Consider the following 72,089-nt stretch of genomic DNA (forward strand, 5'->3'; position numbering starts at 1 on the left):
GGAGAACCAGACCCGTATAATGTCTTTTATGAAGACCATGGATTCCCGCTTGTCGGCCTTGCAGGCTGCCGACCCTGGCAACGCCTCCCAACTGGCCAGCCTCCAGCAGTAGCTGGTTCAACAACGAGACACCCAAGCCCATATTCTCTCTTATATGGCTTCGGTCGACGATCGGTTGCTTTCCCTTCAGTCGGCTGCCGGGCGCGATCTGTCCCGCAGTTCAGATCCCGTTCCTGCCCCGTCTCCCAGGCTTGGTAAACCGCCTTGGTACGGCGGCGATCCAAAGTTGTGTAGAGGCTTCCTAAATCAGTGCAGGTTGCATTTCGAACTCTTGCCTCAACAGTATCCCACTGACTGGGCCAAGATTGCCTTCATTGTGTCTGGAGGGAGAGGCTCTCTCCTGGGTGAATCCTCTGTGGGAGCGGGACGATCCCGTAGTCTCTAGTGTCCAGACCTTTACAGACACTTTCCGTAAGGTCTTTGACGAGCCCGGGCGGTTGGCTTCCGCTACGGAGTCCCTTTTCTGCCTCACTCAGGGTGCCCTTACGGTCGGACAATATGCCATCCGGTTCCATACCTTGGCCTCTGAGTTGGGGTGGAATAACGAGGCTTTGGTCGGGGCCTTCTGGCGTGGTCTCTCTAGCAAAATCAAAGATGAATTGGCAGGGCGAGATACCCTGACCACCTTGGCGGATCTTATTTCCCTGGCCACGCGAATTGACCTCAGGTTCCAGGAACGCGCTCGAGAGGCTGCTAGAGAGAGGAGACCGCTCAGACCATCTGCTTCTTTTCACAGGCCATTCAGTCCACGTCCTCCTGGGCCGTCCTCCAGTCCGGCGCCAGAGCCGATGCAGGTGGACCGAGTCAAGTTGATGGAACAGCGCCGTAAGGAGAGACTGATGGAGGGTTTGTGCCTGTATTGTGGCAGCGCGTCCCACTTCCTGCGTTCCTGTCCTGCGAGGCCGGGAAACTCCTCCACCTAGGGCAGGTAAGAGAGGCCGTCCTAGGTGTCTCTCACCCCCTTACCCTTTCGGTTCAGCTGGTTTTTGGTCAGAGACGTGGTTCGGAGGTGGCCTATGTGGACTCGGGCGCGTCGGGGAACTTCATAAGATTGAAGGAGGTGAAGAAGTACCGGATTCCCGTGATTACCCTGAAGACTCCACGTGTTATCGCCTCTGTAGATGGAAGACCCCTACAAGAATCCGTGTCCATGGTTAAGGAGGAGGTGTGTCTGCAAATCGGGGCCTTGCACCAGGAGTGTATCGCATTCTACGTTCTCCCCAACCTATCCCATGCTTTGCTGCTTGGTCTTCCCTGGCTTAGGACCCATGAACCCGTCCTGAATTGGCGTTCCGGTGAGGTCCTCCGCTGGGGTCATCCTTTCCTAGAGAGGTGCCTGGGGTCTGTGCGTCCGGCCAATCATCCAGTCTCCTTGGGTCCTGGGGGCTTACCAGCCGCATACTGGTCGTTCTCTAACGTGTTTGATAAGGAGGTAGAGACCCTTCCCCCATATCGCCCGTATGACTGCCCTATTGATCTGCGACCTGGGACCACTCCGCCCCGTGGGCGAATTTATCCCTTGTCTCCAGCTGAGACTACGGCCATGTTCGAGTACATTCGTGAGAATTTGGCCAGAGGTTTCATGTGGAAGTCTTCTCCTGCCGAAGCCAGGTTTTTCTTTGTGAAAAAGAAAGACGGTTCTCTGCGGCCTTGCATAGATTTCCGGGGCCTGAACGACATTACTGTAAAGAACAAGTATCCCATGCCTCTCATCCCTGAACTCTTTGACCGGCTACGTGGAGCCCGCATCTTCTCGAAGTTGGTTTTACGTAGAGCCTACAATCTCGTCCGCATTCTCCCTGGTGACAAATGGAAGACTGCCTTTAACACCCGGGACGGGCATTACGAATATCTGGTTATGCCCTTCGGTCTCTGCAACGCTCCCGCGGTGTTTCAGGAATTCGTCAGTGATATCTTCCGAGACCTTTTGTACTCCTGCGTGGTGGTATATCTGGACGACATCCTTATTTTTTCCCCGGATCTGGCGTCTCACAGGAGGAGTGTTCGTCTGGTCCTACAACGCCTGCGGGAGAATCGCCTCTACGCGAAGCTTGAAAAGTGTCTCTTTGAGCAGTCTTCCTTGCCCTTCTTGGGCTACATCGTTTCTGACTCTGGCCTGGAAATGGATCCTGAAAAACTGTCGGCAATTCTTCAATGGCCCCGTCCGGTGGGGGTGAAGGCGATTCAAAGGTTCCTCGGCTTCGACAATTATTATCGTCAGTTTGTGCCACATTTTTCATCCCTCATCAAACCCATCTCCAGCCTCACTCGCAAAGGCGTCAACTCCTTGTCTTGGCCTCTGGAGGCTGAAGAGGCCTTCTCCTGTCTGAAACAAGCCTTTGCGACGGCACCTGTTCTACACCGAACCGAGGCTAACAAGCCCTTCATTCTGGAGGTAGATGCCTCTTCCACAGGAGCAGGTGCAGTGCTCTGAGATCCCCGTCCGGCCGACTGGTTACCTGCGGGTTCTTTTCTAAAGTCTTCTCTCCGGCAGAGTGCAACTACTCCATCGGGGATCGCGAGCTGCTGGCCATAAAATTGGCACTGGAGGAGTGGCGCTACCTGCTTGAGGGGTTGGTCCACCCGTTTACCATTTTTACCGACCACGAAAACCTGGCATATCTCCAGTCGGCCTAGAGACTTAACCCCCGGCAAGCCAGATGCTCTCTTCTTTGGGCGGTTCGATTTTGAGCTGCATTTCCGTCCCGGGCCAAAGAACTTCAAGGCGGATGCATTGTCCCGGTCTCTGCAGTCTCCTGATTTAGTGGAGGAACCGACTCCCATCATCGATCCAGCGAAGATCATCACAGTGGCCCCTGTGAGACTGATTACTCCTCCTCCAGGCAAGACCTTCGTTCCTGAGGCAGGCAGAAAAGAGGTACTGCACTGGGGACATTCCTCTAAAGTTTCTGGACGTGTCGGAGTCAAAAAGACAATGGAGCTCATCGCTCGTTTTTATTGGTGGCCTTCACTCCGCCAGGATGTGACTGACTTCACGGCCTCCTGTCCTTCTTGTGCCAAGGTTAAGGTTCCTAGGAGGCCACCCTCCGGCCTTCTGCTTCCTTTGCCGATTCCCTCAGTTCCATGGCAACATATAGCTTTGGATTTAATAATCTTTATTTTTTTTTTAATAATAATCTTTATTTTTATATAGCGCTAACATATTCCGCAGCGCTTTACAGTTTTTGCACACATTATCATCACTGTCCCCGATGAGGCTCACAATCTAAATTCCCTATCAGTATGTCTTTAGAGTGTGGGAGGAAACCGGAGTACCCGGAGGAAACCCACGCAAACACGGGGAGAACATACAAACTCCTTGCAGATGTTGACCTTGGTGGGATGCGAACCCAGGACCCCAGCGCTGCAAGGCTGCAGTGCTATCCACTGAGCCACCGTGCTGCCCGGATTTCATCACGGATCTGCCTAACTCTTCCGGATATACAACTATCCTGGTAGCGGTCGACTGCTTCTCCAAGATGGCCCATTTTATTCCTCTTCCAGCGTTGCCTTCCGCCCCAGAGTTGGCGACGATTTTTATCCAGCACGTCTTCCGCCTCCACGACTTTCCGCAGCATATTGTTTCTGATCGAGGCGTACAATTCACCTCTCGATTCTGGAGAGCCCTGTGTAAACTTCTGGAGGTAAGATTGGACTTCTCCTCCACGTACCATCCTCAGTCCAATGGTTAAGTGGAACGCATTAATCAGGTGCTAGCGGCATATTTACGGCAGTTCTCTAATGCTCATCAAGATAACTGGGCCCATCTTCTCCCCTGGGCAGAATTCTCTTACAATAATCATCACAGCGAGTCTTCGGATAAGTCTCCATTCTTCGTGGTGTTTGGAATGCATCCTGGTATTCCCCTACCTATATCCGCTACCTCCGGTGTGCCTGCAGCAGATTCCCTGTCCCTGGAATTCTCTAAGATCTGGTCTGAGACTAAGGAGGCTCTCAGAAAGTCTGGGGAGCGCATGAAGAGGCACGCTGACAAGAGACTCTTGGATTCTCCGACTTACCTCCCGGGTCAACAAGTTTGGCTTTCGGCCAAGTACATTAGGCTAAAGCTCCCTTCTTACAAACTGGGACCTCGCTACATTGGACCTTTCAAGATTCTCAAGCGCATTAACAACGTGTCTTACAAACTGGAGTTACCTGTCTCGCTTCGGGTCCCCAACTCCTTCCACGTCTCTCTCCTTAAGCCAGTTGTCTTGAATCGGTTCCACCCGGCCCCAAACCCCTCTCCTTTTCCTGTCACTTCTGATGATGTCTATGAAGTGAGATACATTTTGGCCTCGAAAAGGGTTAGGGGTAGAACATTTTTTTTTAATCGATTGGAAGGGTTTTGGTCCCGAGGAGAGATCTTGGGATCCGCGGGAGAACATCAATGCTCCACGCATTCTCAAGAGGTTTTTAGCCAGACGCAGTGGAGGGGAGTGTAAGAGAGGGGGTACTGTTAGCACCGCTCCCCGTTCCACGGCCCCCGCTGCTGTACTCACCGCCTCCGCTTTCGGCCCGGCTTCCCGACGCGCTCCTCAACTTCCCTCGGCCGCACGCATGGTACCTCTGGCGCATGCGCCGGAGGGATAGATCGCGCGCTCCTGCCATCAGCCACCTGCCTGCATGACCTGACCGAACCCTCTCCTAACCTATCAGAGCCCACCACCAGGTATTTCAGGCTGCCCTCCCTCAGTGGAGGCGCCTGACTATTGAGTTACTTCTCGCTTGTCTAGGCCGTGCTCGCTGCTGCCTGCAGCGTGCTCCTGTTAACCCTCGGTGTCTCCTGCCTTTGCCTTGCCTCCTGTTACCCCTCTGTCTCCTGCCTGTGCCTCCTATTTTAACCCCTGTGTCTCCTTCCTTCTCAGTGCGCCACCATTCCTGCCTCCTGCTGGCTCCCGCTGTCCTCCCTCCGTCTCAGCTCCCTCCGCCTCTGGATCCTGGTTATTCCGTCTCCTCTCTGGACCTCCCTCCACTCCTCGTCATCTGCTCACCCTCTTGAGCCGACCCCTGGTCCTGGCTGCCGTGGCGCTTGAACTCCCCAAGTCTGTTCCCTAGCGGTCCCTGTATAGGGGTCGGTCCACTTGGTGCGCTCGCTCGGGGAGGGTTCGGCGTCACGGTCCAGTGGGTTCACTCTCGCTTCCGTGATCCTGGGCGTAACAGTCAGCTAATGCTTTTTCCTCCATCATAAACTTTAGGCATTTAACATGCTGAGCTAGTTGAAAGTGTGACACTGACCAAATATACTCGGGGACACGTTGTGGCCCAAATATACTTGCCCTGTGGTACAGATTTGCCCGTGGGCCAGGACATATGTGACCTAGACACATTTCTCAAGACTCCCCTTAGCTGCAGGACTGACCCTCTAACTCTGCACTGCCCAGCTGCAGGACTGACCCTCTGTAACTCCCCTGCCCAGCTGCAGAGCTGACCCTCTAACTCCTCTGCTCAGCTGCAGGGCTGACCAACTATAGCTCTCCCTGCCCAGCTGCAGGGCTGACCCTCTGTAAATCTTCCCTGCCCAGCTGCAGGGCTGACCCTCTGTAACTCTCTGCTGCCCAGTCGTCTACAGTCCATAACTATCACACAAAAGTACAACAAACTGCAGGATTTAATTTTACAATATTATTCAAAATATTTTTTCTGGTGTTTTTCCTGGTAAATTTTTTTTTTTCTCCTACGCCTCATTGGGGGACACAGACAGTGGGTGTTATGCTGGTGGCCACTAGGAGGACACTAAGTTAACCAGAAAAAAAGTTAGCTCCTCCCCTGCAGTATACACCCTCTCCAGTTCTTGCTTGGTGTCTATAGGAGGCACTTGGGTATGGTTTCAGACCCCGTTATTATTTTCATTTTTGATTTTCTGTAAATTTTTTTATTTTTTAATTAACGGTGTGAAGGGGGCAACGGTTCCTTTCTATGGCCCGCTCTCCCCCCGAACCAACAACAGGCAAGCACGCAGAGTATACCTCCCTGTACACTTTCCTTTGACTAATGGGGCTGATTCCTCTGACGATGGTTCCCTTACGGTCGGTACTCCACGGATACAAGGGCAAGCGCAACAGGACGAAGCACAGGAGTGCATGGAGAGGACTTGAGCAGCGCTTTTCGGATGCCCTGAATCAGCCCCAGAGCTCTCCATTCCCCTGCCACAGGGTGGATCGATTGAGAAATACCCCTTTAAGACCTCCTCCAGCTCTGCTACATCGCCCCGAGGATGAGACGCCTGCAGCTGGAAGACCCCGGACAGCGCGACCTGCCTGAGCACAGGAGTGGAGGTATGGGGTCGGGTCCTTGAAATTTAGTCCTCGGATTTTCCAGCCTACTAGGCCGCAATTTGAATAGCGCTGCCCTCGCTAGCTCAGCCCCCTCCTCTTGGCACCTCTCATTCCTTACGAGACGCGCAATTCTAATTTCGGGGGCCATGTCTTTTTACTTCAGCCTGCTCTGGACAGCCGGATACCAGGTGACACCACAGGGCCACCGCTTTTCTCCCGGGGGGACACAGCACAGGACAGTGGGTAAGCTGTATCTGCTCTCAGATTAAAGCTTAACCCCTTCCCGGCACATTCCCTGCAGCTGCGGACAGACTGCCGTTAACCCTTTCAGGAGCGCTATGTCTCAATCTAAGGAGGCAAAACGGGCTGCTAAGAAGCACACTGCGTTTTTTACCGTGTGTACCACTTGCAAATCTGCCTTGCCCAGTGCACATACTAATCCGTTATGCACGGACTGCGCCCAGGTCTGCGCTCCAGCGGCCCTCGCCGCCGCTGCGACGGGCCTCCTGCGTTTCGTACCTCTGAGTGGGCTGCGTCCCTGTCACGGTCGGTGGAGTCTATGACCCAGGCTATATTCTCCCTGCGGGAGGACTCTTTAAGTCAAAAAGCATCCTTACCTCCCGAGGAGGGCTCTGGCGTCGGCCGGGAACTGTCCACCAGCAGGGGCCATACTAGTTCAAGGGATGGTCAGGTCTCTAGAAAGCGGACCCATGGCGCGTTGCCTAGTCACGTTCGTGCCTCAGCATTGGCGACTCCTGTCTCTTGCTCTCCCTCTCCTGAGGTTCACAGCGAGCACGACTCTGAATTCGAATCTGGCACGTCAGCCCCTCAGAATCCCCTAACTGATCAAGAGTCGCTTGATTCTCTTATAGAATCAGTCAACAGGATTCTGAAGTTGGATGAGGAAAATTATTCCCGCTCCAGCACACCCTATCTCATTTAAGAAAACCAAGCGTGTGCGCAGGTTATTTACCAGCCATCCCGTGTTAAGGAAATTGTCCAGAATCATAGGGATCGGCCACATAAGCGGTTCCCAGGGCAAAAGTCTACTCAGGCTAAATACCCTTTTGATCCAGACCTAATGAAGGATTGGTTACAAGACCCTCCTGTATCGCGTCTTGCTTCTAAAACGCTCCTATCTGTTTCTGAGGGTGCCTCAGTCAAACACCCCTCCGATCGTCAAATTGACTACCTTGCCCGTTCAGTTTTTGAAGCATCAGGAGCAGCGCTTTTTCCATCTTTCACGGCAATTTGGGTCACTTAGGCAATGACCACTTGGGCAGAAGTCTTGATTACTTACTTCCAGGGCACCAATCTTCCTCTGGAGGCAACCACTGTCGCCAGGCAGATAATTCACGCAGCAGACTTTGTAGTAGACGCTTCTTTTGATGCCGCTAATTGCGCTGCTCAAACTGCCACTAATGCGATCTCCATTAGAAGAGCCCTATAGCTCCGCGGCTGGCGGGCGGATGCCATATCCAAAAGGTCGTTGACTTCTCTCCCGTTTCAAACATGTTTTCTTTTTGGAGAGAAACTGGACCAGCTCATTTCTGATACTACCGGGGGAAAAAGTAAATTCCTTCCTCAACAAGAGGCTGTTCGGCCGTTTCGCAACCAACAGCTGACGCGTTTTCGATCTTTTCGCAACAATTCCAGTTGGTCCTCCTCTACCTTCTATTCCGGATTAGGTCGGTCCCTGCGCGGAGACAGAGGCTCCCAGGTCTCATACAGACCTAACCGCTCTTGGAAACCCAGGCCTAGGGCTTCTCGACCTAGGGGAGACAGATCTCCTAGATCTACCCAATGACTTGTTGCGGTATCCGGCGGACACCGACAAAGTTGGCAGTCGCCTACTTTCCTTCAGCCACACCTGGCTCGCGGTCGTCCACGACAAGTGGGTCAGGGAGCTGGTGTCCTCCGGATACAAGATAGAATTTTCTTCTCCCCCTCCAACTCTGTTTTTCCTTTCCTCTCCCCCCAAGGAAAAGATAAGAGCCTTCCTTCGGGCTGTTCAGGCTCTGCTAAGGGACGGGGTCATCATTCCGGTTCCTCATCATGAAAGGTTCAGGGGATTTTAGTCAAACCTTTTTGTGGTTCCAAAAAAGGACGGGACGATGCGACCCATTCTGGATCTCAAACTGTTAAATCAGTTTGTCAAGGTACGGCGATTGGGAATGGAATCTCTCCGATCAGTTGTCGCTTCCATGGAAAAAGGAGAGTTCCTAGCATCCATCGACATCAAGGACGCTTACCTTCACATTCCCGATCTGCCTGTCCCACCAGCAGTTCCTGCCTTTTGCAATTCACGAGGAACACTTTGAATTCGTTGCCTTGCCCTGCGGACTCCCCACCGCCCCCAGGGTCTTTACCAAGGTCATGGCGGCTGTCATGGCCATTCTCCACTCTCGTGGAGTGGTGTTGCTACCGTATCTGGCTCATCAAGGGTCCGTCCCTTCCAGCCTGCAAGGAATCCGTGGATATAACAGTAAATACACTTTCTCGCCTGGGGTGGAAGATAAACTTCGAAAAGTCTTTCCCAAAACCGGCTCAGCAGATTTCCTTCTTATGAATGATCTTGGACACTTCCCGCGGGTTGGACATTCTCCCTCCAGAAAAGACCAAGCCTTACAACAGGCAGCGCGGACTCTTTCCCGACCGGTTTTCTCACTCCATTCGTTTCAGCATGAAAGTTCTCGGAAAGATGGTGGCAGCGATGGAAGCAGTTCCTTTTGCACAGTTCCATCTCCATCCCTTACAACATGCATTTCTGTTAGCTTGGGACAAGAACCCGTTCTGCCTGGACCGTCGGATCCTTCTGTCCCTGCAGGTCAGGCAAGCCATCAGGTGGTGGACACTGAGGTCCTCTCTGAATCAAGGAAGGTCTTTTCTCCCAGTAAGATGGTTGGTAGTAACCACCAACGCAAGTCTTCTCGGCTGTGGTGCGGTTTTTCGTCACCACACGGCACAGGGTCCTTGATCAACCCAAGAGTCACATCTCCCCATCAACATTTTGTAGATACGAGCGATCAGATTAGCTCTACGGAGTTTCCACCATCTCCTCGCAGGTCACCCCATCAGGATCCAAACCGACAACGCCACGGCTGTAGCGTATATCAACCGCCAGGGAGGTACCCGAAGCAGGATGGCCATGCACGAAGTGAGTCACATCCTCCATTGGGCTGAGACCAACCATTCGCTTATCTCAGCAATCCACATCCTAGGCGTAGAAAATTGGGCGGCAGATTTTCTCAGTCGCCAAGGCATTGCCTAGGGAGAGTGGTCTCTTCATCCGGAAGTCTTTCAACAGATTTGTTATCATTGGGGGGACTCCGGATGTGGATCTCATGGCCTCAAGACTAAACAACAACGTTCCACGGTTCATTGCCCGACCGCGCGATCCATGCGCCATCGGAGCAGACGCCTTAGTTCTGCCATGGCACCGGTTCCGGCTCCCGTACATCCCCTCTTCCCTTACTTCCGAGGGTCGTCAAGAAGATCAGACCGGAGGGATTACCAGTGATCCTAGTCGCGCCAGATTGACCGCGCCGTAAGAAGACGAGAGAAGATCATGCCCATAATCAAGGAGCACCTCTATTATATAAAAGATAATGACACTTTATTGAACAGCAATTTGTGCAAACAGCAAAAACACAGTGCTAAAAACATTTAAAATACATAGAGGACCTATAACGAATCATGCCTTATTATAAAGGCCATGATTACCCACACCTGATCTCCCAAAAGCAAGCCACCATGGGTGGTATGGCACAGAAAAGTATATGAATGTTTTTCAATAATAAACTATTTATTGGTAACCATAGAAATCCTATATAGCCAATATATTGTATCCATACCAGTAACAATTGGTTTGCTGAAGAGCTATAAGGTACATGAAAACACTGTCATAATATATCCAGGAAAATACCACAAGAATATGAGGAAAATAAATCACTGATCTGAGAAATACAGATCCCCCACACATAAGCTAAGAATGGAAAACTGGTGATATCCAGATTTTGATTAGTAAGGTGCATATAAATAGTACCATATGGGCCCCAAAAGACACATAGCAAGCCATGGAAAAGAGAAGTATAAATAACCCCATTAAACATAAATAAATGTAGAACCTAAGAAATGTGCCAGGGCCCTGGCAGTAGGAAGAGAAAGAGGTTTACTACTCCTATTACAATTGCCATTATTTTTTGGCTTACATATTGCATTGCCAGTTGGTTTTCACTTTTGGCCTCTGTGCATTTATTTATGTTTAATGGGGTTATTTATACTTCTCTTTTCCATGGCTTGCTATGTGTCTTTTGGGGCCCTTATGGTACTATTTATATGCACCTTATAACCATAGTACACTGCCATTGCTAATCAAAATCTGGATATCACCAGTTTTCCTTTCTTAGCTTATGTGTGGGGGATCTGTATTTCTCAGATCAGTGATTTATTTTCCTCATATTCTTGTATTTTCCTGGATATATTATGACAGTGTTTTCATGTACCTTATAGCTCTTCAGCAAACCAATTGTTACTGGTATGGATACAATATATTGGCTATATAGGATTTCTATGGTTACCAATAAATAGTTTATTATTGAAAAACATTCATATACTTTTCTGTGCCATACCACCCATGGTGGCTTGCTTTTGGGAGATCAGGTGTGGGTAATCATGGCCTTTATAATAAGGCATGATTCATTATTGGTCCTCTATGTATTTTAAATGTTTTTAACACTGTTTTTGCTGTTTGCACAAATGACTGTTCAATAAAGTGTCATTATCTTTTATATAATAGAGGTGCTCCTTGATTATGGGCATGATCTTTTCTCTTGTCTTCTTATGTCATGTCATTTGCAGGCCCTTAGTGAGCCCTTTCGTTTTGAAATTTTTTAGTGGTGCCCTCCATTCTTTCTATATTCATCAGATTGGCCGCTCCGAGCATGGTATGCAGAACTAATACAACTAGTCGGCGACGTCCCCTGGCGACTTCCAGATCGCATGGATCTACTCTCGCAGGGCCCGATTTACCACCAGAACTCAGGGGCCCTGTATTTGACGGCGTGGCCGTTGAATCCTGGATTTTAGCATAGGCTGGGTTCTCTCGATGTGATTTCGACCATGATTAGTGCTAGGAAGCCTGTGTCCATGCGCATCTATCACCGCACCTGGAAAACCTTCTTTTCGTGGTACAAGGGTCATGGTCGATCATCTCTGATGTTTTCCATTCCGGCCATATTGGAATTCCTTCAATCCGGATTAAAGTCAGGCCTCGCGCTTAGCTCGCTCAAGAGCCAAATTTCGGCCTTGTCAGTGCTTTTCCAGCACAAAATTGCCACCAAACTTCAGGTCAAGACGTTCATTCAGGGAGTTTCCCATGTGGTGCCTCCTTATAGAAGGCCATTGGAATCGTGGGACCTTAACCTGGTTCTTGGGGCCTTAGAAGAGGCTCCTTTCGAACCGCTGCAGGACGTTTCACTGACCGTCCTCTCTTGGAAGGTGGTCTTTCTAGTGGCAATTACGTCAATCAGACGAGTTTCGGAATTGGCTGCCCTGTCCTGCCGTTCTCCGTTCCTGAATTTTCAACAGGAAAAGGTAGTTCTCAGGACGTCCCCGTCCTTCCTGCCCAAGGTTGTCTCCTCTTTCCATCTCAACAAGGAAATTGTTTTGCCTTCCTTTTGTCCGGCGCCAATCCGTCACATTGAGAAGGCCCTCCGCACCCTGGATGTGGTTAGGGTGCTGAGACGGTACATCTCGCGGACGGCTCCCTTACGCAAGTCAGATGCCCTGTTAATACATCCAGAGGGGCATAGGAAGGGTTTAGCTGCGTCAAAAGAAACGCTAGCCAGGTGGATTCGCTTGGCGATTCAGGAATCCTACCGTGCCAGGAACGCACCTGTCTCAGTGGGGAGTAAGGCGCACTCTACCCGGTCAGTGGGCGCCTCTTGGGCCATTCGGCACCAGGCCTAGGCAGAATAGGTCTGCAAGGCTGCGACTTGGTCCAGCCTGCATACCTTTACAAACATTGCCTAATTCATTCTCAGGCCTCTGCGGGTGCAGCTCTCGGCAGACGCAGCCTGCAATCGGCAGTACCTCAGTGTTGGCTCAGTGGTACATGGGGTATTAGCAGATGTATGTGTCATGGTCCAGGTTGGATATGACCGAGATAAAGCACAGGTAACCTTTTTTACTGTCAAGATCCAGGTTGGATATGACAGAGATAAAGCACAGGTAACCTTTTTTTTTTTCTGTGCTTAGGTTTGGGTTTTGCCCACGGTGGCCATGACTATTGCACTGTGGTGTCTTTTGTTCTAAATTTGACCCCCGGTGGTGGTGAGCGTCATTGCACTTGGTTACTTAAGTTTTGTGCACGTAATTATAAAACAAATTGCTCTATAAAAGATTGTCAGGTGTGGTAATCACGGTTGGTGATAAGTCCTCAGTTACAAGCAAGCCTGGGTAAAGGATGGAGCTGAAGGAGAGTCCCGGGCAGCTCAGTGAGAGTCCTGGAGTGGCAGCTATGGTGTCTGCGAGGAGGGCTGGCATGGCTTGGTGGAGATGCAGCTATGGTGTCAGCAAGGAGTTCTTGCATGGCTTGGTGGAGTGGCAGCTATGGTGTAGAGCTGCACTCATGGTGCTGGACTCTTTTGCTGGAAAGCTGGACTCATATGCTGGACTCTTTCTGGACAGCTGCACGCAGGTAGTGGACTCTGTTTGCTCTAAGGCTGCACTATGGTGTTGGATCCGGTCGGAGGAAAAGATGCACGCAGGTGGTAGGCTCTTTTGCTGGGAGCGTAAGCAACAGAGCAAAGCTAAGTGGTGTTTCCCTGTTTTGTCTCTTTTCCTTATGTGTGTTTTAGTGCAGTGGTGGGATTAGTTTCCGCACCATCCACTTCATTAGTGAGGGTTTAGGTGCAGGGCGAGTCAGGGTTTTTAGGTTCCTGATCGTCGCCCGGTGCTGAACCGCCCTAGGGAACATTAGGAGTGTAGAGACACTGACTCAGGGGAGTGCAGGAGGTCTCCACTTCCCCGTTCCCTATCGCAGGGCCACCATTGTTATTGTTACCCAGGTTTTCCCTTTTATTGTTTAAATTCGCCTTACTGGAGGTGGGGTTTCCAGACATACGTGTATTTCCGAAATTCGCCTGTTGGAGGCGGCGTATCCAGCTGCACGTTTTATTATTTAAATTCGCCTAACTGGAGGCGGTGTATCCAGGGTCACGCGTGTCATCTAAATCCGCCGTGCTGGAGGTGCTGTGTCCAGCCACGCGTGACCGTGACAGTATGCTCCCCACCCAGGGACTGCTTTAGAATGTCCCACTGTCTCTGTGTCCCCCAATGAGGCGTAGGAGATATAGGGATTTTTGTGTACTCACCGTAAAATCCTTTTCTCCGAGCCAATCATTGGGGGACACAGCACCCACCTTTTTAACCTATTGGCTCACTGTAGCATTTTTAGGTTTTGACATAGTTATGGTTATTGTTAACTGTTTATGCTCCTACTGCTTTTTTCACCGAACTGGAGAAATCTCAGCCAGTGAGAGGGTGTATACTGCAGGGGAGGAGCTAACTTTTTTTCTGGTTTACTTAGTGTCCTCCTAGTGGCCAGCAGCCTAACACCCACTGTCTCTGTCCCCCAATGATTGGCTCGGAGAAAAGGATTTTACGGTGAGTACACAAAAATCCCTATTTTTTTTCCTCCAGTTTTCCAGTTTTCTCTTAATTTTCTCCAATTGCCTATATATTTTATTCCCATGATTCTGTTCACTTTATATTCAATTGTCTGATTTAGGATTTAATGTTGCCCAATCCACACACCTGTTATTTTAATTGTGTTGTAGTATGTATGTCTCCCATGTTTCAGCACACAGCATTCCATGATTAAGACCCTTACGGGTCGAAACACGTTGGTGGCTGCTTGTACCAGGGACCCCATCTCTGAGATGTTATTCCATGACTTCTGTGGTTTTTTAATTATGTGATTCAATAAATTGGAAAGTCTTCACACTGGAGATCATTTCCTCCTTTTTTTTTTTTTTTTCCTACAATAAACCGTAGCATTAACCATATAATGACACTACTTTTTATCAGTACCTGTACTTACAGCATATCCTGCAGTATCACAAATATACTTTTATGTTATACATCAATTCTCTTCAGGAGTTGCCAGGATCTTCCATTCCTTTACACCAGGAATATGACTGAGTTTTCCTTGTTTTCCGCCTTCACAGTCCTCAGATCTTAACCCTATAACGCAGTGGTCCCCAACCTTTTTTGCACCAGGGACCGGTTTCAAGCAAGACCATTCTTCCATGGCCCGGCAGGGCGGGGATGGAGGTGTGGCAGGGGCGGGGCTTTGGTCATAAGGGGCGGGGCTATGGACACCGTTGTAGTGTAGCAGTGCATACTTATAATTAACATTTATAATGTGACTCAACTCACCATAGGTTTTGAATAAGTGCTCCATCACCCCCTTCTCCCCATCATTGCCTTCACCCCATCACTCCCTTCTCCCCATCATTGCCTTCACCCCATCACTCCCTTCTCCCCATCATTGCCTTCACCCCATCACTCCCTTCTCCCCATCATTGCCTTCACCCCATCACTGCCAGCTCTCCATCATTGCCTTCTCCCCATCACTCCCTTCTCCCCATCATTGCCTTCACCCCATCACTCCCTTCTCCCCATCATTGCCTTCACCCCATCACTGCCATCTCCCCATCATTGCCTTCACCCCATCACTCCCTTCTCCCCATCATTGCCTTCACCCCATCACTGCCAGCTCTCCATCATTGCCTTCACCCCATCATTGCCTTCTCCCCATCACTGCTGTCTCCCCATCATTGCCTTCACCCCATCACTGCTGTCTCCCCATCATTGCCTTCACCCCATCACTCCCCTCTCCCCATCATTGCCTTCTCCCCATCATTGCCTTCACCCCATCACTGCCATCTCCCCATCATTCCCTTCTCCCCATCACTCCCTTCTCCCCATCATTGCCTTCACCCCATCACTGCCATCTCCCCATCATTGCCTTCACCCCATCACTCCCTTCTCCCCATCATTGCCTTCACCCCATCACTGCTGTCTCCCCATCATTGCCTTCACCCCATCACTCCCCTCTCCCCATCATTGCCTTCACCCCATCACTCCCTTCTCCCCATCATTGCCTTCACCCCATCACTGCTGCTCTCCCCATCATTGCCTTCACCCCATCACTGCCGTCTCTCCATCACTCCCTTCACCCCATCACTGCCGTCTCTCCATCATTGCCTTCACCCCATCACTTCCTTCTCCCCATCACTCCCCATCACTGCTGTCTCCCCATCATTGCCTTCACCCCATCACTCCCTTCTCCCCATCATTGCCTTCACCCCATCACTGCCAGCTCTCCATCATTGCCTTCACCCCATCACTCCCTTCTCCCCATCATTGCCTTCACCCCATCACTCCCCTCTCCCCATCATTGCCTTCACCCCATCACTCCCTTCTCCCCATCATTGCCTTCACCCCATCATTGCCTTCACCCCATCACTCCCCTCTCCCCATCATTGCCTTCACCCCATCACTCCCCTCTCCCCATCATTGCCTTCACCCCATCACTCCCCTCTCCCCATCATTGCCTTCACCCCATCACTTCCTTCTCCCCATCATTGCCTTCACCCCATCACTCCCCTCTCCCCATCATTGCCTTCACCCCATCACTCCCCTCTCCCCATCATTGCCTTCACCCCATCACTGCCGTCTCTCCATCACTCCCCTCATGGCCTTCTCCTCATGTCCCCATCTCCTCCAGGGCCAGGCTACACAAACACAGACCAACACACACAGACAGACATACATACACACACACACATTATACATACACACACAGACACCACCTCTCACCTGCCCGCCGCCCGCGCTTCCTCGCTCTGATACAGCAGCGGCGCGCTCCTCTCTGTGTCAGTCAGAGACAGGAAGCGCGGGCGGCGGCCAGGAAGCTGGACGCAGTGGACGGGTCCTTGCAGCTCCGCTCCTGCTATTCCCTCTTGTAGGCAGCGGAGCTGCTTGGATCGCTCCCTGGCCGCCGCTAAGAACTGCTGCGCGCCGCCCCAGCCCCTGCTACGCCACTGACCGCCCCTGGCTCCCCTTGTGTCCGCGGACCGGCAAGGGCACTGCAGCGGCCCGGTGCTGGGCCGCGGACCGGCGGTTGGGGACCCCTGCTATAACGCATCTCTGGGACGAGGTAGAATTGGTTGTTCAGAGCATCTCAGCACCTTCATCTAATTTGCGGCAACTACGAGAACCTATCCTTTTGGCATAGTCCAGTATTCCTGGGGAACCATTTCAGCACCTTGTGCAATCTATGACGTGATTAATTGCTGAGGTTCTGAAGGGCAAAGAAGATTATACGTCTTACTAGATGGGTGTCTGTAATAATGTGGTGATTCTGTGTATGTTTTATATCTGGTGGAGATGACCGGATAAAGCTGATCATAGACATTAGATGTTTGGATCTTCTCAAGCAGCTTCATGTGTTAGTGACTTTTCCGATATTTGTTTCAGGATAAAGATCTGCCCCATATTAATACTACAGAGACATATGTGAAGTGTGATGAGCGGTGTAAAGAGGAAATTCCTACAGATAACCACACAGGTGAGTAGGGACCACTAACTGCAGAGAAGTCGCAGGATCTAAGTCAATGACTTGTAGAATAACTTTAGATCTTCAATTTTTTTTGGGGGGGTGTGTTCACATGGAACTTTCGATGTGGATTTAAGGAGTTGATTCATTAAAGTGATTATCCGTGACTATTTCTCTTACAGTGTGCTAAGAACAAACGCACACAGTTGCTTGATAACTACCAGACTGTTGTGCCTGCTGCCGATCTCTGCAGGCTCTGAGCGGTCACAGAGCTCTCTGGCTTTTGATTCTGCGTCTTATGGTGATGTCACGTTAACAGAACAGTGGCTTCTCTTCTCTGCTCTGTGGGTGGGGCGAGACTGCCGACGTCATGTGATTGTTTATCTGTGGTAAACTGGCTGTCAAGCACCATGATGTCTGAAGTCATCCTTTGTCAGCCCTGAAGAAGAGCTGCTCTGCTGACGTGGAGCCGCTGAATAGCCGGCAGAAGCAGTACTTGACCACTGTGAGATGGCGCCTGGTACAACAGGCAAGTAATTGCCTCTTTTAGCAACCACCTGCCTACTTCTACTCAAATTTCACGTACATATATACTACACCAAGACGACTGTAGTTGGTGAATTTTCAGATGTGTGCTTATGTAAAATTTAATAATACATTTTATTTCTATAGCGCCGACATATTCTGCAGCACTTTACATTTCAGAGGGGACTTCTACAGACAATAGACATTACAGCATAACAATAATCACATAGAACAGATACCAAGAGGAATGAGGGCCCTGCTCGCAAGCTTACAATCTATGAGGAAAAAGGTAGACACGAAAGGTGGGTGGTAACAATTGCCCTGATTGTTTGGACCAGCCATAATGTTAAGTGTGTAACAGTACGAACACAGAGGGCTAACGGATGCATAAAGCATGTGGGAACATGATGCGGGGAACCTGGTTATGGTAAAACTTTTGGCTGTGCCACACAGGGATAGATTAGGTTAATTTGTTGAGGCGGTAGGCCAGTCTGAATAAATGCGTTTTCAGGGCACGCTTAAAATTGTGAGGATTGGGGACTAATTGTATTGACCTGGGAAGTGCATTCCAAAGAATTGGCGCAGCACGTGTAACGTCTTGGAGACGGGAGTGGGAGGTTCTGATTATTGAGGATGCTAACCTCAGGTCATCAGCAGAACGGAGGGCGCGGGTAGAGTGGTATACTGAAACAAGGGAGGAGATGTAGGGTGGTGCTGAGCCATGGAGAGCTTTGTGGGTGAGGGTAATAAGTTTATACTGAATTCTGGAGTGGATGGGTAGCCAGTGTAATGACTGGCACAAGGTAGAGGCATCGTTGTAACGATTGGGGAGGAATATGATCCTGGCTGCAGCATTCAAGACAGATTGGAGAGGGGAGAGTTTTGTAAGAGGGAGACCGATTAGAAGAGAGTTACAAAAGTCGAGACGAGAATGAATAAGAGAAACGGTATGAGTTTTTGCGGAGTCTTATGCCTTCTTTGATAAGGGAAGAAAATGTTAAAAAAATAGCAAATTAATTAAAAAAAAATCCAGACCTTTAACTGTGGATGTCTGTTTTTGTTCACCTGTATACTAGTTTATTTTGATATCCTACATGCGACACCAATACAGTAGCATTTTGCAGTTGCTGGCTTTTTGGACATGAACTTTTGTCAATTTTAATGTTGTAAAAATTTATGGAAAACAAATACTGGCAATTGCAATGAACGATTTGGGAAAAGCACACTGGTCAGCTGTATAAGAAAGTCTCAATCTATCCTTCTACTTGTTCTCCTCGCACTTGTATTTTTGGTTGCCTGGCTGCATCCCCAAGTAGTATGTGGTCAGTGTCCTCATTTTCATCATCCACAACTACTGTTTTCCGTTCTCCTACTCCTCTATTTCTGTCTCACTGTCAGGCCTCCGTCCCTGAGTGTGTGATAATGATACAGGTGTACTCTCCCAGTCATCCACTTGCGTGCCAAACTCTGCTCCACCTCAGGCAAGTTGCTGTTGGTGCCATCACTGATGTACCATTTGGTGACCTCCACAGAATTTCGAGAATTGATTTGTGTGTGCTCAGCCTTGCTGGAAGATGCCATTATTTCTTACGAAAGGGGTGTAGTAACCAGGGCTGTGAAGCCGGTAAGCCAAACCTCCAACTCCTCAATTTCCATGACTCCCGACTCCCTCATGCATGGCTCATGTTTAAGTGATAAATTTTCTGTAGTAAAATGATAACATCAGGCTTTTAATCATTATGATAAAATAATCAAGCCATTAAGATAGAACATAAAATAAAATATGTTTACTGGAATACAACTTTACAACAAAAAACTTTTGCATATTTACAATTTATTATACACTATGCGTTAAGTGGGAAAAAAAGTTTTCAACAAAAACATACTGAATAACATTTGTGCAGTCTATGAATTTATTCTGAAACATAGTATCGCCTCCATCAGATCCTCCTTCATAGATTACCTCAAATCTGACCTAATTATTTTATTGCTAGAGAACAACCTCTCTAAACTATGTTCCAAATTATTATGCAAAAAGAGTTTAGGAGTGATAAGGTTAGAATTTTTTTGTTTGTCAATTAAACACATTGATGGTGATGTGTGTCAGGGCTCTTTATATCACTGAAAGCAATTGCAGATACCTGTGCAAATTAGTTTGGCAGGTGTGTCCAAATAAAGGCAAGACTACTTGAGAATGCTGTTCCACATTATTAAGCAGCCTACATTTTTTGCCAAAATCGGAAAGAAAAAGGATGTGTCGGCTGCTGAGAAGCAACAAATTGTGGAGTATTTAGGTCAAGGCATGACTACAATCAACATTGCCAAGACACTTCATCGTGATCATCGCACAATCAAGAAGTATGTAGCTGATTCCCAGCAAACACGTGTGCGTGCTGATAAGGAAAAATTGAGAACTCTTTCCAACAGGCAATTGCATCAGGTTAAAAGAGCAGCTGCAAAAATGCCATGTCATAGCAGCAGACAAGTTTTTGAAGCTGCTGGTGCCTCCAACGTCCCCCGAACAACAAGATGCAGGGTCCTTCAGAGGTTTGCAGCTGTGCGTAAGCCATCCTGTCGACCACCTCTATCCACTGCACACAAGCCGAAACGGCTCCAGTGGGCCAAACGATACATGAAGACTGACTTCCAAACTGTTTTGTTCACCGATGCGTGCCGTGCAACGCTCGATGGTCCAGATGGATGGAGTGGAGGATGACTGGTTGATGGACACCCCATGAAAACACGGCTAAGGCGCCAACGAGGAGGTGGAGTAATGTTTTGGGCTGGAATCATGGGGAGAGAGATTGTCGGCCCCTTTAGGATCCCTGATGGGGTAAAGATAAACTCCATAATCTATGTGGTGTTTCTAAAACAGCACTTCCTGCCATGGTTCAAGAGGAAGAACCGTGCTTTCCGCAGCAAGATCATTTTCATGCATGATAATGCACCGTCTCCTGCTGCAAATAACATCTCTGGCTTCTTTGGGCATGAAAGAGGACAAACTTATGGTGTGGCCACCATCTTCCCCTGACCTCAACCCCATTGAGAACCTCTGGAGCATCATCAAAAGGAGTGTCTATGATGGCGGGAGGCAGTTCACATCTAAGCAACAGCTCTGGGAGGGTATTCTGTCCACATGCAAAACAATTGAAGCACAAACCATCCAAAAACTGACAAATTCAATGGACGAGAGAGTTCAGAAGCTTCTTTCCAACAAGGGGTCCTATGTGCAAATGTAACATCACCTAGAATAAAGTTTTGACTTGAAAACTGTTTTGATTTCATTTTGTAATAAGCTGATAATGGTTATAATTTCACAATTGACCTTTTTTTGTTCAAAATAAAAAAGGTTGAAAACTCTGCTGTGCATAATAATTTGGAACATGCATTTTGAGTGTTATTTTTAAAAATATACTGTTTTCATAGGCAGTTTGTTCAAAAACATTGCAATTATACTAGAATATTAGATGACTGGAAAATAACTGACTGCAATTCATATAGGTAATTTAGAGAAAATATGAGGAAATATTTTTTGCATAATAATTTGGAACACAGTGTACACTAACTTAGGTTGGTGACAAATCAGTAACCAGATGGACAACATCTCTAATAATTTCAGGGTATAAAGGAATTGCCTCGTGCACAGTCAGTTTTGATGAACGATTGAACCCTTCTACTTCTTTGAGAGCAAGTGAAAAATGTTGCTGAAATATGGTCAATCTGTTTTAATAATAATCTTTATATAGCGCCAACATATTCCGCAGCGCTTTACAGTTTACCAGTTTCAAAACACAAGTTCTAAGTAACAATGTTAACAATACAATTAAAGCAAAATAAGATGACCCTGCTCGTGAGCTTACAATCTACAATGAGGTGGGGGGGGATACAAAGTACAGGTGTGTATTTACAATGGTGTATTTACCATGATGGTCCAGCCATCTTGAGGGAGTGAGGGATGGATGGAGATAGCCCATTCACTACACATGCACACTTACACATAGAATGACTTTGATTAGTGAATGTGATAGGCTGCTCTGAACAATTGTGTTTTGAGGGAGCACCTGAAGCTATGCAAATTGTGGATAGTCCTAATTTCTTGGAGTAGAGCATTCCAGAGGATTGGCACAGCGCGGGAGAAGTCTTGGAGTGGGAGGTACGGATTAGTGCAGAGGTTAGTCGAAAGTCGTTTGCAGAGCGCAGCGGTGGATTAGGTCGATAGACAGAAATGTGGGAGGAGATGTAGGGGGGTGCTGCACTGTGGAGGGCTTTGTGGGTGAGAACAAGTACTTTGAATTGGATCCTATAATGAATGGGCAGCCAATGTAAGGACTGGCGATGAGCGGATGCGTCCGAGTACCAATTTAGCCAAATGGATGACCCTGGCTGCTGCATTAAGGATAGACTGGAGAGGGGATAGTCGAGGGAGACCAATTAATAGAGCGTTGCAGTAGTCCAGACGGGAGTGGATCAATGCTACAGTGATGGTTTTTGTTGTTTCCATGGTGAGAAAAGGGCGGATTCTAGAGATGTTCTTTAGGTATAAGCGGCAAGAGCAGGCAAGAGATTGTATGTGGGATGTGAAGGAGAGATTGGTGTCAAACATAACACCCAGACAGCGCGGAGAGGGAAATTTCAGATTTCTCTAATCACCTTCCACAACAGCCACCTTTGGAGGTTGTCTCCTCGCCCTAATAGGAGACAGGAACACACAGAGGTTAAATAACCCTACCCTTCCTGCTACCTCAGTGTTTTTCCTATCGGGGCATGAAGAGGTTACAAGGGGCTGCCGTGGCCAGCGAGCGGAGCCCCTATGTACTCACAGCTGGGCAGTCGAGGTCGGGGGGTTCGCCTCTCCTCCTCCAAGCGCTGCTCCCGTCTCCACCGCTGGTGTGACTCGGTACATCGGCCGCCCCTCCCGCACCCTCCGGGGTAAAGCAGGGCGGTATGGTGCCTGCCGGGGTCCTGCAGCAGCTCCCCGGGTTCCTCCTTCCTCCCACGCTGCATTGGAGGCCGCGCGCGTCTGAGGGGGCGGATAGTCGACCGGTAGTGATGGTGGCGCGCACTTCCGGTTTGCATTCCCCGGGCGTTCCTGTGATGGGAAACGCGCGCCGGGAACCCGGGAAAGGGACTCGAGCACAGCGGGGGTCAAGCGATGGTTCCTCCCCAGGGACGGGGAAGGAGGAGCACCCAGCAACGAACGCGGCAACACCCACATAAGGGTGCCACAGCTCCAAGGTAAGCGCAGTGTGTCTGTGGTGTGTACAGACATGGATAGTGAGAAGCCCTTGACTGCAGCATCTGCGGAGCCCAGCTTTCCCCCTCCTACAGTGAGTAGTAGGGCCGGTCCCTTGTCTGTCAAAATTTGTGGCACAGGTCTGAGTAAGCCTTCTTTCTTCTTACAGGAAAACAAGGCTTCTGCCCCTAGAAACCCCCGCAAATGTGGTATATGTGGTTCCAGGTTTCCTTCTGACTATAAGAAGTTATGCCAACCTTGTACGCAGAATATCCTGCGTACCAAGCAACCCTCCCTAATTGGCAGCATAAAGACTCTCATTAGACAGGAGGTTCAGACCTCCATGGCAGCCCAGACCCCGGTGGCTCAGGGCCCTCCCCCAAAAAAGAGGAAAAGGGCACCTACGGAAGCCGACTCAGATTCGGGAGAAGTCCGTTCCTCAGGATCGGAGGAAATTTGGTAAAATGAGGGCTCCACGTCCACCTCCAAACACGATGCGAAAAAATACTATTTTTCCTCTGAGGATATGGAGGAGTTGGTCTCCATGGTAAGAAATACCATGGGAGTGGAGGAGGAGGAGGTCAAGCTCTCAGTCCAGGATGAGATGTTTGGGGGGGTTGAAACCCAGGGGTAGAAAGGGTTTCCCGGTTCATGAAGTTATTCATGACCCAATAGCTCAGGAGTGGTCCTCCCCCGAGAAGGCACTCACTGTGCCCTCTGAGCTAAAAAATCGGTTTCCCCTAGAAGGTGACAATTCTGTGTGGGAGATCCCTAATATAGACATTCAAGTCTCTAAGTTACTAAGAAAACATCCCTGCCCTTTGAGGATGCTTCCCAATTGAAGGATCCTATGGATCGCCAAATAGAAAGTCACCTCAAAAAGTCCTGGGAAGCTTCTACGAACCTGCTCAAAGCAAATATTGCATCCACCTGCGTAGCCATATCTTTGTTCTTCTGGCTGCGTACGTTGGAAGACCACTTATCGGGGTACCCCCAGAGATGAAATCTTAGACTCCCTGTCAATCCTCCAAAAGGCAACAGGTTATTTAGCCGATGCTTCAGGAGAAACGGTACGGGTAGCAGCAAGGTCCCTAGTCCTCTCAAACTTGGCTAGGAGAGCCTTGTGGCTGAAGTCATAGGGTGGCAACATCACCTCCAAGACAAAACTCTGTGCCATCCCCTTCTAAGGGCGCCATGTGTTCGGGCCTGTCTTGGATGATATTCTTGAGAAGGCTTCCGACAAAAACAAATCAGTGCCGGAGCAGAAATCCACCAAAAGGCGTTTTTTTTCGTCCCTCAAGAGAGCAGACCTCTCAGAAGGCATTCAGAGGGAAAGGCAAGATGGGTCTATGGAGCTACCCGAAAGGAGGTAAAGAAAGAAACATCCTTGTGCCCCAGCAGCAAGAGCCCCCGGAGAAAGTGACTCCCAGGTCGGGGGTCGACTCACTCAGTTTCTCGCACAGTGGCAGGCCACGACCTCGAACCAGTGGGTCCTGCATACGATACAATTTGGGCTGAAGCTGGAGTTCGAGCACCCTCCCCCCCACATGCCCTGAGAATTACCCCGGCACAGTCCCCAGGTCTTCAAAAGGTCCTGTTGCTTCAGATAGAAGATGTGTTACGGGAAAGAGTGGTCTCGTATGTACCTCCACAAGAGATTGGCAGAGGACATTACTCTCGCTTGTTCCTGATAAGGAAACCCTCAGGAAAGCACAGACTCATCATAAATCTGAAGCCCCTGAACCGCTTCGTCAAATACCGAAGATTCAAGATGGAGTCAGTGAAATCGGCGATCCCGCTTATTGGACAGGGCTGGCAGATGGCTACGATAGATCTAAGGGATGCTTATTACCACGTTCCCATTCATCCGGATCACCGGAAGTTCCTGAGGTTTGCGGTCTCCCACGACCAAGGGATCAGCCATTCTCAGTTCAATGCCCTGCCATTTGGCGTATCCCCGGCACCAAGGGTGTTTACGAAGATCATGAGGGAAGCAATGATCTCCATTCGTCTTCAAGGGATATGCATTGTGCCATATCTAGACGATCTGCTGATCGTCGCTCCATCGGTAACCCGACTAAACCAGGACGTATCGAAATCCCTACAGATACTCGAGACCCTAGGGTGGATTCCGAATCTCCAGGAATCAGCCCTCTATCCTTCCCCGAGGAAAAAATTCCTGGGGATCCTCTTAGATTCAGAGAAGAGGACGTCCTTTCTTCCCGAGGATCGTCAGGCAGACCTTCGGCAGAGAATAATTCGGTTCAGAGACCAAAGAGCACCGACGCTGAGGGACACCATGTCTATCCTGGGTTCCCTGACATCGTGCATTCAGGCGGTATCCTGGGCACAAGCTCACACGCGAGTCCTCCAGTCATACGTCCTGGTAAACGCAAGGAAGTACCCAAGCAACCTATCAAGAAAGGTTCCACTTCCAGGAAACGTAAAATCGGCCCTCTTGTGATGGCTGAACTACCGGAACTTGAGACGAGGAGTAAGCTGGGATCAGCTGCCTCTGAAGATATTATGTACCGATGCCAGTCTGAGAGGCTGGGGAGCCGTGGTTGAGGATTCATACTTCCAGGGACGGTGGCCCCAGGACATAAGATCCAGATCCTCAAACCTAAGGGAATTGACGGCAGTGGAAGAATCACTGAAAGCCACATCTGCCCTTATCAGGGACCATCCCGTTCGGATATACTCCAACAACGTGACCACGGTGGCATATCTCACATCAGGGGGGCACGAAGTACGCCAGTCTAAAGAGGGTGGCAACAAGAATCTTCCTCTGGGTGAAGAAACACCTGTTATCTATTTCTGCGGTGCACCTGAAGGGGTCAGAAAACATCCAGGCGGACTTCCTGAGCAGGAAGGACGTCCACCTGGGAGAATGGTGTCTGAACCTGGAGGTCTTCCAGGCTCTAGCCTCGAGGTGGGGAAACCCAGAGGTCGACCTATTTGCGAGTGCGCAAAATGCAAAAGCGACAACCTATTTCTCCTTCAGTCACACCCACGGAGCCCGGGGGACGGATGCTTTCGCCCATCCATGGGCCTTCAGACTGGCCTACGCTTTTCCCCCAATCCCTATGCTGACAAGAACGTTACAAAAGATCAGAGCAGACAAGGTCACGACAATCCTGGTGGCTCCTATGTGGCCGGGACGAAGCTGGTACAGCGCTCTGTTAGACATGGCCCAGGAAGGTCCCATGCTCTTACCCCAAAAGACCGACCGACCTCTTTCAAGGTCCCTTACTGCACCCAAACCCCACCAAGTTATGTCTAGCAGCTTGGTTCTGGAGGCCAACATTCTAAAGGCCAAAGGGCTATCGGATGAAGTAATCCGAACCCTTCAAAAAAGTAGAAAGCCGGTAACAAATGCAATTTACGGCAAAATATGGAAAAAATTTTGCTCCTGGTGCCTTCTGGGGGCCCCTGACCCCGCCCATCCCAATATTGCCCAGGTACTAGATTTCCTACAAAAAGGGTTAGATCTAGGACTCACCCCAATCACATTAAGGGTGCAGGTATCTGCCCTTAGCTCCTTTTTTTGACCTAGCCAAACACCGCTGGGTAAAGCGATTCATGACCGCGGCAGGTAGAATTTGCCCTTCGCTCCCCAATCGTGTTCCCCCCTGGGATCTTAATTTAGTACTCGGTAGCCTAACACAGGCCCTGTTTGAGCCACTGTCAGAAATTCCATTAAAAATTCTCACTCAAAACAGTGTTTCTTGTGGCGATCACATCGGCGAGGCGGGTGGGGGAGCTACAGGCCCTGTCAGTACAGGAACCATACCTCCTACTCAACTCGGACAGTATAGTGCTGCGCCTAGACCCCTCCTTTATACCCAAAGTGGTGTCAGACTTTCATAGAAGTCAGGATATCGTGTTGCCCTCATTTTGCCCAAATCCTAATACGAAGGAGGAAAAATTCCATACCTTGGATGTCCGCAGAGTGGTTCTCCATTACCTCGAATCAACCAGGGATTGGAGAATCGATCAGAACATGTTCCTTCAATATTCAGAAAGGAATAAAGGGAAGAAAGCGGCAAAGAACACGATAGCAGGTTGGATCAAGCAGTCCATCTCCCTGGCATATTCTTCAAGACATCTCTCTCCTCCCGAGTCGCTAAAAGCCCACTCCACTCGATCAGTCGCTACATCCTGGGCAGCAAGAGGAAACGTGTCTTCGGAGCAGATATGCAGAGCTGCCACCTGGTCCTCTGTACACACCTTTACCAAACACTTTAGACTGAATTTCAATAGGGATTTGACATTCGGCAGACGTGTCCTGCAAGCCATTGTCCCTCCCTAAAAAATTAACGTTGGCATGACTCCAAGGTGGCTGTCGTGGAAGGTGACTAGAGAAAATAGAATTAGACTTACCGGTAATTCGGTTTCTCGGAACCTTCCACGACAGCACTAATTTCCCTCCCTGTATGATGTGTTTACCGGATGATTCCTGCTCTACTGGCGGTAACGGTTCATGCTAGTACATTCAGAAAAAACACTGAGGTAGCAGGAAGGGGAGGGTTATTTAACCTCTCTGTTCCTGTCCCCTATTAGGGTGGGGAGACAACCTCCATGGTGGCTGTCGTGGAAGGTTCCTAGAAACCGAATTACCAGTAAGTCTAATTCTATTTTAGGGAGGTTAGTAGATGGCGGGAGCAGAAGAAATTCAGTTTTGGAGAGGTTGATTTTCAGATAGAGAGTGGACATGATGTTGGAGACTGCGGACAGTCACTGGCGTTCTGTAGTACAGCGGGGGTAAGGTCGCGGGAGAACATATATAGTTGTGTGTCATCAGCATAAAGATGGTACTGAAAGCCAAATCTGCTGATGGTCTGTCCAATTGGGGCCATGAAGAGAAGGGGGCCAAGGACTGAGCCCTGAGGTACCCCGACAGCGAGAGGAAGAGGTGATGACGACGAGCCTGAGAACAAAACACTGAAGGAGCGGTCAGAAAGATAGGAAGAGAACCAGGATAGAGCAGTGTCCTTAATGCCTAGTGACTGGAACCTAGAGAGCAGGAGATGGTGGTCCACGGTGTCGAAAGCTGCAGAGAGTGGTCACCATTACGTTTTGCTGTCAGAAGGTCATTGGTCACTTTGAGTGCAGTTTCAGTCGAATGTACGAGGCGGAAGCCGGACTGTGAAGGGTCTAGAAGGGAGTGGAGAGGTAACGGGTAAGGCGGGAGTTAACTAGGTGCTCCAAAAGTTTAGAGATGAAGGGGAGATTGGAGACTAGTCTGTAGTTGTTTGTGCAGGATGGGTTGAGAGCGGGTTTCTTTAGTAATGGAGTAACGATGGCGTGTTTGAAGGAGGATGGGAAAATGCCCAAGGAGAGGGAGAGATTAAAGATTGCAGTTAGGTGAGTCATGACGACTGGAGAGAGAGACTGGAGGATATGTGAGGGAATGGGGTCGGTAGTGCATGTAGTCGGAAGAGAGGACTCTGGAGACTTCTTCTGTGATGGGGTCAAATGTGGAAAGTGAGCCAGAGGAGATGCAGGAAGGGATGGGAGTCACAGCACTTGGTGGTTGGGAGCAGATTTCCTGACTAATATTATCTATTTTTTCTGTAAAGTGGGAGGCCAGGTCATCAGCACAAATGTCTGTGATAGGGGCTTGTGCTTTTGGCCTGAGGAGGGAGTGAAAAGTGTCAAAAAGTTTCTTGGGGTTGTTGGCTAGTGAAGAGATCAGGGTGGTAAAGTAAATCTGTTTGGCGAGGTGAACGGCAGCGTTACAGGTTCTTAACATAAATTTGAAGTGGATGAAGTCTTCTTGTGTGCGAGTTTTTCTCCATAGGCATTCAGCACTCCAAGAGCATCGCTGGAGAAGTTGAGTTTGCGATGTGAGCCGGGGCTGTTTTACTCTGTGCTTGGAGGTTCTGAGGGTGAGGGGAGCTACTTGGTCAAGGGTGCTGATTGTCGTTGTAGTGATGAACAGCCAGATCAGGACAGGAAAAAAAGGAGATTAGGGACAGTGATGAGTGTAGGGAGTCTGAAAGTGTCTGAGGGTTAATGGCTTGTACATTTCTGAATGTGTGGTAGGTAGGAGTGAGCTGGGGTGGGCAAGGATTTGTGAGCGTGAAGGAGAGAATGTTGTGGTCAGAGAGTGGAAGCGGTGAGTTATTTAGGTGGGAGGTTGAACAGAGCCTGACAAAGACCAGATCAAGGGTGTTATCGTCTTTGTGTCTCATAGGTTGAAAGCTGCGAGAGGTCTAGAGAGGTGGTTAGTGATAGAAGCTGGGATGCAGATGTGGAAGTAGGGCTGTTAATGTGGATGTTGAAGTCTCCCAGGATAAGAGTTGGTATTTCTGAGGACATGAAGTGCAGCAGCCAGGCTGAAAAGTGGTCAAGGAAGTGGGTGGGTGAGCCTGGGGGCTGGTAAATGACCGCTACTCTGAGGGAGAGGGGACAAAAGAGCCTGATGGTGTGGACCTCAAAAGAAGGGAATGAGAGTGATGGAACTGGGGGGATTACTTGGAAAGTGGATTGTTGGGACAGGAGTATGCCGACTCCACCACCAAGTCTGTTTGTGGGTCTCGGGGAATTTCTAAGGGAGTAGAATCTTTTTCCCTGAGGCAACGCTTTGCCTGCTCCATGTCGTCCAAATACTTGTCAAAATCAAACTCCTCATCTGATGATAACGAAAAAACGGCAGCCGCAGCACTGGCAGGACCCGAGTCCGCTTGCTCTTGGCCATCCTGTAGCCCACTCATCCTAACTGCTACCTCAATCAGATCTTTTTTCCTTTAGTAGGCTGTTGATCATCCTGCAATATATGATGACTTGGGTACACATAAACAGCTGCCAGAAGAATTTTATTTTCTAATAGCAGTGTCTCTCTCCGTTTCATTGAAGCAACAATGCCATCTGCGATTAAACGTCTTTGGAACAAGCAAAACAATAAATTCTTCCACTCCTTTATAAAAATGCCAGGAGTTAAATCCTCAGCTTATAACTTTTTAGTCACTGTAAATGGATGATAAAGCAGTTCCTTCAATTCAACCACCTGTATTCATTGACCTTCATGTAGTGTTACCTGAGGGTTGGCCATATGTACAAGGAAGGGTTTCAGCTCAACTTAGCAATCGCTCAGTCATTAAATAGATGCTGTCCCACCGAGTGGCTTGAACCACAATTGCCCCTTTTCCACCACATCTCTTCAAGATGGAATCAATTATAGGGGTTCTGGCAGCAATAGTCAATTTCCTCTCTTTGCTAATCAGAGTTCCAGCATGTCCCTGTTGCAGACTGTCTCTTATTGCCAGCTGCAGCATGTGCACAACACAGCGCATGTGATAAATAGGAAACAGGTGTTTAGCAGCTTCAACAAGATCATCTAATTGTAAAGAATCATTTTGCTGTTCTTCTGTAGTAATATCTGTTTGTTCCTCCGTCATGGGAACAGGACTGTGGCCTTCCATCTCCAACGTACTGAATGTGAAATGTTCTTCTAGCTGTTGTTCACCTTTATTATTCTTATTTATCAGTTTAATTGTACTTATGTTTTGAAGCATTATCAGTTACAATAGCAAGAATCGGTTCTTTTGTGAGTTCATAATCTTGCAGAACTTTTTCTACTAAGGTCTGGAGAAACTGGCTGCATTGATGAGCTTTAGGCTGTGTGCACACGCTGCGGATTAGGTGCGGATTCATCCGCGCGGATTTTGTAAAATCCGCAGGTGAAACCGCAGGTCAAAATACCTGCGGTTTTACCTGCGGATTGCTCTGCGGTTTTGCCCTGCGGTTTTTCATCTCAATGGAGGAGATGGCAAACCGCAGGAGAATCCGCAGAAAGAATTGACATGTCAATTCTTTCTGCGGATTGAAAACCGCAGATAATCCGCGCGGAAAATTCCGCACCGTCTGCACTGCGGTTTTTGATTCCCATAGGGAATCATTGTACTGTACACCGCAGCAGAAACTGCTGCGGGTCCGCAGCGGCCAAAACCGCTGCGGAACCGCAGCAAAATCCGCAGCGTGTGCACACAGCCTTAGTATCTTTTATTGCCAGCATCTTAGTAACAATTTTTTTGTTGTCACAAATAGTAATGAGCGAGTATACTCGTTACTCAAGATTTCACGAGCATGCTCGGGTGATCTCCAAGTATTTGGATGTGCTCGGTGATTTAGTTTCTGTCGCCATAGTTGCATGACTTGCGGCTGCTAGACAGCCTGAATACATGTTGGGATTTCCTAACAAACAGGCAATCCCCACATGTATTCAGGCTGGCTAGCAGCCGCAAATCATGCAACTACGGCGACAGAAACTAAAATATCTTGTATCTGATGTTTGAGACGCTCTTTCCTCTTTTTAGATTGGAAGCTCTTGAAGGAACATTTTTATCACTGCCTGAGTATGCAGTGATTTTGTCATCACAGTATTTGTTTTCATCTGGGTCACTTATACACTGACACACAAAATGTTTATCTTGAGTCACTGGAATTCTCAAATACAGCTGACTTCATAAGATGCTTCTTAGACATTTTGTAGTTACAGTATGTAAATTCACTCTAAAAATAATTTTGTCCTGTAAAAAAAAAAAAGGTATATTGAAATTCTTGCAAGAATAGGGAATCACGCACTCTATAATTTAGGATATAAATAAAACAATCTTTGCATAAATCAGTAGGACAGATAAGTATAAAGTTTGTCAAGTATGTTAGATAGCTTTACTCTGAACTTCCAATATCAGGCTTGTCTCAGGGTACTGCGCACTAAATGCTTCACTTCATGTTTCTTCACAGTCTATGAAGAGGGGAGGAGGTAGGGAGCATGTTTGTGCTGAATCCTATTCCAGAACACACACAAAATATATGTGCTCATCAATCCTGTTACTGTATTTCCGAATTTGAGATGTTGGAAAACAGTTTTCCCCCTTATATTCTACAGTACGTATAGTGTATATGTCATCAGGGCAGCTACTTTCTCCAAACAGGAGCTAAGAGGAAAAACAAACTAAAACATCAAGCATACAGAGACAATATATACTGGACTATTGATTTATGCACAGTTTATTGAAAGTTTAGATATGCTTTAAGAATTTCTTACCTTAATCTCCTGCTTTCCTGTTCACTCGAGAAGTTCTGAAATGAATGCAGGCATTCCTTCCCTGTGTTTTTATTTTTTTCCCCTTAGCGGTAGAGGAGAAGCTTCACTACTTATCATGAACATAAACTGCAGCACAGATTCATCTCAGCTAAAAGTCTAGACCTTAGATCAGAAATAGGACAGACATTTATAGGACATTTCATAACTTTTCCAAATTCTTATGAAAAAATATTCCCCACAAACTGCAATGAACTACTGTACCCAATTATATATTTTAGGAGTCGGTCCATTTTATACCGACTCCACCAAAACGGGCTCAGACTCCACAGCCCTGGTAGTAATTATGGTCATGTACAGTACATGTCTGTCATGGCTCGCTGTGCAAAGGTTTTGAACGGTAGCAATGCAGTCTTGCAAACAACCTAAGATGAGAACAAACTGAGCAGATAGTGAGCGATAAGTAAATAAATAGTAATAGTGCATGTAGATGACATAGGGTACTTAGATGACACTATTAGGACATTATTATAAGTATAAGGTGGTCTCTCCAGAAAACTAAGTCAACAGCCACCATGGTAGTTGGAAAATAATCAGCCATGGGCTTAGGCGAGGACTATCCTCATAATGTTGCGTAACTGACCTACTAGATAGTACAAATAGACGTCTCTTTATATACTTTCAGTGTGAAAATTTAATGTAGTTTTAGGTCAAATTTATGCAGAAATATGAAAAATTTTGAAGGATTTGCAAACTATCAATCACCAATGTAAGGCTAAGTGATCTACAAAAGAACCAGGGATGGACAACTATGTTTGCAGAGGACACTGCTGCAAATATTTTTCGGATCCTTCAGTGCTCAATTATTCAGCCAATGTTTCTATTGGCTTACATGACACATATAAGAATATGAAGGACTTGTTCTCCTTTCTTGTATCCACTATTTAGTTATATTAATACAAATGTTAAATAAAACTTTTCCTCCAAAGCCATGACTTGTGTACATGACCAATATTCTCCAATGTGCTTTGCTCTGTGCTATAGTGCTTGTACCTGTCGGTTTTATTAGGAGATTCCTTCTCATACATTCTCTGACTACAGATCCCTTTTATGACTCTCGACTGAACATGTACCTTCATCAGATTCATGACAGAGACAGTGAAACATAAACTAAGAACATGGCTATAATAGAGTAGTGATCATTTGAAAGGACTTTACCTGTGATCTAACACTGTGACCTCAGTCCCTCCTTGTGGTCTATTGTCTTAGTCTGTCTGTCAGTAATTGAATTGTATTACAGTTTGCATGGAAATGCTATAAAGTATTGTAAGGGGTGTACTCACTCATGTGCGACAGGAGGCACATTCCTTTAAAAGTTCATATGGGTGTATTTGTTTCATAAACCCGGAAGCACCAACAAAAGATAAACAGCCTTTAGAGCAGGCAAAACAAAGCATCAATGTCCATAGCAGGGCTCTTCTTCGCCAGGCCTGTGGGCACACAGGCTGGGTAATGTCCAGCACGCAGGCTCTGTCTGGAGCCACACACACAGGAGCCCTTCTCCCATTCCCACACACAGACCAAGTGCCAAACAACAGCCTCCATTATATAGGCTGAAACCACACCCTTATGTGAGGTATGTAGGTAGCCAGACCCTCATATCTCTCAGAGCTACCTGCTACCCGTGCCCAGGTGCACTAAACGACATCTTAGTGCTTACGTGCACTGAAGAAATCACTCCGGGTTACATCATAAGGAGCAGCCACTTTCTGTGACATATACCTCCTCCCATCGATTACACGACCTTTGTCCTCCTTACGGTATATAATATAATTTAATATTGTTCCAATGCAATGTTACTGACAAATAATAAAATCGTTTTCATTTTATTCTTAGCAGGTGACTGTACCAGGAGCTCAGATGGACGTCTGATAGTCTCAGATTTTTCAGCTGATTATTTTGGTATCACACCCAATACCTGTGAAGAACATGTCATTATACCAGATATACCTCAAGACATTCTCAGAAAAAAACTGTCATCTGATCCTTTTCAGCAGGTCCTCTTTTCTGCTTCAGCAGAGACAAATATGGAAAACAAAAGTCACAGAAGGGCTGTTGAGCATGAAATAGCTTACACTGGGGAGAAACCATTTTCATGTTCAGAATGTGGGAAATGTTATAGTGAAAAATCCATACTTGTTCAACATCAGAGAATTCACACAGGGGAGAAGCCATATTCGTGTTCAGAATGTGGAAAATGTTTTACAGACAAATCAAGTCTTGTAAAACATCAGATAATACACACAGGTGAGAAGCCATTTTCATGTTCAGATTGTGGAAAATGTTTTAATCGAAAAACAAATCTTGTAACTCATCAGAGAATTCACACTGAGGAGAAGCCATTTTCATGTTCAGAGTGTGGGAAATGTTTTTGTGATAAATCAAATCTTACTAGACATCAGAGAACCCACAGGGAGAAGCGATTTTCATGCTCAGAATGTGGGAAATGTTTTCATCGAAAAACAAATCTTTTTTTACATGTAAAAACTCACACAGGAAAGTAGCCATTTTCTTTTCCCAAAATTTTAATGACTTGGTAACAGCATAATATTACAATAAACAGAAAATCAAAGTCTGGAAGAGGAAGAACAGAAAAAATGAATATATAGACTTCATTACATAAAGCATCAAGGCACTTGAATAGAGAGGAATAATCTTGGTACAAATGTTATGAAACCGATGTGGTATATGGATAAGAAAGACTGTTAAGGGATAGGAGACAAGGAGAAGACCATAAAAAGCCAAAGAGATCCAGGGATATTCATCATTTTATAGAGTAGACTGGATTACAATCAAAATGTAAGAACATCGACTAGTGGGAAATCAGTCTACAATTTGTTTGGTATTGTTTTGGCTGCGTTAAGGAGATGCCTTAATAAGAATTTTTTAAACATCTGGGCATTAAAGCCATGTTTAACAGTGTAGCCTATTGTGTCTTGGGTATTGATACTCCTGTCACCTTCTTATTAACTTTGATGACCCCCGTCTCCGAAAGCTACAACAGCTGGACAAGTATGTATGTGAAATCACTCTGCACCGCCAAGATACACTAGATAGCTCAGGGAATCTTTTATGCAAAGCGAATCGGGAGCCGGTACCACCTTGAAACAATTTTATAGCTTGTTTCTTTTAATTTAGTGGCCATAACTGATTTGTGGGGAAAGAAAAAGTAGTTTTCCTATTGATCTTTCATAAATGTTCTTTGGAGCTCAGTCTCACAAGCCTTGCAAAATGAAGGCATAGCGTCTTCCGGCACCTCCGTATGGTTTCCTTACTCCCACTAACACGTCAGCTTACTCACCACCCCGGCTGGCTTAATGTGCACACTCTCCTGGTAGGCATTTAGTTTAGTTATTGTTTGCACTTTCAAGGTGTCTCCCAGCTGATAGCTGGGAGGCATCTTGTATATAAGGTGCCTGAGCAACTATTATGGTTACTGTTAAGTAGAGTTGAGTGAATTTGCTCGGGTCCCTGCTTATTCGGCAAGCTATATCGCTTGCCGAATAAGCTGCAGAGGGAACCCGGCTTCCTGGATCGCGCCGGCTGATCAGCTGTTCGACTCAGCAGCTGCATTTGTTGCGGCTGTGTGACAGTCATGACGCATGCATGGAGAGCCCAACAAACAGGCTCTCCATGCCTGTGTCTCAGACATTACCATTAGTAACACACTACACTGTCATAGATTAAAATCCTGCAGGGCATTCAAGGTCCCCCATACTCATGCCAGCACTTGTCCAGACCTGTTTTGAAGTTTGCCAATGATCATCTGGGTGATCTAGAGGAGGCGTGGGAGAAGGTCAAGAAAGAATGTATTATATTGAAGTATGAATGGGGTCATGTATCTTGAAATTTTGGCCAACAACCTCCTACCCTCAGTAAGAGCATTGAAGATGGGTCTTCCAGCATGACAATGACCTGAAACACAGGGCTACCAAAGAGTGGATCCGTAGGAAGTGTTTCAAGGTCCTGGAGTGGCCTAGCCAGTCTCCAGACCTGAACTCAGTAGAAACTCTTTGGAGGGAGCTGAAACTCATTGTTGCCCAGCGACAGCCACGAAACCTGAAATATCTGAAGAAGATCTGTATGGAGGAGTGGGCCAAAATCCCTGCTGCAGTGTGTGCAAACTTGGACAAGAACTACAGGAAATGTCTGACCTCTGTAATTGCAAACAAAGGTTTCTTTACCAAATATTAAGTTCTGTTTTTCTATTGTATCAAATATTTTATGCAATAAAGTGTAAATTAATCATGTAAAAATCATACAATGTTATTTACTGATTTTTGTTTTAAAAAGATTCTGTCTCACAGGTGAAGTGTACCTACAATAAAAAAATACAGACCTCTCCACACTTTGTAGGTGGGAAAACTTGCAATGTTGACAGTGCATCAAATACTTATTTTCCCCACTGTATATTATCTTCAGTGCCTTACACCACTAGAGGCCAAGTCCATGGTAAAGAGGTTGCCGTCACAGAGCAAATGACGTGTGCAAATGCAGAAGCCAAACTTTTGACTTTATGCCATGCAACAAATTTAGGATCGTCACATGGGCTGATGCTAGACTCTATCGACCACAATCAGGTAAACCGATCTCACCAGAGTGTTTTGGGCAGGATAGAGTATTATACCATATTCTTGAATGGCTTGATGGCCAAACTAAACAACTAAAACATTGTTTTTTAACCCAACAAGAGGACGGTATATACACTGGGATGAATTTCAGCAGGTATAGCAACCTAGTTAGGATTGCCTTGTTAAGAACATTAACTCTTCCAAACCAGGAGACTTCTCTCCTGTTCTGGGAGGTAAGATTCCCCTCCAACCTGTAGAAAATAATTTAAAGTTGAGAGAATACCCTCAAGAGATCGGAGGGAAAACCAATGCACATACAGTTGATATTGTTACTTAGGGGACATTTAAATGGGAAGGTAGAATTTCAGAGTGCTCATTTATTGTTGGGGTAGAGACATGAAATGCTTCGGATTTGTCTGTTTATCTTGATTTTGGACCATTTCTGGAAATGCATCAATTCAGACCTCAGGGAGGGGACAAATATATGTTGATTGGTAATCTAGATCAGGAGATTATCAGGAAATCAACATCTAGACTCCACATATATCATGGTTGAGTTCTATAACTTCTTTTAAGGTTGACACCAGAAAAATCACACATGTCCCACTGCTGCCACCAGTAAGTGAAATGGCTCACACCTCCAGCAGATTAGCTGGTACCAAGGCCTTCCTGCCAGGATGAGCTCCAGGCTGTGTTAACTGCTTCAGTCAAATTTCCCAGTCTAATAGGAGCCGTCATTTCAGAAAGAGATTATGGAGTCCTAGTACTTCCTAGCCATATATAGGTGCTTCTGACAATATTAGAATATCATTAAAAAGATAATTTATTTTAGTTCTTCAATACAAAAAGTGAAACTCATACAGAGTCATTACAAACAGAGTGATCGATTTCAGGTGTTTATTTCTGTTAATGTTGATGATTATGGCTTACAGCCAATGAAAACCCAAAAGTCCTCTCAGTAAATTAAAATACTTTATAACACCAGCTTGAAAAATTATTTTAAAATCCAAAATGTTGGCATACTGAAATGTATGTTCAGTAAATGCACTCAATACTTGGTCGGGGCTCCTTTTGCATCAATGCTATATGGCATGGAGGCGATCAGCCTGTGGCGCTGCTGAGGTGTCATGGAAGCCCAGGTTGCTTTGATAGCAGCCATCAGCTCATCTTCATTGTTGGGTCTGGTGTCTCTCATCTTCCTCTTGACAGTACCAAATAGATTCTCTATGGGGTTAAGGTCAGGTAAGTTTGCTGGCCAATCAAGCACAGTGATACTGTTGTTTTTAAACCAGGTATTGGTACTTTAGGCAGTGTGGACAGCGGCCAAGTCCTGCTGGAGAATGAAATTTCCATCTCCAAAAAGCTTGTTGGCAGAGGGAAGCATGAATTGCTCTAAAATTTCCTGGTAAACGGCTGGTACTGACTTTGGTCTTGATAAAACACAATGGACCTACACCAGCAGATGACATGGTTCCCCAAACCATCACTGATTGTGAAAACTTCACACTAGACCTCAAGCCGCTCAAGACTCTGGGACCTTGATTTCCAAATGAAATGCTTAATACATTTATCTGAAAACAACACTTTGGACCACTGAACAACAATCCAGTTCTTTTTCTCCTTGGCCCAGGTAAGACGCTTCTGGCGTCTATTGGTCATGAGTGGCTTGACTCTAGGATTGCGAGGCTATTGCCCTTCGTTCACGTCTACGGGAGGTCACACCATGTATCATGTTGACGGGAACCAAAAACGGCCCCCCCTCACACCTCCCATGTGAACGCCAGCACCAAGGCTAAATATCAAGTCAGTAACTGACTTGTTTCATCTGCTTATACTCCTTGTACTACCACCTGTATTTGCATATTTGACCATTATATTAGTATATTCATTGTGCATAAAACTGCTCTTTTATTTCGATCCACAAATGTTCTTGGTTTAACATCACATACTACTGGGCTGGTTTGTATCCCAATATAGTCCAGTTAGCTGACCGGGCTTATATCTAACGAGGAAGTGGTGACATTCCTACTGAGCTGGCAGTGTTCGGTAATGTTAGTGATAGGGGTTTCTCAGCCTGTCAGGGTTGTGAGCGAGTGTTGTGTTACGCCAAGCCGTCCTCTCTTACTCCCTGTGGACAGGTGTCTGTAAAACTGTGCCAAGCTGACTTTACAAATACACGGGGTGAGGAACGTCACAGTGAAAATGAGACCATACTGCGTTACCTTCTGACATATTAGTGACGTTAAGCGGGGGTGTGAGGTGCAGTTCTTAACCTATTAGTGGCAGCGGTGGGATATGTGTGAACTCTCCGGTATTATCCTTCACATATTGGTTACAGCTTTGAGTTTGAGATTATAGTGTTTGCGAGTGTAGGAACCCTAGTTCCAGACTCTAAAGATTACCACCAGTAGCTTTTTGCTGTTGGGGTCTTAAGATCAGCTCAGAACTATATAGTCCAAGTAATATGGTAAGGTGTGTGAGTGCATCAGGTTGCAGCTCTGTGGCTGTGATCAGAGGTTGCAAGGATGGCCAGGGGCAGAGCTAAGGAGATGGCCAATGCTACGGACAATGAAGAGAAGGTGGAAGTCAATGTTCAAGAAGAAGTTAAGCCCAGCCAAGACTCCCCATGGAGCCAGTCACCGCTGGTCAATCCCAAAGTGGGCCACTCACCACCTGCCCATCCCAGCAGCCAGGCAGGCTCAGATGCCTTCCTGCAAGCTGCCCTGGCCATTCTCCAGGCTGGGGAGAAGGCCACCTACTAGACCCTCATCTCAGAACGTAGCAACGAAGCTGCAGAGCAGAGTGAGCGCGAGCACCACCTACAACTACTCAAGCTCGAGCAGGTCACCCCAGCCATGCACAAATCCCAAGATCCCAATCCCAAAGCTATGGGTGGAGAACTTTCCCCCGATGGACAAAGGAGGTGACTTGAACGCCTTCTTGCTGGTATTTGAAAAGACGTCATCAATACCATTTGCCTGAGGATAGTGGGTTTGGTTCTTAACCCTCGCCTTAGGGATGTGGACCTGAAAATCTTTGGGTACCTGTCCAGCGAGATCTCACTGACCTCAAAGGACTATAATGGACTACGGGATTGAAGCTCACCATTGTCCTGCAGCTGAAGGAGATCATGTCAACTGAGCAGTTTTTGAGGAACTGTCCTGAGGACTTCCAGCAGTACATCTGTAACCGGAAGTGAAACGGCCTCCACAATTACGTCGCTTGCCTACGAGTACTCCGACAACAATTCAAGAGGCCAAGAAATGTGACGGCTGGAGAGGGGGTAAGACAAACGCGATGCCTGCTGACCCTGCCCTTAAGCCCAAAGGGACACCTGCCTGTGCTTCTCTCTTCACTTTGGAGGAACTCTATCTGTGCCACCTTTGCAAACAGCCAGACACTTCAAGGCCATGTGTCCCGAGTGCCAGAAAGGCCCGTCCAATAAACCGTCCACTGTTTTGTGTATGTGGGGATGGTGAAAGGTCCCTTGACGACTTTTACCCCGTCAGCATAGGCCAAACTGGCCATGAGACTGCCAGACACAGGATTTTGTGCCCAGGACAACCTCACTGTCTCTGGGATTGGAGAAGTCTAAACGCCACTGCCTATCGCCAAGGTTTATTTGGACTGGGTTACTGAGCAGATAGTAATGGACATGGGGGTATCATCGACTATTCCTGCAAGTGGTTTGCTCAGGCCGGACTTGGGGCGGCTAGTGTCCCAAAATGTGTCCACTGAACCCCCAAGGTCTGATCCCCTAGACAACCATGTAATGAACACCCCTGTTGTTGATGTAAATGTAATTTAACATTCCTACTGATGAAGATGTTGAGGTGGGTGATGTACTGTTTCCCTCTCCCTTCGGGGGGAGGAGATCAATCAAGCAAGCTGTACTAATGCCTTTCGAGTGGCCAACAAGCATGTTGAAACCTTTTGTCCTGTGAGGTTGTCACCAAGGGGACAAACAGGTGGCAGACACCTGCTGAGGGGGAGTCTGCAACTGAGGGCAGAGCTATCCCAGGAGAGGTAGGGCTCCCAGGTAAGACCTCATTGCACGGTTCCTCCACAGCCAGGATGTCAGAGGGCTGAGTTAGTCAGTATGGAGCAGCAAATTGGTCAGAAGACAAGAATATGAAGAATATATGGGAACCACCCGCTGTTGCAGCGGACGTGGCCACTGTCACATGTAGTAGTAGCACCGGGTCCCTTGGGGGTCCAACTACTTCCCTCCTTTCAACCAAGTGGCTGCCTGGTGATAGCACCACGCCGGAGCCCTGCTCTGACAGGCAGGGTCTCCGGCGTGTCATTTCACTCACCAGCGCTTCGGTCGGTTCCTCTCTTCCTCATGCTCTGCATGCTCCCAGCAGCACTTCTAGCCATGTTCTTAGGGTACGCTTGTGCACTCCCGCCCTCTTAAAGGTCCAGTGCGTGCACTTTCTATTTCCTCCTCAGCCAATGGTTGAGAGGCATTATGTATATATTACTTCCTCTCCATTGGTGAGGTGCCTGAGCAACCTTACTGTTCCAAAGACCGACTGGTAACACTGCCCATTGTTGAAGAGCATAGAAGCAAAAGAAGCATGCTATAATGCAGGGACCACCATGAAAATGAACAAATTTTATTGATATAAACTGCAACAACAGTAAAAATTAAAAATGTCCAGAAAATTACATAAAGCATACAACAGCCCACAATAGGGCTGCAAACCCGCTGTCACGATCCATTTTTGGATCTGTGTCAGTCTGGTGTTATGATTGGGTCACCGGGGAGGAAAACAAGACCAAGCTAAGCCACAGAAAACCAGAGAGGTTCGTTACTAAGCGGATTGCAGACCCCTGATCCTATCCACACAACTAGCAGTAGCCGTGGAGCGTACCTACAATGATTCTAGACGCCTCGACACAGCCGGAGGACTAAATAAGCCTAAAGCAAGAAAAGGGGAAAACTAAACTGCCCCAGAGCAGACCCCAAAGGAATAGATACAGTCATATGTAAAAGTTTGGGCACCCCTATTAATGTTAACCTTTTTTCTTTATAACAATTTTGGTTTTTGCAACAGCTATTTCAGTTTCATATATCTAATAACTGATGGACTCAGTTATATTTCTGGATTCAAATGAGGTTTATTGTACTAACAGAAAATGTGCAATCTGCATTTAAACAAAATTTGACCGGTGCAAAAGTATGGGCACCCTTATCATTTTCTTGATTTGAACACTCCTAACTACTTTTTACTGACTTCCTGAAGCACTAAATTGGTTTTGTAACCTCATTGAGCTTTGAACTTCATAGCCAGGTGTATCAAATCATGAGAAAAGGTATTTAAAGTGGCCACTTGCAAGTAGTTCTCCTATTTGATTCTCCTATGAAGAGTGGCATCATGGGCTCCTCAAAACAACTCTCAAATGATCTGAAAACAAAGATTATTCAACATAGCTTTTCAGTGGAAGGATACAAAAAGTTGTCTCAGAGATTTAACCTGTCAGTTTCCACTGTGAGGAACATAGTAAGGAAATGGAAGAACACAGGTACAGTTCTTGTTAAGCCCAGAAGTGGCAGGCCAAGAAAAATATCAGAAAGGCAGAGAAGAAGAATGGTGAGAACAGTCAAGGACAATCCACAGACCACCTCCAAAGACCTGCAGCATCATCTTGCTGCAGATGGTGTCACTGTGCATCGGTCAACAATACAGCGCATGCATAACGCCTTTTTGAATGGCCAAACAACTCAATCTTTGTTTCATCAGTCCACAGGACCTTCTTCCAAAATGTAACTGGCTTGTCCAAATGTGCTTTTGCATACCTCAGGCGACTCTGTTTGTGGCATGCTTGCAGAAACGGCTTCTTTCGCATCACTCTCCCATACAGCTTCTCCTTTTGTGCAAAGTGTGCTGTATTGTTGACCGATGCACAGTGACACGATCTGCAGCAATATGATGCTGCAGGTCTTTGGAGGTGGTCTGTGGATTGTCCTTGACTGTTCTCAGCATTCTTCTTCTCTGCCTTTCTGATATTTTTCTTGGCCTGCCACTTCTGGGCTTAACAAGAACTGTACCTGTGTTCTTCCATTTCCTTACTATGTTCCTCACAGTGGAAACTGACAGGTTAAATCTCTGAGACAACTTTTTGTATCCTTCCCCTGAAAAGCTATGTTGAATAATCTTTGTTTTCAGATCATTTGAGAGTTGTTTTGAGGAGCCCATGATGCCACTCTTCATAGGAGAATCAAATAGGAGAACTACTTGCAAGTGGCCACTTTAAATACCTTTTCTCATGATTTGATACACCTGGCTATGAAGTTCAAAGCTTAATGAGGTTACAAAACCAATTTAGTGCTTCAGGAAGTCAGTAAAAAGTAGTTAGGAGTGTTCAAATCAAGAAAATGATAAGGTGCCCATACTTTTGCACCGGTCAAATTTTGTTTAAATGCAGATTGCACATTTTCTGTTAGTACAATAAACCTCATTTGAATCCAGAAATATAACTGAGTCCATCAGTTATTAGATATATGAAACTGAAATAGCTGTTGCAAAAACCAAAATTGTTATAAAGAAAAAAGGTTAACATTAATAGGGGTGCCCAAACTTTTACATATGACTGTATATTGTTGGTGAGACAAGATGAAAACACAAACACAGGTAGGAAAAATAGGCTGAGCAAACGATGGGGCCCACACTAACTAGAAAGGACAGGAAAGGAAAGATACTGTCTGCAATCACGCCCAAAAAACCCTGCAAAAATGTCCAACACTTCTGATAGCAAAAAAAACCTGAAGTCACTAGACTTCACCCACTATATCAACACTCTGGCATATTATGAGAACAGAGCAAAAAGAGGCCAATCTAATAAGGGGCAAAAAGCAAACTGGCACAAACAGTAACATAAGGATGGAAATTCAGCACAGCCCCAGCCGGGGCTGGCTGAAAACACAAAACTGAATAGACAAAACCAAATCAAATGTGAACAATAGCAAAGAACACTTAGCTTGAGAATGCAGGGACTGAACTGGAAACTAAGACCTCAGGAGGCAGGAAAAATCACCAGCAGGGATAGAGGCAGTTGGCTGTCTTAAATCCAGTCAGAGACTCCAGATGTCCAATCGTCGTCCTCATTATCAGGTGGCAGGTCTCTGTTACTGTAATTAGATCACCTCCACCAGAGGGAGCCCAGAAAGAGAACTCACGACTCCTCTGTCAATACAGCCAGCTCCACCACCCTCACCAGCTACCAGAGGTAGACTAGAAAGTGAATTCACAACAGTCTGGATTCTCTTTTATAAACTTTTTTCCTTTCAGTCCTTCGGGGGTTAATATGTGTTTTTGCCCCCGGTGGCCGCTGGTGTTACTACAAGTTTAGTGAGTCTGTTTCTGGGGTTTCCCCCCCCCCCGGTGGCTGCTGGTGTTACTACAAGTTTAGTGAGTCTGCTGCTGGGTTTCCCCCGATGGCCGCTGATGTTACTACATGTTTAATTAATCAGCAGGTGGTGACCACCTCCCCTCCTTCCTATAAAAGGTCATCAGGTGCTGTAGCTCACTGTTGGTAATACTGTTCATTTGGAAACCAACTGTGGTGAACACTGGACCTACCTGGAGCAGTGGGGTTTGCTGCTGAAGAGAGGAGCTATCAGGAGCAGTGCTGGAAGCAGTGTTCGGGTGCCTTACTCTGCGGTCCGGTGCAGGACTGCAGAGCAAGCTAAGTGTTGTGTTTTTCCCTGTCTGTTATTTTCCCTCATGTCTTATTAGTACAGTGGTGGGACCAGTGTCTGCAATTGCCTGTTCCCTAGTAAGGGATAGCTGCAGGGCAAGTGAGGGAATGAGGTATCCTAGTCGGCGACAGGTTGAAAGAAACTGTATAGGGAACGTGAGGAGAGTTTAGGGCAGAGTACAGGAGGTGTCCATTGCCCGTTCCCTATTTGCAGGGCCCACCATTATAATTATGTCCCCGGTGTCCGCTTGTTTGTCTTTGTTGGTTTTGTGACCGACTGATCGTCGGGTCGCGTCATGCAGGGCCAGTGACATCACCAACCGTCCCATTTTTTTCTGGTGAGCTACGGCCCTAATGCAGACCTGTCTCCCATTGCTGCAGACCCTCACTGAGGAGCGTGGGGTGCTGTGTGGTGTGGTGGAGCAACAGCTGCAGCAGTTGGTGGGGTTCGGGGCCTCAGCTCAGGTTCATTCTCAACCAGAACCCAAGTTAACGCTCCCAGACAGGTTTTCTGGAAGGAGAGATAATTTTTTGTTTTCACAGCAGGCCTGCAAGCTACACTTCAGGCTCCTCCCTCACTCTTTAGGGAGTGAGGAACAGTGGGTGGGATTCATCAAATCCCTCCTTAAAGGTGATCCCCTATCTTGGGCCTTCTCCCTGCCAGCCGATTCACCATCTCTACAGTCGGTGGACCAGTTTTTTGCAGCTTTGGCGAATATGCCCCCGTTAGTCCTTGCTAGAGAGGAGGACTCACTGGTGCAGGCGGACGAGCCCAGGCAGGTGGGAGGAGTTGGTTCTCCAGTGGTGTCGCCTGCAGTTTGTCGTGGTTTGGGGGCATGTTTTTGCTGTGGGCAGACTGGCCATTTTTTTCAGGGTCTGCCCGGCTGGCATCAAATCTTCGGTACCAGCTAAGAAGCTGCGTCGTCCTGGTCGTGTGGAGGGAAGCGAACAGGGAGTGTATGTTTCCTCCATTTTGCCCTCTCTGTGTACTTTGTCAGCAGAAGTGGTGGTTGGTGGGGTACCTGAGGACATACCGGTGTTTGTGGACAGTGGAGCGGGTGTCAATCTGGTGGACGCTCACTTTGTCCAGACCCATGGCCTGAGGTGTAGTACGCTGGCCAAACACCTAAGCGTCCAGGCCATTGACTCTGTCCCACTATGCCAGGGGAGGTTGACTCAAGTTGTGGAAAATATACATCTGCGTATAGTGACTCATCATGTAGAGTCCCTGTCATGCTACGTCTTGGGGGGAATGCCATCACCTATCGTTTTAGGCCTCCCTTGGTTGAAAAAACACAACCCGATCGTAGATTGGTGGTGTAGGGAATTAGTCAGCTGGGATCAGTCGTGTGAGGGCTGCTGCCTGGGGGCTACTGTCTCTGCCGTCATACTACAACCGTCCCCTTCTCCAGTGGGGGAAGCAGAGGTGCTGCCAGGGAGTAGGGGCAAGTCTACCCTCACCACATGCTAACACTGGGGGTCGGAGTCCTCTTAGGAGGAGGGGTCAGAGGAGGGTGGTGACTCCTTCTGAGCATTGTGGGGGTGTAAGTGTGACACATAGGAGCGCGCCTCTGTTGTCGGTGCTGTGAAGAGTTCACTATCTTGTGGCAAACGTGTACGTGGCAATAAAAGTTCAGGTCCAGACTTGTGTGTGAATGAGTATGTATGGCTGTCCACCAAAAAAAACAACCAGTGGAAGTGTGCTGCAGGGGTCTGGAGTTCTCAGGTGATCGGGCCGTATCTGGTGTCAGCCATTCTCGGCCCGGGGACTTACCAGCTGGAGTTACCCCCAGTAATGCCCATACACAACTCATTCCCCAAGTCGGCAATCTGGAGATTTGTGGTGCCTCCGGCGCATACATTGCCAATTCCATCTGCCCACGTTTGCCATAAACCTGAGAGTCAGGTAGTTGCTGAAGTGAACTCTGGTGGATCTAGGCGTCCTCACTGTAGGTGGTTTTCCGGTGAAGTGCGGTGTTGAGGGTCCAGAGGCCCCTCATTGAAGGAGGGGTACTGTCACGATCGATTTTTGGATCTGTGTCAGAGTCTAGATTCTCTTTTATAAACTTTTTTCCTTTCAGGCCCTTGGGGGTTAATGTGGGTTTTTGCCCCCGGTGAGCGCTGGTGTTACTACAAGTTTAGTGAGTCTGCTTCTGGGGTTTTCCCCCTCGGTGGCCGCTGGTGTTACTACAAGTAGTGAATCTGCTGCTGGGTTTCCCCCCCGGTGGCCGCTGGTGTTACTACATGACCTGAGACTGGGATGGAGATTTGTCTTCCAACAAGACAATGATCCCAAACATAAAGCAAAATCTACAATGGAATGGTTCACAAATAAACGTATCCAGGTGTTAGAATGGCCAAGTCAAAGTCCAGACCTAAATCCAATCGAGAATCTGTTGAAAGAGCTGAAAACTGCTGTTCACAAACAATCTCGATCAAACCTCACTGAGCTCGAGCTGTTTGCCAAGGAAGAATGGGCAAGAATTTCAGTCTCTCAATGTACAAAACTCAGAGACATACGCCAAGCGACTTGCAGCTGTAATTACAGCAAAAGGTGGCGCAACAAAGTATTACGTTAAAGGGGCCGAATAGTATTGCACGCCCCACTTTTCAGTTTTTGAATTTCCACAAAATTTTAAAATAACCAATAAATTCCGTTCAACTTCACAAGTGTGTTCCAATTGTTGTTGATTCTTCACCAAAAATTTACATTTGGTATCTTTATGTTTGAAGCATGATATGTGGGAAAAGGTTGAAAAGTTCCAGGGGGCCAAATACTTTCGCAAGGCACTGTAAAATTGGCTGGAATTGAGATCGGACACCATGTCGCATTTGGTGAGCCCCTCATGGGCCTAAACAGTGGAAACCCCCCACAATTGACCCCATTTTGGAAACTAGACCCCCTAAAGAACTTATCTAGATGTGGGGTTAGCACTTTGAACCCCCAAGTGCTTCATAGAAATTTATAACGCCCAGGCATGAAAATAAAAAATAATACACCTAATTCCCTTTATCAAGACACTTAAGCAAGAACTAGGGATAAGACGAGTTTAAGAATTAGGTATATTATGTTGAATTTTGAGTTGTGCTATTAATTTTGATTCCTATAATTGGGGAATTTATTTGTGTTTAATGAAAATAAAAAATCATGTTTTTTCCAAAACATGATTGTTTGGTCCCCAATTTTTTATTTTCCCAAGGGTAACACCAGAAATTAGACCCCAAAAGTTGTTGTCCAGTTTTGTCCTGAGTACGTTGATATCCCATATGTGGGGGTAGACCACTATTTGGGCGTATGCCAGGGCTCGGAAGGGAAGGAGCGCAGTTTGACTTTTCAAACTGAAATTGAGATCGGACACCATGTCGCGTTTGGCGAGCCCCTGATGTGCCTAAACAGTGGAAACCTCACACAAGTGACCCCATTTTGGAAACTAGACCCCCTAAGGAACTTATCTAGATGTGTGGTGAGAACTTTGAATCCCCAAGTGTTTCACTAAAGTTTATAATGCCCGCTCGTGAAAATAAAATATATTTTTTGCCACAAAAAATGATCTTTTAGTCCCCAATTTTTCATTTTTCCAAGGATAACAGGAGAAATTGGACCGCAAAACTTGTTCAATTGTTGTGGATTTATTTTTGATTTGGGTAGATTTACCCCTGTGCGTACTGTGGCCTGTCCTGATTAGACAGAGTCTTATTGAGCGCTCAAAGGAAAAGAGGAAGCTACACGTAGTTAGCAACAACTCATTCCAGCAGAACTCTGGAAACTTTATTCATATATGGTCTTTTATCAGTTCGTATAAAGGAGTGGTTACTCATTAACATAAAGGCTTTACTTCTTAGCTAATTGGTCAGTTTAAATGCATGAACATATATGGGTGTCCGACCTGGGGTTATTTAGACACCACGTGATTTACTGTCCGGAGTCTTGCACTTGTCAGCAAGTCTCCAATATCGGCCGGACCACCTGGCCTAAGTTCCTCATTCCCTATGTCTGCTAGATATTTCTCAAATCACAAGACAATGAGATGACTGGGTAGCAGGTTATTTCCACCAACTAGTTATAAGGTTCAAACTGTGAATATGTATCTGTGTGCAGTATATATGCGTATATAGCAGTATATAGCCTATATAAGAGTACATGAGTATATAGCCTATAGCAGGCAAGTGAGATCTATATGAAATACATATATAATTCCATAACACAATTTGTCCTGAGTACGCTGCTACCCCATATGTGGGAGAAAACTACTGTTTGGGCACACGTCGGGGCTCGGAAGGGAAGTAGTGACATTTTGGAATGCAGACTTTGATGGAATGGTCTGCGGGAGTCATGATCCATTTGCAGAGCCCCTGATGTGCCAAAACAGTAGAAACCCCCCACAAATTACCCCATTTTGGAAACTAGACTTCGTAAGGAACTTATCTAGATGTGTGGTAAGAACCTTGAACCCTCAAGTGTTTCACTAAAGTTTATAATGCCCGGGTGTTAAAATAAAAAATCCTATTTTTTTCCCTGCAAAAATGATCATTTAGTCACAAATTTTACATTTTTCCAAGGGTAACAGGAGAAAGTGGACCTTAAAAGTTGTCCAATTTGTCCTGAGTACGCTGATACCCCATATGTGGGAAAAAATACTGTTTGGGCACACGTCGGGGCTCGGAAGGAGAAGTGGTGACGTTTTGGAATGCAGACTTTGATGGAATGGTCTGCGGGCGTCATGTTCCATTTGTAGAGCCCCTGATGTGCCTAAACAGTAAAAAAACAAAAGTGACATCATTTTGGAAACTAGATCCCCAAGGAACTTATTTAGATGTGCCCCCTTTTTGTAACTAATCTACTGTTTCCTGTAAATTAGTAGCGCATGGAGGTGTGGTACAATTTGAAGCAATCCTTCATACACAGGCCAGGTTTTCCGGGGCAGGTGTCTCATTGATAAATGGTGTCCTTGAGTATTCCCCTTTTGTAACACACTCAGCACCTTTTTTGCGACTTACCTTTTTTTCCAGTTTGCGGGACCTCCCCCGGGAAATGCTGACCTGGTACAATACGAGCAACTTCAGTTCTGGAAGTACTGTGGCCCGCTCCTTCCTGAGTGCCAAATATCAGGGCCTTAACCACTACCTCCTGGAACTGAAGGTACGACATATCGGTGTGGCGTGCACATCGCGACAGCAGGAAAGGTTGAGCATTGCCATTTGTACGATGTGCACGGCTTCTTTTTGTACCACACCCTGGCCTTTCTCAAAGCTCTGTACAGTTGGCGTAGTTGACAGATCAACCCCCCCGATGTTTTTGTTGTACCTCAGTACACAGTCCGGGTTGCTGACCTGTGTAGAGGTACCTCATACAGTACTGAGGCCGCTGCCATCACCGTGTAAGGTGGTCAAGAGAAGGACATGCCTCTTGTACTTAACCACCAGCAGGTGGTCGCTACATTGGGCTCTGCTGTCACCCCTTCTGAGCATCTGCCCAAGTAGCGTTTTCTGGAGGCCTCTCTGATTTTTGCAGACAGTACCGCAGGCTGCAGTACCTCGCATAGAGAGGGATTTGTAGAGTGGGATGCTAGTATAAACGTTATCATTGTAGAGGTGATAACCTTTATCCAGAAGTGGGTGCATCAAATCCCACACAATTTTCCCACTTACTCCATGGATACGAGGACACTCAGGGGGTTCATTCCTGGAGTCCTTTTCTAAACTGTAAACCTGTGGGTGTACCCTGATGTACTCTCACACAGTTTGTAGAGGTTAATTCTGTTCCTTGCCCTCTTGCTGGGCAGGTTCCTGCTGAATCTGAGCCTTCCCTTAAAATGAGCTAAGGACTCACCCTCGCAGATGACCCTTTGGGGCACGTACACTTCAGCAAACTTTTTGTTGAAGTGTTCGATGGCCGACCGAACTTTGAACAGACGGTCAAAGTTGGGGTCATCTCGTGTGCGACACTGTGCATTATCAGTATAATGCAGGAATTTGTGGATGGCCTCATAATGCGTCAAGGGCCATGACCATCAACACTCCAATATTGCTGAATTTCTGGCTTCTTCAGGATCCCCATGTGAAGGACCAGGCACGAAAACTGCATAATTTCAACAGCGTCTACAGGAGACAAGTTAGAATATGATGAACTGGGGTTTAGTTCCAAAAATTGATGAGCGTACAAATTAGTTTGGCCCACCATGAGGTTAACAAAATCCTCAGAGAAAAAGACATTGAAAAAGTCTATTTCTGTGAGGCATTTGGTGTCAAACTTGTTTCCTGATTCTGCCACAAAATCAGGAATCAGTGGCTCGCAATTTTTGGGGGGTGAGGTCCATACGGGGTCTGCAGTGGGGTGCGCTGGTTCAGCTTCATCTTCAGGCATGGTAGGCGCTGGCTCATCTTTTGTCCTATGACATCTGTGTGGTGGTTCCGCAGGACCTGAGGAGGAAGATGAAAAGGAGGAAAAGGGTGAGGATGAAGAATCCGAAAAGTAAAGGCATGTGGGATCCTCTCCCTCGCTATCAGTGTCGGAGGCAAGGAAAGCATATGCCTCCTCCACTGAATAGCGCTGTTGATGGGCGGGACTTTTTTTGTGAATATGCTGCTTTGTGTACTCTATTTATAACTATATGTATATGTGTGGGGAATAGTGATTGGTGCAAACTATTCTGAAACAAAAAAGCTAAAAGAAAAAAGCAAATAGGGAGGAAAAAAATGCCTGTGAAAAGAAAAGTGTAAAACAGCAGGCACGTGCTCTGATAAGTGAACTCCTCAGTTATCAAAGTTCGGTGGCTGCTGGATGTGTGCATGGAGGTGGCGAAAATACGTGTCTAAAACAGCAGGCACGAGCTCTGGTGACTGAACTGTTTCACTTATCAAAGTTCGGCGGCTGCTGGATTTGCGCGCAGGGATGGTGTAAGGTGTGGGGGTGAAAAAGAAAAATGAAAAACAGCCGGCACGAGCTGGAGCAAAGGGGAGGTGATTTAAACTATTATATACAGGTGCTTCCTACAAAATTAGAACGTCAACAAAAGTTAATTTATTTCAGTTCTTCAATACAAAAAGCGAAACTCATAGAGGCATTACAATCAGAGTGATCTATTTCGTGTTTATTTCTGTTAATGTTGATGATTATGGCTTGGATAACCCAAAAGTCATTATCTTAGTAAATTAAAATCATTAAGAAAAAACCCTTTTGGCCTGATAACATGCACAGAAGTTGACACAAATGGGTTTGAATGGCTACTAAATGTAACATCCTTACCTGTAACCTGTTTGCTTTGTAATTAGTGTGTGTGCATAAAAGCTGAGTGAGTTTCTGGGATCCAGACAGATTCTTGCATCTTTCATCCAGCCACTGATATTTCTGGATTGTGAGTCATGGGGAAAGCAACATAATTGCCACCAGATGTATGGGAAAAGGTAGTTGAACTGTATAAAACAGGAAAGGGATACAAAAAGATATCCAAGGAATTGATAATGCCAGTCATCAGTGTTCAATCTGTGATTAACAAATGGAAAATCAGGGGCTGTGTAAAAACAAAACCACGGTCAGGTAGACCAACAAGTTTGTCCACAACTGCCAGGAAAATTGTTCGGGATGCAAAGAAAAACTCACAAATAACATCAGCTGAAATACTGGACTCTCTGAAAACTAGCACTGTGGCTGTTTTAAGATGCACAATAAGGAGGCACTTGAAGAAAAATGGGCTGCATGGTCGAGTCACCAGAAGAAAGCCATTACTGCGCAAATGCCACAAAGTATCTCGCCTACAATATGCAAAACCGCACAGAGACAAGCCTCAAAACTTCTGGAACAAGTTAATTTGGAGTGATGAGACCAAAATTGAACTTTTTTGGCCACAACCATAAATGTTACATTTGGAGAGAGGTCAACAAGGACTATGGTGAAAAGAACACCATTCCTACTGTAAAGCACAGAGGTGGAATTCTGATGTTTTGGGGATGTGTGAGCTACAAAGGTACAGGAACCTTTGTCAAAGTTGAAGGAAAGATGAATGCAGCACGTTATCAGCAACTACTCGAGGCAAATTTGCAATCATCAGCCCGGAAGCTGCACATGGGACTTACTTGGAAGTTCCAACATGACAACAATCCAAAATACAAGGCCAAGTCAACAGCAGAAAGAACAAAGTGGAGGTTCTGGAGTGGCCATCTCAGTCTCCTGACCTCAATATCATTGAGCCACTCTGGGGAGATCTCAAGCGCGCTGTTCATGCTAGAAAGCCCAGGAATTTACACTAACTGGAGGCTTTTTGCCAAGAAGACTGGGCAGCTTTACCATCTGAGAAAATAAAGAACCTCATCCATTACTACCACAAACGACTTCAAGCTGTCATTGATGTTAGAGGGGGCAATACACAGTATTAAAAAATGTGGTATGTAAACTTTTGATCAGGGTCATTTGGATGTTTTGGGTTGTCATTATGATTTAAAAAGAGAAAACACAGTAGTTTGACAATAATTGGCTTCACCCAACCACTAACCATGAGTGGAGAAAAAGTTTTGGTGTTATCATTCATATTCTCTGAAAAAAGGCCAAGAAGGCAAAAGCTCTGCTGGGGTATGTAAACTTTTGAGCAAAATTGTATCAGTGATGACATCGGAATGGAGTATGTATAAAGAGAGAAAAAAAACTGCATCACCATTAAAAAATAGAAATAAACTAAAACTTTATTCAAAGCATATTAAAATCATGAAAAATAACGCCCACAGGTAACAGCTCTATCAGTGATCTACAGCCCACACTGAAAAAAGATTGAAACATTTGTTAATAGTGAGCTGTACTGCAGGTTGTGATTTCAGAAGCTGATGATATAGGTACAGAGATACATTGCTATGTACAATGTATTGTGCGAACATATAAATCCCTTAAAACGAATTATTTATTTAATACATTAAAAAACACCTATCCCAGTGAAAAATGGTCAATGCCAAAATTAACCAGACCTACGCTGGGATGCTACATAGCCCTACTATAAGGCTCACTGATACCTTCCTAGCCGTGGAGGTTGGCACCCTAAAAACGAGAATTGGCGCCCCCACTCAACGTGGACTATCCCTCACTCCCCTACCAGTCCCTATTCAGACAGGAGGGAAAACAATAATCTGATAGTGCAGTACAAATTAAGATCCTTAACCCAGTTGAAGCAGTTATATTTATTTGTCGGCACAAAATTGAGACCTTTCTGCAAAACAAGACATTCATCCCCAGACAGATTGTGTGATGACAGATTTATGATCTGACCCTGATCAATTATGGTCTTTTCCTCAGATCGTAGCTCACTGCAGGGCCTCTGTCCAAAAAAGATTGTGATGCAGATGAGGAAGGACCTAAGGACAGATGCTGTGCTCCCCTTCCCCTTCCCCTTTGCCTGTATTGATTTCTTGGTGGGCGCCATCTTGATCTACTCTGCCCTCCTCTTCCCTTAAAACCACTAGAATTCTCTGTACGTTCGGTATCGGATGTATCAATATCTGATGAGGATACCTCTATTGAGTTACTAATCTGATACTCATATGCCCTGTTGTCTTTGAATTCAGCAAGATCACGTATAAACTGCGAGTGTTTTCGATCTTTAAGATTGGTTTGAAACTTCTCAACTGATGTCTTGAGAATCTCTTCCCTTCGTACAAAATCAGAGTCAGATCTCAACTTTTGGACTCTTTCAATAAGGTTATTCAATTTTTTAGTAGATTCCTCGAACAGTTTTTTCTCCTCAATGAGGAGAAGCTGCATGAACCGGATTGATGAGTCAACAGATTCCTTAGTCCAAACTGCCAATAAATGAGGGCTAGTGGTTCGGGGTGAGGGCTGTATATTAATGCGAAGGCCCTTAGGGACAATCTTATTTTTAATATAGCTCTCTAAGCCTCTAATCTCCCACCAAGATTTAATATTTTCTTTATATGCATAATAAAGTTCTTTAAAGAGGGTTCTCAGAGGAGGACTGTCTAAATCTTCTGGGGATGAACTAATGGAAAAAACCTGATTGGCATCCTGTGCCCATAAGTCAGTATTAATGGGAGCCGATAAAAAGTTGGCCATATCAAGAAAAAAATTCAAAAGTCGAACGTATGAAATATATATCTCATAGGAATCAGAAATAGTGCGAACATATAAATCCCTTAAAACGAATTATTTATTTAATACATTAAAAAACACCTATCCCAGTGAAAAATGGTCAATGCCAAAATTATCCAGACCTACGCTGGGATGCTACATAGCCCTACTATAAGGCTCACTGATACCTTCCTAGCCGTGGAGGTTGGCACCCTAAAAACGGTACATAACAGGTAGATGAAGCCCCGGCGTGCGCTCCACACTGGAGCGCATCCAAAATGGTGCCGGGGACTTCCGGTTTGGGCGCATCCAAAATGGCGCCGGGACTTCCGGTTTGGGCGCATCCAAAATGGCGCCGGGACTTCCGGTTTGGGCAGATTTAGTTAAACTCCAATACCAGCATTCATTTTACCCTCAGAGAGAGGGAGGAGCAAAGGGTATATGTATCACATGGCGGGGCACAACGAAAAAGAGCAAATAGTACAGAATATTTTGGATGCGCCATTTTGGATGCGCCCAAACCGGAAGTCCCGGCGCCATTTTGGATGCGCCCAAACCGGCTTCATCTACCTGTTATGTATCTGAGGCGTCTTGATGACGTGGGACGCTGGCGCCAACCTGGAGCACACGTGGGGCCTCTATTCACCCGCTATGTATCGTAGGCGGTTGTGATGACGTGAACTGTTTGACGCTGAGGGCGGCTACTATTTACGGTATCATGTGGAGATATTTGGGCTATCACTACCTTCTCATATGTGATTTGCCCACCTGATAATGGGTGGGGCTGATTTGTGGCTTTGCATCATGGGGGTTATTTAAATCCACTCATTCTTGACCACCGGTACTATCATGCATCATCTGGGTATCATACATGGATATGACGTTTATTGATTCCTCCTGATGAACCGCTACAGGCGGGGAAACGCGTCGGGGTTGACCTACACATGATAAGTGACTTTGTTTATTATATTATGATTCAGAGTATACCCTTGAGAGGGGTTAGTTTGTATTATCTGTCTATCGGACATATCAGTTTGTCACATATGATCATGATGTGGAGGTATTAGATTTTTTATCGTTTATAGTATCCTGGGGTCCTACTTTAGCCTGAGGCAACTCTAATGTTCATTGCTATAATATCAGATGGGCATACCTACACATGACAAGCAATTTATTGGTTAATATACCCCTATGTGGGGGTTCTATCAGGACAATATCAATTGTTTGAGGTTTTGCTCGAGCTTAGGGCATTCTGAAGTTTCATTTCTGCACTATCAGATTATTGTTTTCCCTCCTGTCTGAATAGGGACTGGTAGGGGAGTGAGGGATAGTCCACGTTGAGTGGGGGCGCCAATTCTCGTTTTTAGGGTGCCAACCTCCACGGCTAGGAAGGTATCAGTGAGCCTTATAGTAGGGCTATGTAGCATCCCAGCGTAGGTCTGGTTAATTTTGGCATTGACCATTTTTCACTGGGATAGGTGTTTTTTAATGTATTAAATAAATAATTCGTTTTAAGGGATTTATATGTTCACACTATTTCTGATTCCTATGAGATATATATTTCATACGTTCGACTTATGTACAATGTATCTCTATGTTCCTATATTGTACAGTTGAAGAAAATATCTTTTTTTCATATGAAATAAAAAATACAATTTAATAAAATGCCAATTTCTTTAACCTCTTCATCCCCCCCCCCAGTATTTTTTAACCTTAATGACCAGACCACAGTTCCATTTTTTCTCCATTTGAGGATAATGGATTTCACTGTGGTTCGCTAGAGTCCCAAAGCTTTAGAAATGGCTTTATAACCTTTTCCAGACTGATAGATCTGAATTACTTTCCATCTCATTTGTTCATGAATTTCTTCAGATCACAGCATGATGGCTTCTTCACTTTGACAGGCAGGTCCTATTTAAGTGATTTTTTGATTGAGAACAAGTGTGGCAGTAATCAGGCCTGGGTGCAGCTAGGGAAACTGAACTTTGCTTTTCAAAGATGTGACAAACCACTGTTAAAACATAAAGCAGGGGGCAATCATTTTCACACAGGGCCCTGTATTTTTTTCCCCATTAATAATAAAGACTTTCATTTGCAAATTGAATTTTGTGTTTACTTGCGCTATATTTGTCAAATATTTTCATTTGTTTGTTAAGTATGACAAACATGCAAGAGTAAAAAATCAGGAGGGGGGGAAGTTTTTCACATCACTGTACAGTATAGGGCCACACAGATCTTTATATGAATTATGTACCCACCACATCTCCTGTATATATGTGGCGCCCCTGAGGCTCAGTCGCCACAGAGGTATTGCACCTTCTCCTAAGGTGTAGTGCCCCACCGCCTAGGTACATTGGGAACTCCTTTCCCCACTCCAACATCTGCATCCCACACACAGGATAGTTCAGTAGGTCCACCTAGCAGCTTCAGGCTGGGGGTAGCAGAGCACCCTTCGTGGAACCTTGCTTCGTAACACGAGATGTGCTGGGAGGTGGGTGGAGTTAGTATAAAAGGGGGAAAGTTGAGGATTGTAGGTCAGTCTGGGGTGAGTCCCAGAGAAGTTCAGTTCTGAAGTTAGTTTGAGTTCAGTTTAGAAAGAGTGCTGCAGCTGCCTCAGTGATCTGAGCCAGCTGGCACGGGAAAGAGAAGAGAAGGAGAAAGACGTAGACCTGCAACCTCAGCTTCCATCAGAGAGAGAAGGAATAGCGCGGAACGAAGGAGTAGGAGAACAGAGAGGAGTTGTGGGTTGGAAGAGGAACCCTCCCTATAGGTTCTCAGTGCAAGGCCGGGGCCCGGTCCCTGAGGTTGTATGGACACTTATGGTTCTGCAGTAGACACCGGTGGAGTAGTTGGCTGTAAATGCACTACTCCCATCTAAGACTTGGGACACAACCGCAACTGGATAGAGAGCCAGGACTTCTGAGAAGGGAGTCCCCGATAGAGGCTACAGCTGTCTGTCATACAAGTGAGGTTCTAGGAACATCTGACAGGAGGAATTCCAGAGAACTACGGTACTGGAGTTCTTCACACCAAAAGGCGCAATAGAGGAGTCGTTCAGGAAAGGCACATGTTGGCGGAGTGTTGGAGAGGAGAACCCTGACTTGCCCGGGAGGTTGATTGAGTCTCTACCCCGGAGGACACGGTATGGAGGCAGGCACCAGTGGGTACCACGAACTGTGAGTAAAGCGTTGAAATTACAAGCCCTGGTGTCCTCCATTCATTCGTCGCGAACACCTCCAGCACCGCTACATCTGGGTAACAGCATCTATACCATTCTGCGCCTCTCCTCGTCTATTGCACCTACACTGCCCTGGGACTACAGCTCCACCTGTGGGGAGCTATACCATCTTTGCTGCACCACACCATCAGTCCCAGCAGATCTGCATGCAGCGTTGGCTTACCATCTCCATTGCCAAACACCACGGGTGGCGTCACAAACTATTCAAATAAACTTTAACACCATTAACACCACCGCCATTGATATTGGGCGCCCAGGGCCACGGACCGGGTCACTGCTGCTGTGACACATCCCCCTGACACCGGCCCGGTACCGGGTACCCCGCTGCCCTGGGTGTGAGGGCGACCCATATACAGTAATGTTCCCCCACAAGTAGTGACTTAAAATACAATGACCAACTTTCCACTCTGCTTTCTGTGGCACTTTGAGGCATGGCAGGCATAATGTGGGAATATCATCACGTGTGGTCTGAGGCACAGCTGGCACAATATAGCAATGTTCTCACGTGTGGTTGGATGCCTGGCAGGTACAATCTAGTAATGTCCTCACGTGTGGTCTGATGCATGGCGGGTACAATCTAGTAATATCCTCACGTGTGGTCTGATGCATGGTGGGTACAATCTAGTAATGTCCTCACGTGTGGTCTGATGCTCGGCGGGTACAATATAGTAATGTCCTCACGTGTGGTCGGATGCACACGAGAGGTAAAATCTAGTAAGGTCCTCACGTGTGGTCTGAGGCACAATCTAGTAAGGTCCTCACATGTGGTCTGAGTCACAATCTAGATCGTCCTCACATCTTCAGCTCATTAGCTGAATGGTGAAGGAGGGAGCAATCATGTCTGTCTTCCATCATCCCGTTCAACAGTAAATACTATTAGGGTATGTGCATACGTTGCGGATTCTGCTGTGGAATTTTCCTCCCAGATTTTGCTAAATCCGCAGGTAAAATGACCTACGTTTTACTTGCGGATTTAGTGCAGATTTACTGCAGTTTTTGTGCGGATTTCCCCTGTGTTTTTAAACTTGTGGATTCCTATAATGGAGCAGGTCTGAAAACGCTGCGGACCTGCACAAAAGTAGTGACATGCTGCAGTTTTAAATCCGCAGCAAATCTTCGCAGAAAAATCCACAGCATGTGCACTGCGTTTTTTTTTTCCACAGTCTAGAATGGTACTGTACATCACTTGCAGTTGTGCTGCGGATCCGCAAGGCCAAATCCGCTGCGGATCCGCAGTAGAAGCAGCAACGTGTGCACATACCGGTAAAGTCTCAGTGCCACCATACCAGCTGTGAGGCCTGGCATCTGAAGGAGAGGACTGGATCCACCGGAGGATTCTCCAGTCCAACAATGAAGTCTATGGCTTCTAGAAGAACATTGTAATTAGGACACAGCAGCGTTTCACAGTTAAATTTATGATGAAGCGAGACAGACCACCTGCAGTTCAGTCATCATGAATTTTTAAATTACAAGTTTTTCTCCATCAGAAAAAATGCTAATTTTAACCTAGATACATAGGTTTCTTACAGGAAACCGGTCACCAGGTTTTCCCCATATGTAGTACACCAGCACCTATATGCCCTTATACACACTAGTCTAGAGTGGTATACATATGTCCCTAAGCCAATGTGCATAATGTGAATAACATCTTATACTCACCTACGGGGCGGTCTGGTATTATGTTTGTCACTGGTCTTCTTCCAGCACAGTCCTCCTTCCCGTGGATGATGCGTCCTACATCATCCACACAACCTCCCCCATCACGCTTCTGTGCAGGAACACGTCTCTGCCCGGCCGAGCACAAAGCAAAGTACTGCACAGTGCAAAGAAAAGTGAACCTGCACCGTAGCGCGATGGAAGACACTGTGTGGATGGACTTAGGACCGTGATAGAAGAGGAGGAGGCACCAGATTAAGACTAGTGAAGCCCATTGGATGGGACTGCCACGCAGGCAAGACTAATAAAAAAAAACAAACAAAGTTATGCAGATTGGCATCCTAGAATGTTGTATATATATATATATATATATAAGGGCATTCAGATAGTGGACGTGCTTTTTAAAATGCTGTATACAAAGGGTATACAGGTAGTGGTCGTACTATGTGTACAGCATTCTAGAATGCTGTATATGGCGACATACAGGTAGTGGTAGTACTTTTTATGGGGGGAACAATGATTGAATACCCTGTAGTAAATAAAAAGCAATAGTGCATGAAAATATAGGGTTCCTTAATTAACACGTTTTTTGATTAAAAAAAAAAATGCAAAAGCGATAAGCCATCCTACCACTTCACAGTGACCCTAATTGGGACAGTTCTAACTAATATTAAAAACCTTTATATATTGATGTGGTTTCCCATTCCTGTGTGTTCACTATTTGGTCCTAATCCTTCTCAGTCCTTATCCACATGCAAGTCACAGGACAAAGCGGTAAGGTTTGTAATATTACAGTTAGGACTGTCCCAATTACGTCACCGTGAAGTGGTGGGATGGCTTTGGCTTTTTTTTTAATAAAGAAGATGTTAACTAAATCCCCTACATTATTTTCATGCACTATGCCATTTACTGCAGGGTATTCAATCATGTTTGTGTTTTTTTTCTGTTCAGTGGCCAGTGTGAACGTGCGCTTACACGCTCCATACACACCAGTTTGTATATTTTTTTATGGGGAATCCTGATGACAGGTTCCCTTTAGGCAGGTTTACATCTATGCAGCTTGTACAAGTGAACTTCACTGTTTCTTAAGTGGTTTACCTGTCTCACCCTGTTATTACAGTACCCTACATGTGTTACACAGATGCATCATGGGCTTGTCCTGCCCCATGCATGAAATAAAAGGCTAAATTACAACATGGAGACTTATAAATCAGAGCAATGTTTTATTTACATTCAGAACCAGTTTAAGAGGAACAAATTAAGATTTCCCACAGAAATCTCAGACTTTTACTTACAGAAATATTGGCTAAATAACACTCTAACATATATAGAAACCTTTCTAATTTTTTAAGAGTGCTTTTTTTGCATTGAAAACTTTTGCTTGTTTCATGTAATGCATTTCTTATGTATTGCACAACTGTAATATGCTGTTGGTGCATACGAGCAGGACTGATGGGCCCCCCGGGGCCTGCTTCCAGTGTCTAGGACCAGATATAATATCAGCCCTGAATAAGTGAAGGAGACGGCAGCGAACCCTGAGAGACATCCAAGGTGGGAACGCCCCGTCATGCCAAAGGGAGTCTGCTAGATCCAGGCGTAGTAGACCAGCGCTGATGGGTTCGTGGACGCCAGGAGGGGGTTGGGCCTGAAGGAAGGTCTCTTTTCCTGGCTGGTAGGAGAGTTGTCCTGTGTGTTGCTTTTTTGGACTGAACATTTCCGAAACAACCACAAATGGACTGTGCACCTCTTGGGAAGCAGGAGTTTAGTTGCAGAAGTACTCTTACCCTGATAGGCAGAGGGCAGGAAGCACTAGAACGTTGGCCTGCATGATTGTTCAAGGTGCTGGCGGTGTGGTCCGGCCACCAGAGAAGGCTAGACGAGAGCCTGGATATTTTTAAGAGTAGGGTCGCAGGAGCCTCTGTCAAATGTGGAGGCCACATGAATAGGAAGGTTTCCCCAGGAGATGTCCATATTGCTCAGGGGAAACTAGGACATATTTGTCCTGTCCTTTCATTTTTTTTAATGGAGACCACTCACTGCCTGGTAGGATATATCTGTCCTGAAGATTTCAAATCCTTCTTTGCAGATTGGTGATGAAGATGGGCATGGAATAAAGTGAACACAGACTTTCGGGCGACTGGCAGGTAACGGATTTGTCTTCCCTCCCTACTCTATCTGGTTCTGGGGGGCGAGAGGGTAGGGAATTAGTGGCAAGGACCGTCCGCCGGGAAACCCCAAACACTCTTGATGTGTTAGGGCACTGTCTCGTAGACCACAGATAATACGGTAGTGACACAATTCTAGGTGGGAGATCAGAGTGACAATTCCACTCTGTCGCCCTCAAAATCCATATCTGAAAGAAAAAGGGAAATCATTAATTAAAAAAATCAAGACCTAAGGCAGAAACCAGCCTGGGTGGTCCGGACCCATGTTTGCCTCCTACTGATACTAACTAAGCTAAAACAGATTAGCTTCATGCCAGTTGGTGGTGTACCCTCCTAGCATAAGCAGCATACAACCATAGTTTTTTGTGTGCCCCAATGAAGCATTAACCACCCCGCATACCAACCAGAGGGCCACACAGGATAACCCCTCCCCTCTCCAATCATAAACCTCCACCTCACACTAAAGGTACTGTCACACTTAGCGATGTACCAGCGATCCCAACCAGCGATATGACGCGGTCAGGATTGCTGGTGCATCGCTAAGTGGTCGCTAGTGAGCTGCCACACAGGCAGATCTCACCAGCGACATCGCTGGGGACGGGGGTCGCTACTTACCTGTCTCACCAGGCGATCCTGCGTCCTCCCGCCCGGCTCCACGCGTCACTCGTCATCACAGCAGGAAGCGCCGCAGGAAGCTGACGACAAGAAACGGTCCTGGACGTTCTTGCGCGATCAGCGATAACCAGCGGGGGGAGCCGGTCGTAGGTAAGTATCAGACACAGAGATATCGCTAGCAATATCGCTATAACGTCACAAGTTATAGCGATATTGCTAGCGATATCGCTTAGTGTGACTTGCCCTTAATCAGTGCACCCCACAGGATAAACCCAACAAATCCCAAATGCCCTCTCCCCCCAAGCATAATTCCCGACGCACCCCCTCCAGCATAATCCCCCATCATGCACCCTCCACCCCAAGCATAAACCCCCCCATCATGTACCCTCCACCCCCAAGCATAAACCCCCCATCATGCACCCTCCACCCCCAAGCATAAACCCCCCAACGGATGCCACCCCAGCTTAAACACCCCATTGGACACCCCTCCCCCACAACATCAACCCCAAGGAACGTCCAACCCCAAGCATAAACCCCAATCAAATGTCCATACAACCCCAAACATTGCCTTCATCGGACGTCCACCCCTCCCAGCATAAACCCTCATCGGACGTCCACATCCGACGTCCACCCCTCCCACCATAATCCCTCATCGAACGTCCACCCCTCCCAGTATAAACCCTCATCGGACGTCCACCCCTCCCAGAAAAAAACCCTCATCGGACGTTCACCCCTCCCAGCATAAACCCTCATCGGACGTCCACCCCTCCCAGCATAAACCCTCATCGGACGTCCACCCCTCCCAGCATAAACCCTCATCGGACGTCCACCCCCCCACCATAAACCCTCATCGGACGTCCACCCTTCCCAGCATAAACCCCCATTGGACATCCACCCTTCCCAGCATAAACCCCATCGGATGTCCACCCCACCCAGCATAAACCATCATCTGACGTCCACCCCTCCCAGCATAAACCCCCATTGGACGTCCAACCCCCTTAAACATAAGCCCCCATCGGATGTCCTCCCCCTTAAGCATAAGCCCCTATCGGACGCCACTCCCAGCATAAAACCCTCATTCACCCCCGCATAAAATCTCAACGGATGTCCACCCCTGACTCCTCCCCAGCATAAACCCCATCAGACGTCCAGCTCCCCTTAAACATAAACCTCCATCGGACGTCCACCCCCTCCCAGCATAAGCCCCATCAGATGTCAAGTTTCCCAAGCATAAACTCCCATCGGACGTCAACCCACCGGATTACCCCCCCCAAGCATAAACCCCCATCAGATGGCACCTCTCCCCCAAACAAAAAGCCCTACCAGTCGAGCGCCTACCCCAAAATCAATCCACCCCTTTCAAGTCACAACAAATGCAGACAGGCCCGCCCTGAGCATAGGCCCCGTTGCATAAGCAACAAGTCAGACACCACAATTGTGCATTAAATCCGCCCCCCGCCCCAAGAGCCCAACCAGACCAGGGGGAGTTAATGCATGCTTGTGGGATCTGGTTGTCCCCGGGGGGGTTGTTGATGCACATTTGTGCGGTCTGGTTGGGCCCTACTGGGGATAATGCACGCTTGTGGGGTCTGATTGGGCTTCTGGAGGGGCAATTAATGCACGTTTGTGGGGTCTGGTAGGGCCCCGAGGGAGGGTTAATGCACGCTTGCAAGGTCTGGTTGGGCCCTGCAGTAGACCCCCAAGGAGCCCACCAGACCACAAAAGCATGCATTAACCCCCTCCCCGTGAGCCCAACCAGACACCAGCGTGCATTAACCCCCCGTGCTTGTGGGGTCTGGTGAGCTGGGGAAGTTAATGCACGCTTGGGAAGTGGGTTAATGCAGGGTCCATTCAGATTCTGCAAACGTGCATTAACCCCCTGGGGCCCAACTAGACCCCAAAAGCATGCATTAACCCCCCCAGGGGCCCAACCAGACCCCGCAAGTGTGCATTAACCCGTTTGGGAGCCCAACCAACCAGACCCCGCAAGAGTGCACCAACCCCCCAAGGAGCCCAACCAAACCCCAAAAACGTGCACGAATCCCCCCCCAGAGTGAGGAGCCCACCCAGACACCACAAGCGTGCATTAATCCCACCAGGGACCCAACCAGACCCCGCAAGAGTGCATTAACCCCCCAGGAGCCCAACCAAACCCCAAAAACGTGCACTAATACCCCCTAGTGAGGAGCCCACTCAGAGCCCGCATGAGTGCATTAACCCCGCCCCCCAACCAGATCCCACAGACATGCATTAACCCTCTCCAGGACCAAACCAGATCCCTCAGATGTGCACTAACCCCCTCCAGGACACAACCAGATCCCACAGACGTGCATTAACCCCCTCCAGGACCCAACCAGATCCCACAGACGTGCATTAACCCCCCCCAGGGACCCAACCAGACCCCGCAAGTGTGCATTAACTCCCTGAAGCCCAACCAAACCTCAAAAACGTGCACTAATCCCCCCATAGTGAGGAGCCCACCCAGACCCCACAAGCATGCATTAATCCTGCTAAAGAGAACCCACAAGTGTGCATTAATCTCCCCTCCCCTATGGGAGCCCAACCAGTCACTACAAGCATGCATTAACCCCCTGGGACCCAACCAGACCCCACAAGTGTGCATTAAACCCCCAGGACCCAACCAGACCCCGCAAGCGTGCATTAAACCCCCCCAAGGCCCAACCAGACTCCACAAGCATGCATTAGTACCCCCCAGAAGCACAACCAGACCCCACAAGTGTGCATTAATCCCACGGGAGCCCAACCAGACCCCACAAGCGTGCATTAACCCCACTGGGAGCCCAAGCAGACCCCACAAGTGTGCATTAACCCCCGACACCAAACAGACCCCGTAAGCGTGCATTAACCCACCCGGGACCCAACCAGACCCTGCAAGTGTGCATTAACCCCCCCGACCCCAAACAGACCCCATAAGCGTGCATTAATGCCCCTCCCCTCCGGGAGTCCAACTGCTCCCAGATGACCCAAACACTAAGCCCCCAAATCCCACTAGATAGCCCCAAGTATCAGCGCCCATCAACCAAAAATCTAAGAAGACATCAACCTGTTAATAAACCCTCCTGTTTGTCACTTACGACGCTGACCTCGCTCCCTGCTGTTCGCAGATGCAGGTGTGGTCCCCTACGTCTTTACCGCCACAAAAGGGTTAAATACAGTGGGGAGAAAAAGTATTTAGTCAGTCAGCAATAGTGCAAGTTCCACCACTTAAAAAGATGAGAGGCGTCTGTAATTTACATCATAGGTAGACCTCAACTATGGGAGACAAACTGAGAAAAAAAAATTCAGAAAATCACATTGTCTGTTTTTTTTTTCATTTTATTTGCATATTATGGTGGAAAATAAGTATTTGGTCAGAAACAAAATTTCATCTCAATACTTTGTGATATATCCTTTGTTGGCAATGACAGAGGTCAAACGTTTTCTGTAAGTCTTCACAAGGTTGCCACACACTGTTGTTGGTATGTTGGCCCATTCCTCCATGCAGATCTCCTCTAGAGCAGTGATGTTTTTGGCTTTTCGCTTGGCAACACGGACTTTCAACTCCCTCCAAAGGTTTTCTATAGGGTTGAGATCTGGAGACTGGCTAGGCCACTCCAGGACCTTGAAATGCTTCTTACGAAGCCACTCCTTCGTTGCCCTGGCGGTGTGCTTTGGATCATTGTCATGTTGAAAGACCCAGCCACGTTTCATCTTCAATGCCCTTGCTGATGGAAGGAGGTTTGCACTCAAAATCTCACGATACATGGCCCCATTCATTCTTTCATGTACCCGGATCAGTCGTCCTGGCCCCTTTGCAGAGAAACAGCCCCAAAGCATGATGTTTCCACCACCATGCTTTACAGTAGGTATGGTGTTTGATGGATGCAACTCAGTATTCTTTTTCCTCCAAACACGACAAGTTGTGTTTCTACCAAACAGTTCCAGTTTGGTTTCATCAGACCATAGGACATTCTCCCAAAACTCCTCTGGATCATCCAAATGCTCTCTAGCAAACTTCAGACGGGCCCGGACATGTACAGACTTAAGCAGTGGGACACGTCTGGCACTGCAGGATCTGAGTCCATGGTGGCGTAGTGTGTTACTTATGGTAGGCCTTGTTACATTGGTCCCAGCTCTCTGCAGTTTATTCACTAGGTCCCCCCGCGTGGTTCTGGGATTTTTGCTCACCGTTCTGGGGATCATTCTGACCCCACGGGGTGGGATTTTGCGTGGAGCACCAGATCGAGGGAGATTATCAGTGGTCTTGTATGTCTTCCATTTTCTAATTATTGCTCCCACAGTTGATTTCTTCACTCCAAGCTGGTTGGCTATTGCAGATTCAGTCTTCCCAGCCTGGTGCAGGGCTACAATTTTGTTTCTGGTGTCCTTTGACAGCTCTTTGGTCTTCACCATAGTGGAGTTTGGAGTCAGACTGTTTGAGGGTGTGCACAGGTGTCTTTTTATACTGATAACAAGTTTAAACAGGTGCCATTACTACAGGTAATGAGTGGAGGATAGAGGAGACTCTTAAAGAAGAAGTTACAGGTCTGTGAGAGCCAGAAATCTTGATTGCTTGTTTCTGACCAAATACTTATTTTCCACCATAATATGCAAATAAAATGAAAAAAAAACAGACAATGTGATTTTCTGGATTTTTTTTTCTCAGTTTGTCTCCCATAGTTGAGGTCTACCTATGATGTAAATTACAGACGCCTTTCATCTTTTTAAGTGGTGGAACTTGCACTATTGCTGACTGACTAAATACTTTTTTTCCCCACTGTATGTACTGTTTTGTATGTGTTTTCTGAGCAATGGGAGTTATGCTTTCTCTGCTAGAGACCATAGCACGCACACACAATTTACCTCACTCCCTTACTTGTCTGAAGATAAGAGCTTTGCAGACACACCCTAACTGAGAGAGGGAGGAGTCAAAAGTTGTTGTTTCAGTGAAGAAGAAGGAGGAAGAACGTTCCTGGAAGCCATGATGACATGTGCTCCCTCAGAAGTAAAGCTAAGATGGATCAGGGAATCAGCTCCTAGGCTATCCATGCTTTTAGAGCAGGGTGGTAAGCTGGGAGACTGTGTGAGTTTATACACCCAACAGCGCAGTGTTTTCCCCGGGATTACAGCAGCAAACTAGGATCTGTTGTGAGTTCATTTTCCCCTTCGTCACTTAGGTCTGGTGAACTCCCTATTCTGGTAAGGAAAGGTAATGAGCCTGATTATCAGGCACCTGAGCCTAAAGAGGATGACTGGCTGAGTGGAGTCACGGACTGGATATAAGGCTACCGACGCCCTTCTGCCCTGCGGGTGATTTCTCTGTGGACTTCTAGGACACCAGTCTGATTCCTGCTCCTCTAAAGCTAAGTTTTCTGTTTTGCCTGTTTGCATTTTTGTTTTGTTTTTTGTTTTCCTTGCTTTTCTGTATTCTGCCATTCCCTGCTGGGGTGAGCTGAATCTCCTTTTGCCTGTAGCTCTGTCTTCAGAATATTCCTGAGTACTGACATAGCTTTTTTGAAGCCTAGCGTCTTCAGGGCCTTTTTTACTGTCAGTCTGTTGGCTCTTATTTTCATAGGGTTTTTCACGGATTGCAGACAGCAGCCTTCCTGTCCTTTTCTATCTAGTTAGTTTGGGCCCCGCCTTTGCTCAGTCTATCTTTCTGTCTGTGTTAGTATTTTAATTTTGCTTCACCATCATTATATGTTGGGGGCTGCCTATTGCTTTGGGGTCTGCTCTGGGGCAGTTTAGATTTCCCCTTTCTTTCTTTAGGCCTATTTAATTCTCCGGCTGTGATCGAGGGGTCTAGGGCATCGTAGGAACCCCCACGGCTACTGCTAGTTGTGTTGATAGGTTCAGGGGTCTGCAATCCGATAGCTGCCAACTTCTCTGGTTTTCTGGACTTAGCTAGCATTTCTGTTTTTCCCTCCTACGGTGACTCAATCATAACAAGGATCAGTGTGGATTGTGCAAGAAGAAAATTGAGCTTCACACAGGATCCAAGCTACAAGTTGCCCGAGGAGGAAAACACAGTGAGTAGAGGCTATACTATAAGTTCCAAACTCTGGGAAGCCTTGGTCCCTGAAGGGATTAGAATAGCAGGAAGCTTACACTGAGTCACAGCAAAGAGAAGGATAACTTCCATTCTGCAGAGCAGACTGTAACCTGGTGAGAGTTGCAATATCGCCTCTGAACTGCACCTGAACTACAGTAAATGTAAAGTGACTTTCCTTGTCTCCTGCCTTATTGCCTTCTACATCCATCACAATCTCTGGGGGCCAGCCCTGGTTGGAGAGGGTTAAACATCTGAACTGCCATCACCATCTACTCCCCCAGGGATCATCTGCAGTTCCGGCTATACTACAGTCGAACACTCCAACTGGCATCACGAGTCACTACATAAACTTTATCCCTAATCAATACTCCCCTTTTACATGACCGCCTGGGGCCACGGACCGGGTCACTGCCACTGTGACACATCCCTTTAAGACAACCAGCCCGGTACCGAGTATCCCACGGCCTCTAGGGCGCGTCATTTTTGGCGTCACAAACAGGATTACCATGCGTGCCTAAAGTCCTACAGGAGCAACGACCTGCAGCAACTGAAGTGGTGAGTCACACCCCCGCAAGGGTTAACTAGGGGGGGAAATGTCTAATCCCGGCGACGCTCAGGGTGCAGCAGCTGCAGCTACCATATTGCCTGTCACCATGCCTTATATACTGGGTGCGGCATTGCTGCCACAGTAAAATGGCGAATTGCACGCCTTAAGTGACTTCAAAGAGAAGCTGCGCAGCATGTTTGAAATTTACCCTATGTCAGAGGAGCAGAAAGTCAGTATACTTACAAGTCAGCTCAGTGGCGTTGCTCAGAGAGAAGTTAAATCTTGGCCAGCGACTGATAAAAATACATTTTTGCTAAAGTAAGGGATACTTTTGACACCCGTACTGCTTCAGAAATTAAGATGCGATTTTTCAGCTGCAGACAGAAATCACAGGACACTGTCAGAGACTATGCCCTTAACCTGCAGGAGGCGCTGCGGGCCATTAAACAAATTGATCCAGACAGTGTAAGAGATGGGAACAAAATGCTGAAAGAGCAGTTCGTTGAAGGTCTTTTGTTTGATTCCAGCAAGGCACAACTGCGCATGATGTCATTGCAGAACCCTGACATGGACTTTGTTCAGTTTAAGGACAGATCCATCCGTATCTTGAGAGTCTACCTATGTCTGCACTGAGCCAGTTAAACATCTAGCAGTTACACACCACCAGGGGGCAGTATCCTCACCCCAGGTGCCTGCAGTACAGCATGTGCAGATTCTAGTTGATGATTCTACTGCAGATTTATGACTGCAAGTACAGGAACTGACTAAAAATATGGCTACTCTATGTAAAACTGTTCAGACTCTCCAGACTTGTTCCCCCACAGAAAGGATCCAATTAGCATCAAGCCCGGATGATCTCCCATGGCGACGGCCGAAGAGAATGCCACAACATCAGTGACGACTGACTCGCACCGGCAGGAGAACAATGGACCGATTTGACTCTTCTGGGAGACCCATCTGCAGACGGTACCATAAAGTTGATCATATTGAAAGGGAATGTCCTTTAAATGGGCGACTGTTATGAATGGGTCACCGAGGAGGAGAGCGCAATAGGCTATGCCACCAGAACACCAGAGAGGTTGGTCGCTCAGCAGATTGCAGACCCCTGATCTTAACAACACAACTAGCAGTAGCCGTGGAGCGTTCCTACATTGCCCTAGACGCCTCGTCACAGCCGGAGCACTAACTAAGCCTAAAGACAGAAAGGTGAAATCTAATCTGCCCCGGAGCAGATCCCCAAAGGAATAGACAGCCCCCAAACATATATTGTACTGTAGGTGAGACAAGATGAAGCACAAACACAGACAGAAAATAGACTGAGCAAATTATGGGGCCCACACTGACTAGATAGGACAGGACAGAAAAGGCACTGTCTGCAATCACACAAAAACCCTAATAATTCCAACATGACTGAAGTACAAAAATACTGAGGTTTGAACAACCTCACCCCCACTATATCAGCACTCAGGTGTGAACTGGCGGCTAGCAAGAGGCTAATACAGCAGGGGACTGAGCAAACAAACACAAGATGCAAAAATACAGGGCAGGAGCCAGCAGCCCCAGGGGGAGCAAGCTGACACCTGACAGCAAGGCAAAAACAGATGCAAAGGGTTTAGCAAATGACACTTAGCTGAAAAAATGCAGGATCAGGCAGCAGACAGAAATCCTCAGTAAGCAAAGAAAGGAGTATCACCGTCAGTCACTGAGAGAAGTCTGCTCGCTTATGTAGTCCCAGTCACTACCACCACTCCTCCAGTTATCTTCTGCAGCCTTTGGGTTAACATCATGTTGACCAGCACCACTACCAGCAGTATCCACCAGAGGGAGCCTTGCCTCAAAAGTCGGATCAAGAAAGCTCACAACAGTACCCCCCCTTGAGGAGGGGTCACCGAACCCTCATCCACACCACCAGGCTGATCAAGATGGGCCCGGTGAAAAGCACGAACCAATCTCTCGGCATGAATATCGGAAGCAGAGACAAAGAAGAATTATCCTCCCGGCCATAACCTTTCCACTTGACCAAGTACTGGAGTCTCCGTCTAGCCAGACGAGAGTCCAATATTTTCTCTACCTCATACTCCAAATTACCCTCAACCAATACAGGGTCAGGGAGCGCCGCCACAAGAACTACTGGCTCCACAAACCTTTTCAACAATGATTTGTGAAAAACATTATGAATCTTGAACGTACCTGGAAGATCCAAACGTAAAGAAACGGGGTTAAGGATTTCCAAAATCTTATAAGGTCCAACGAACCTTGGCTTGAATTTTGGAGACGCAACCTTCATTGGAATATTTTTTGAGGACAACCAAACCATATCACCCACTTTGAACCGGGGACCAAAGGTCCTATGCCGGTTGGAAAACTGTTGGGCCTTTTCCTGAGAGTGGGACAACTTGTCCACTACTTGGTCCTAAATCTGCTGCATTCTGTCCACCACAGAATCCACACTTGGGTAAGCAGAAGCCTCCACCTGCCCCGAAGAAGATCGAGGATGAAAACCAAAATTACAGAAAAACGGAGACATTAAAGTGGCGGAACTAACTCTATTGTTTAGAGCGAATTCGGCCAATGGCAGAAATGAGACCCAGTCATCCTGATCAGCAGATATAAAACATCTCAAATAGGATCCCAAAGTCTGGTTTGTTCTCTCAGTTTGTCCATTGGTCTGGGGATGAAATGCAGAGGATAAAGATAACTGAACTCCCAGTTTAGAACAAAAGGCCCTCCAAAATCTGGAATCAAACTGGACTTTCATCCTCACCTGTAGCAGCGGGGTTTTTCTTTATAAAGAAGAAAGATGGGGGGTTACGCCCGTGTCTGGATTTCCGGGAGTTAAACCAGATTACGGTCCGTGATCCCTACCCGATGCCTCTGATCCCTGATTTGTTCAACCAGGTGGCTGGTGCGAAGTGGTTTTCCAAACTTGACCTCAGGGGGGCATATAACCTCATAAGGGTCCGTCAGGGGGATGAGTGGAAGACGGCATTTAATACCCCTGAGGGTCATTTTGAAAGCCTAGTTATGCCATTTGGGTTGACAACCGCGCCTGCTGTGTTCCAACATTTCATAAATGATGTATTTGCTCATTTGCTGGGGAAATTTGTGATTGTGTACCTGGATGATATCCTTATTTATTCGAGCGACCAGGACACTCATTTAGAGCATGTCAGGCAGGTGTTACAGCTGCTCCGTGAGAATAAGCTCTATGCTAAGCTTGAAAAATGCGTGTTTTTTGTTCAAGAGTTGCCTTTTTTGGGATATATTGTGTCCGCCGCAGGGTTTAAAATGGATGCCGCTAAGGTGCAAGCGGTGCTGCGATGGGAACGGCCTGGTAATCTAAAGGCGCTCCAGCGGTTCCTTGGGTTTGCCAACTATTATAGGAAGTTTATTAAGAATTTCTCTACTATAGCCAAACCGCTTACGGACATGACGAAAAAAGGTACCAATCTCGCTATCTGGTCTGAGGATGCGGTGCGTGCATTTGAGCTTCTGAAGAACCGTTTTGCTTCAGCCCCCATTCTGGTGCAACCGGACGTATCTAAACCTTTTACGGTGGAGGTCGATGCATCTGAGGTGGGAGTGGGGGCAGTACTGTCACAGGGCTCGTCCTTGAGCAATTTGCGTCCATGCGCCTACTTCT

The 72,089-nt window shown here is 46.9% G+C and overlaps 1 protein-coding gene across 1 annotated transcript; it reads left to right on the forward strand.

The window, feature by feature from the left end:
* Positions 1–2,322: 2,322 nt before the first annotated feature.
* LOC141051159 (uncharacterized) lies at positions 2,323–35,195 on the forward strand (the record flags this gene model as incomplete). The annotated part of the gene is made up of 3 exons (XM_073548024.1): positions 2,323–2,455; positions 16,884–16,974; positions 33,672–35,195. Coding segments are annotated over 3 exons (889 nt in total), but the record flags the coding sequence as incomplete, so codon positions are not given.
* Positions 35,196–72,089: the final 36,894 nt, after the last annotated feature.

Source organism: Dendrobates tinctorius, unplaced genomic scaffold (assembly GCF_039654945.1).
Source record: "Dendrobates tinctorius isolate UK_male_01 unplaced genomic scaffold, ASM3965494v1 ptg000155l, whole genome shotgun sequence".
Lineage (NCBI taxonomy): Eukaryota > Metazoa > Chordata > Amphibia > Anura > Dendrobatidae > Dendrobates > Dendrobates tinctorius.